Source organism: Aythya marila, assembly GCF_965140915.1.
Source record: "Aythya marila genome assembly, chromosome: 2".
NCBI classification, from domain to species: domain Eukaryota; kingdom Metazoa; phylum Chordata; class Aves; order Anseriformes; family Anatidae; genus Aythya; species Aythya marila.
The window spans coordinates 1,828,273-1,900,361 of NC_139043.1; the positions used below are offsets into that span (position 1 = coordinate 1,828,273).

At 40.9% G+C, this 72,089-nt stretch overlaps 1 long non-coding RNA gene across 1 annotated transcript; it reads left to right on the top strand.

Annotated features, from left to right (window-relative positions):
• The first annotated feature begins 14,776 nt into the window (after window positions 1-14,776).
• LOC309874272 lies at window positions 14,777-47,274 on the top strand. Its single transcript, XR_014316812.1, has 3 exons — window positions 14,777-14,881; window positions 15,638-15,701; window positions 46,617-47,274. It is a non-coding gene; the product is annotated as an uncharacterized lncRNA (long non-coding RNA).
• Window positions 47,275-72,089: the final 24,815 nt, after the last annotated feature.

A 72,089-nucleotide genomic window follows, 5' to 3' on the forward strand; every position in this document is an offset into this window, starting at 1 on the left:
TCCAGACCAAACATGGATCCAATTTGCTAGATTGAAGAAGGGCCTGGTTTTTTATCTAGCTGTTTCTCATACCAGACCAGGCACACATCTGGCCCTCATTATCACCAGTGTGAACGATGCGGTTGGATGAAGTGAGATGTGGGTTTTTTTGGTCAAGCAGAAAGGAGTCCATCTGAAAGTCAGGATGGGTAGGCTGTTGGACCTAAATAGTTCTCTGTCCTGCTCTTTCCTATCACTACTCACAGCCTTCCAGTCACCACTAGACGCCTTCAAAACATGGTTTCCCCGAGATAACTTCCAGAAAGCCAACCTATCTCAACATCGAGGCTTCCAGGAATGGCAATTTACCTCCTCACTGTCCTTTCCTTGGAGCACAGCATCAGTCAAAGGAAATCATGCTCAACATTGAAAAAACAGTTCCCGTTTTTCTAAGCTGAGGTTTGCTTGCTCGTCCTTGCCCTGACATTGTCCATCAGCATCCAACACTCAAGGAACAGGACTGTCCTGCAGATGAGTGACAGGACAGGAAAATACACTTGTTTTACTCATATAGTGAACAACCAATGAATCCTCAAGAACTGGATGTGAGAGTCCAAACATCGTACGATGACATTTTTGGTTTTCAGCAACTTTCTTTTTTGATTTGTTTTGACTCTTTCTGAAGAAAAGAATCCGCTCCCTTTCCTTCAAGTGACAGGAAAATCAACAACAGCAAAAATATTAACACTGGTCAAAAATAGATTTTTCTATATAGGAGAAATCATAAAATAAATAAACATAAACATTTCTCTGCAACAACTTTTTAGAGCCTTTTCTCTGCAAAGGCTCTCTAGGTAGAAACACAGGATTGCTTGTGATAGATGCTCAAAGATGGACTAAACAGACTGTACACCTCCTCTAATACTCTTGTGCTATGCAAGGTGTTGTAGACCCGTATATATGTATAAAGGTTAAAAAGATAAAAATAATTTGGGAGAAGAGGGAGATGAGACATTTGGGGCTGAGGTGTTGGTTTAAGGCAGACAAAAGAGTGTTAGAGGTGACAGTCGAATCCAAAAGCATTTTCCATCTTAAGCAGGCCAGCTAGGCTAGTGAAATCACTGGGTAGCAGACCATGGCCAGGGGCATCAGACCAAGACCTTTAGCTGAAATGAAACTGTACTCTGCTGTTTTTCATTATAAAACACATTAAATTAAGCCCTTTTAAAGCTTTTGTGAGCCCTACTGTTGAAAGAGACTCATGGCATGTAAGTAAAGGACGATCTTCCCAAGCAATGGCCATGTCCCTCATTTGGTTGTGTTTTCATGATGATGAAGGGATATAGAGGCTTGCATTCCAGCCTCTCTTCTTCTCAGCAGCACTGGAAATGCCAGCATTTGGTGAACCCTGATGAGCAGGTGGGGCAGATAGGCTCTGCAAAGCGTCCTGGACTCTTGCCTTACCCTCCTTCTGTTGCTCTTCTTGCTGTAGGCCTGATCGGAGCTGATGCCGTGAAGTGAGATGGATGTGGGTGGGATGGAGGTCAGGGTCTGGGCTCTGGAACATGTCTGACTGATCCACGGGGATCCCAGCCTGGCTGATAAAATCCAAATCACAGCTCCCCTCGGTAGCAGAGCTTAGGAGACACCAACATCAGCTGAAGACATGGTGGTCTGCATCCTCATAGGGCCAGCGTCTGCAGGACATTGGGGGTAGGACTGGGAAATGCAGCTCTAACTGATTCTATGCTCAGTCTATTCCTGACTCCCTCACCTCTCTGCTGTGGTTGCGCACAAAAAGGATCAGGGTGATCCTAGCGAGCTCAGCTCTTTACCAGGTGAGGTTCCTACCATGCTGACCCCTGGTCGGCCTTTCAGGTCATTCACCGTGGCTTTATCTTCCCTGCAGAGTAGCAACAGATGCCACTTCTGGCTTGTTTTTTTTTTTTTTTTTTTTTTTTTTTTTCTTTCCCAGGGAGGGTCTTTTGTTATTTATCAGCTCCACCTTCCAAAACAGCAGCATAATTTGAGGTTTTACACAAGATTTCACATGTGGTTACTCTGCCTGCTGCTCATCAGTCTATTTGTTTCAGTGATTTCTGCACACCACTGAGCAATCACATTCCCACCCTAAGGGATAAGTGAGTCTCTCAAGCCTGCATATTTTACTCCACGTGCATGAGGTCTCTTTTTACTCTTTAAAATAATAATAATAAAAAAAATATTCCTTCCTCTGCCAGGTGCGTGACAGACTGGACGTCTCTGGCAGCATACCTGGGCTTGAATCAAGTTTTCAAATTATTTTTTTTTCTCGTGTTGCCATCCAAGGCACGGTCAGAACTGAGGGCAAACTCCAGTTCGGAGGTGAGCAAGGAAAGCCCTTCTGAAACTGCCAGGAGCTGAAACAATTTGGCAAGCGTTGCAGAAGAAAACTGCCAGCATGGAATGACGAGATGGGAGCATTACTTCAACAGAAGAAGCTCTGATTAGCAGATTATCGCTTAAGTGATGTTGATCCCAGCCACGCTGCCTTCCAAATGAGCCCTTTCACAGCTGCCAGCTGCACCACGGAGTCATGCATGTAAATAAGTGGGCCAGATCCTTTGCTGGCATCGGTTGAGGCAGCTCTGATGGACCATCGTGGAGTTACAGCAGCTGGAGAAGTCTGGCTATGTCAGGGAGTTTGACAGTTTGACGTGCCTCACAAACTTCTTTGGGATCTGGTAGGAAAGAGAGCCTGAAACAGATCTGCCTGCATGTTGCAGGATGGGACAGCTTCTCCTGGTCTAACAGCACCAAAAGCACAGCTGGAGGGACCCTCTAAACCTTAATTTAGTCTATTTGCTACCAGACAAGCTCTTCTTTGTAAGTAATTTTTATTTTTATTGTATTTTTGCTTATTTATATTTTGTTTATTATTTATTTTATTTTATTTTATTATTTTATTTTATTTTACTTTATTTTACTTTAATTTTATATATTTTTATTTTCATTTTATTTCAATTTACTTTTAATTATAGATAGGAAACTCGGCTATCAGATTCCAGCCGAAACCAGTGTGCAAGGCGCCTGTGCCCCAGTGGGCTGATAGAAGCTGCAGAAGCTGGAGCCACCTTACTGCTAGCTGTAATAGAGATCCTTGCTGAGTCAGATAGGGGAATGATGAGGGATTTAAAAAAAATTTTTTTTTTTTACAGTTGCTGAGCTTGTAACCTGTTCCCTGGGACCATAAACCAGTATATAGCGTCTTGCCCTCATAAAGCTCTATTTGTCTCCAGCCAGGCTGTTTGGTTGAGCGTGTGGGGAGCATGTGAGGGACTCTCATGAGCAGCCTCACAGTCTCGGGGCTGTGCTCTTGCCTCGGGGTGAGCTTTCCCTGGAGCTCACAGTCCATCGCAGCTCTGATAAGCGTTCAAAGGTGATGGCCTGAAACCTGTGGAGCTGGTGGAGAGGGGGGAACAAGCTCTCTTTGTGAGGCTGCTCGAGCTTGCTGCTGCGTGCTGGAGACAACGCAAAGCCACAGCTTTCCAGGACGCCTGTGCTGGGTGCGGTGAATGAAATCTTTCATTCGGTTCCCCAAACAGTCTAGGAAGATCCTCAGCTTTTGTCCTGAATGGCGTTGCGGCCCACTCCAGGATACATCATGGAATCATAAAATCACTGAATCATAGAATGTTTTAGGTTGGAAAGGACCGTAAGGATCATCTAATTCCAAACCCCTGCCATGCCCAGGGCCCCCTGCCCCATCCAGCCTGGCCTTGGGCACTGCCAGGGATGGGGCACCCACAGCTCCTGGGGGCAGCCTGCACCAGGCCTCACCACCCTCAGAGGGAAGGATTTCTGCCTCAGATCTAACCCAAACCCACCCTTTGATGGCTTAAAGCCATCACTCCGTGTTCTATCCCTACACCCCATGCCCAAGAGAACCTCCCCAACCCTCCTGCACCCCCTGCAGGCCCTGAAGGCTGCTGTGAGGTCTCCCCACAGCCCTCTCTTCTCCAGGCTGAACAACCCCAACTCCCTCAGCCTGTCTCCACAGCAGAGCTGCTCCAAGCCCTTTGATCACCTTTATGGCCCTTCTCTCACTCCAACAGGTCCCTGTCCTTCTGATGCTGGGGCCCCAGGGCTGGGCACAGGGCTCCAGGTGGGATCTCATGAGAGCAGAGCAGAGGAGGACAATCCCCTCCCTCACCTTGTTGACCATGCTACTTTTGATGCAGCCCAGGACACGGTTGGTTTCTGGGCTACAAGCACACATTGCTGGCTCACGTTGAGCTTGTCATTTACCACCACCCCCAGGGCCTTCTCCTTAGGACTGCTCTCAGTCCATTCCCCACCCAGCCTGTGTTTGGGTTTGGGATTTCCCTAGCCCAGATGCAAGACCACAAATGGCCACGATTGACAATGACTTCAAGTGCTGGTAGCTTTTAGGCTATCGGATTGAATCCTGGTTTGTCACCATGACCATGCTGTGGACCTAGACTTTTCAACCTAGAAAATCAGGCACTGAAGAAGAGGTGTGCAATAAATAGGAGGAGATATATTTGTAAAAATCATGAAGAGGGTAATGGGAAATGGTTATCTGGTGTCTCTCTTAATACTGAGATTGGGAAAACAGGACTGAAAATTTTGGCGTAGGTGCAAAGCAAATGAAAGGTAGTGGCTTTATAAGCAGAAGGTGAAGCTATGAAGCTCTTTGCATACAATTTTGTTTAAATGGATTCAGAAGGTGATTAGATGAGCTAAAGGAAGAAAGAAAAACACCCAAAGTTTTCAACACTAATGTAATAACGTTGCTCTAGAGGGTCTCTGAGTAAGAGGTTACTGAGGGCTGGGAAGGTCAGCGGGAAACCACTGGTGTGTGTTTGCTCTGTTCTTGCAGTTGTTAGTAGTAGTACTGCTAGTAGTTATGAGTACCCTGATAAGTCCTTATCCACCCTCAGTGCTATCCCCTGTCATTGTTATCCACCATCAGTTATCACCATCAGTAATAGGACACTTAGGGGGGTGGACTTTTAACCTGATCTAGATCAGCCTTTCTAGTGTAAAAAAGAAAAAAAAAAAAAGGGGGGGGGGGGGGGGGAGAAAAAAAAAAAAAGAAAAAGGAAAAAAAATAAAAATAAAAAGGGAAAGCGATTTTCCATTTTCACTGATGGCAGATGGGATCTCCAGCCAAGTCCATCCCACTCTGAAAGACTGATCTTTGGAGAACTGTCACCGAGGATGTGCTCCAAGTTCCCCGTGCCTCCTGCCCATCTGTACTGCTGCTTCTCCAACAGCTCATGGACCACGTGCAGCCAGCCTCTGTTGGGCTGCCCAGCATCTGCATGACACCTCTGGCTGCTTAGCTGGCAGCTCAGGGCTTGGATAGCTAGGACAGTCTGGCAACATCACAGACACAGTCTCAGGAGCTTTTCGGCTTTCCTTTCCATGTGTGTCAGAAGGACCAGTCTGATTCTGGCTCCTGCTCTTTGGGACAGGAGATCTCATACCTGTCTCGTGTCCCACAAAGCCTGGAGATGGTCGAGCCAGGTGTCGCTGGGGTCTGTTTATGTTGCTTGCTTCTGCTACCCAAGGCTGAAGCATCACCCTTGATTACCAGAGCAATGAACACCCCTTCTTTGGGTGCAGGAAAGCATCTCCTTCAGAACAAGGCTTTCCCTCTTGATTGTCTGAAAATCTGTTGCTTCTTATGGTTGGCTTGCAACTAAAAAATTCTGTACATCATATCAGCATCCAGCTCACGTGGCTTTTGTTTCCAGCTCTTGAACTTTCTTACCCCTTTCTTTCACGCTCAGAGAAAAGGCTTGGCTGGTATTCCAATCCTTACAAACTCTCCTTTATCAATATGAATGGGTTTTTAAAAGTCATCTCTGATTGAAGCTTCCAGCCTGCATCAAGCAAAATTGGGAAAAAAAAAAAAAAAAAAAGCTCATGTATTTTCAGTGTCAATCACTGCAGACTCAATGAAATATCCAATTATTCCAAGCAACACATGATTATGGGCTATTATCCTGCTGTCCTGCAACATAAACTCTGGAAGAAAGTGTCCTGGGGTACAGCAATAACATAAAAATACCAGCTCTTAGGCACTAGAAGAAACAGTTAAATTCATACCAGTCTTGTGGAAGTGGAGGTAAAATGTTCTCACTGTGATTTGTTAGCACTTCAAATTACTGTTTTATTGTAAATGGAAACTAAATCATAGAAGAAATCCACCAGCTATCCAGAACCAATTTTTAAATATAAATTACACAGTAAAATCAAAGTAAGTTTTAATAAGAAGTATTTTTTATTATTTTATTTTATTTTATTTTATTTTATTTTATTTTATTTTATTTTATTTTATTATTTTATTTTATTTTATTTTATTTTATTTTATTTTATTTTATTTTATTTTATTTTATTTTATTTTATTTTATTTTATTTTATTTTATTTTATTTTATTTTATTTTATTTTAATCCTGGGGACCCAGGCAGAGTGAAATAGATTCCCATTTCCTCTTTGAGCAAAGGACTGATTTCTTGTGTCATTACCTTGCATGTAGGACTTGCCATAGGGCTTGGTGGGGGTTAGAGCTGCTCTTAGTACTGTTGGGACCAGACTGACACATGTCCAAACTCAACCTGAGCGTAGTGCCTGTTTTAGGGAAACAGCCATGCAAACCAGAAAGTGCCTACAGGAGAGCCAGAAGAAAACTTCAGAGATTTCAAAGATGGCATCAGGAGGAGAAGTTAATTTTATTTATTTATATTATTATTTATTTATTTAGCCCATTTTCAAGACTGGGAGACAGGAACGGATTCATCCTCAGTTTTGAGGTTTAGCAGCTGACTTCTCCAGAACCACATGCTGGACTCAGAGAAGGACATTCACAGCAGAAAAGAGACACTACAGATAGACAAGTGAAATTCCTGTGCCTCAGCTCAAAATCTTTAAGCTGTGGAGAATGCCAGCTGATTTTATCTTGTGTGGTAGAAAATACAATATAATGAGTGAACTTCTGTCTGCCTTTTTCTATTATACCTAGTAAATGACTGCCAGGATCATGAAATACCAATGTAATATAAATCTATTATTGCACTCGTCTGTTTCATTAAATCATCTGGATGTGGACTTCGTGAGCAAAAATCCATTTTAAGTACAGTGAAGAATCTGCCATGCTGCTTTTAGATTCTTTTACAGGTCTACAAATCTCTGGCATCAGCTATCATGCGAGGCAGTTTGAAGACAATGGAAGAAGTTCTGTGATGCGTTAAAAAGTTTGTGTCTGTAGCTGAAATATTCTCTTCTCCTTTGAAACTTGTTTGTGTGGGAATTAGATCATCTCCAGACATGCTCCAAGTGAGAACAAAGGTACATGATTGGATATAATTGAGGTATGCAAACATTTTAGGATACAAATGGGAAAGCTGGAAGTGAAAAGTGAATTAGAAATTATATGGTCCCATCCACCCCCCCAAAAAAAAAAAAAAGAAAAAAAAAAATAGGAGTTTTTATATGTTATATATATTGTTTATAATATCTATTATATATAGATAATTATTACACAATAATCTATATATAATATAAATCATAATTATGATATATAAAATTATATAATTATTAATTATTATATATTATTTATATATACATGTTTATATTATATTTATAGTATATTATATGATATATATTTATATATACATTTATATATATTATAATATATTTATATATATTTAAAGTATATTTAAGAAATAAGAAAATAATAAGTTAGGATAAGCTTATTACTCCATCAACATGAGAATCCAGGAGAATAAAATCATTATTAATTGCTTTGATTTGCATAAAAAGCCCATACTTTTCTTTAAAAAAATATTTTTTTTCTAGAGTAGAGGAGAGGGTAAGGTAAGAAGAGAGACAGGAAAGCAATTGCTCAATGGATTAGATATGTACCATGGGCCCAGTGAATGCTGAAAAATTAGCTGGAGCAATCTGCACTGTATGTGAGAGCTTATTAGGGAGGGAAGGGAAACCTGAGGTAGCTTCAGGAAGGCAGAGATACAGCCTGTCTTCATGCAGAGGCAGACAGGATGGTAAAGGAAGGGGCAGATGGAGTTTTTCAACTTTGGAAGATACCAGAATGAATTAATTAGAAATTCATAAGCACTTGGAAGTACTTCTATGGTGATGGAAAACAACCCCTATGAATCTGTCAAGAAGAAATCCTGTCAAACCAATGTACTTTCGGTTTTGACAAGATAATGGGAGCAGGGAGGAATAGGAGACTGTGTTGTGTCTTGGTTCTGACAAAACATTTGGCACTGTCTCATATGATCCCATCATAAGCAAACTAGTAAATAACAGTATTCATCTTCCCTCTACTGGATGGGCATTAGGTGTCTGACTCTGAGCCGGTCACCCTGAGGCAGAGATAAAGAGGAGTGTCCAGAGGTGATTCATCTCATCCATCTTGGCCACTGAACTTTAGGTGGAAAACATTGTGCTCTGCAGGTGCCCATTTCTCTCCCCTGACTTTAAAGATAGCCTTGGGTTACTGGCTCAGCATTTTTCATCTGTCTTTTAGACACCCAACTTAAGGCAGAAGAATCTTACTCGAAGTTTAAATTTATGACCACTTCTTTTTATTTTCTTTCTTTCTTTCTTTCTTTCTTTCTTTCTTTCTTTCTTTCTTTCTTTCTTTCTTTCTTTCTTTCTTTCTTTCTTTCTTTCTTTCTTTCTTTCTTTCTTTCTTTCTTTCTTTCTTTCTTTCTTTCTTTCTTTCTTTCTCTCTCTCTCTCTCTCTCTCTTTCTCTCTTTCTCTCTTTCTCTCTTTCTCTCTTTCTCTCTTTCTTTCTTTCTTTCTTTCTTTCTTTCTTTCTTTCTTTCTTTCTTTCTTTCTTTCTTTCTTTCTTTTTCTTTCTTTCTCTCTCTCTCTCTCTCTCTCTCTCTCTTTCTCTCTTTCTCTCTTTCTCTCTTTCTCTCTTTCTTTCTTTCTTTCTTTCTTTCTTTCTTTCTTTCTTTCTTTCTTTCTTTCTTTCTCTCTCTCTCTCTCTCTCTCTCTCTCTCTTTCTCTCTTTCTTTCTTTCTTTCTTTCTTTCTTTCTTTCTTTCTTACTCGTAAAACTCAAACTTTCTTATTATGATCACTCTTGAAAAGGTTATTTGCTGAATTGTAGTGGTGCTCAGAAAATTAAATAATAGATGCCCAGATCTTCCGTTCCGAAGCTATCTGCTGAATGAGGCACTTCACAACCAGGGAACTGGTCCTTGTGGCATCTTGTTTTGCCATTAGCAGCTAAGGAAGGTGCCAAGAAGCAGGGAGCCAGGTTACCCAGAAACAGGTGAATTCATGGTGTGGACCAGGAACAGGAACCTATTTTTTCAGGTTTCCATCGACTAGAAAAATGTCTGCATAGTCAGTTTTGATGAAGTGATATCTCCAGCCAAAACTGACCCATTCCTCTTGGATTTCTGATTGCCTAGCATTTACTGCAGTGTTTCCTTCATATTTTTTTTTTTTTTTCAATCAGATATCTGCCCAGGCTTCAAAGTTAGAGATACAGGTAGAGAAATCATTCATCTGATATACTCTTATTGTCTGCTAGTTGGAAAGGAGAGTGATCTAATGGATAAAATATGCATTAGGCTCCTTTAGCGAAAATAAATCTAACCATTCCCAAATCATTGCTAGGTCATTAACATTTTAACTGAAGAAAAAAAAAATATATATATTTTTTTAAATTTATTTTCTGGCTTTGTGCAAATGCACACACCTGTCACCTGGGTAGGAATTTCCAAAAGAGAAATTGCACACTCCTTTTTGATCTCTTCAGGACTACAAATGTTTTGGAAAGCATCTGCTGGACAGCTTTCTGGGCTGTTTCCTTCTGCTAATGAGAGAGTGGTTTATTTTATTTGCCTTTTGTGTCTTTCAGTTGTTCCTATTGTTTCAAGCTGGGGTTAGTAAAAGTAAGTTCTAAGTAACAAACAGCCTCCAACACTGCCCTGTCCTCATCCATGCCAAGGTACGATTTTATTGTATTTGTAGCTTTTCCATTTGTGCCCGAGGAGTCCTTCTGACAGCATTCATGACTCTGCTAAACAAGGAAACTGAACTGGGGACTGGTTAGTGTCTCATACACAAAAGCTGGGCAAAATACTTTGCAACAGTAGGCAGAGGATGTATGAGCTTTTCAGCCATCTACATTATTAAGCCAAGTTTCTGAGTCAATGCCCATGAGAGTTAGATGCCCTGTAAAGCTGCAGTGGAAATACTTGTATGTGTGTCTGTGCATGTGCTTTTCTTTCTGTGTGCAGAACCTAAAATGAGTCACATTTCGTGGTAAAAGTCAAGGAAGACCCTGTTCCCCATAATAAAAGACAGCCTAGAGAAGACTATGTGGTCAGAGTGTTTTTAGTTTTTTTTTTTTTTTTTTTCTTCCTTTTTTTTTTTTTTCTTTTAATATAAGGATTTGAGCCTAAACATCTCATGGGTACCTTAATTGGTTATGTCAGGAGTTCAGGTCACTGATTCTAAACAAAATGTCCTCACCATCCAGCAGCACCTTCTCCAAACTGATGCATTTGCACCAATTTCTTCCATTTCAAAAAGACAATGCTATTTTTAATAAAGAAATTCCAAGCATTTTATCAGAAATGTTCTAAACAAACACCAATCATGTGCCCATAGTAAGCTAGGCCTTAAAAGGATCAAATGATACATCACCTTTAGTGAATATAAGAAGTAATTAGTTATCAGTTAGAAAGATAAGATTTTACAATAAATTATTTTGTTGACAAACGTGGTATCATGCAAATCAGAGTCAGAAAGTTACTTGGTATTTTCTATTGTTCCCAGAGTTCTTGGTTTAAAATTTGTTATTTCTTTTAAAAGCTTTTACTAAAAATGACTCAGGTTGCAGAACAATTCCTGAACATTTTGGCATGATGAAAGTAGACTTTGATAAGAAGGCTGTGGAAACTTTCTACTTCCATTTAGTGGAAATAGAAAAGTTACAAAATAATTAATGAGAAACAGAAAAAAAATAAATATATTTTAAATGTGCATGAAATTATTATTTTTTAGTATTTCATTCAAACTTTTACATCTTTGACCTGTGAAGTAGAATATCTCTTAAACATGCTTTCTTCATATTGTATTGGGAGTCAGCCTCATGCCCCTTTAGCTTGGTCTATACTTCCACAGACAGTGTTCCTAAAGACATTCTATAAAATACTCCAAAATACAGTATGGTTACACCCCATAAACCTTTTTTTTTTTTTTTTTTTTTTTTTTTTTTTCTGTTTGAGGAAATTGTGGAAGTTGGCTCTTGCACATTTCAACAATGCTACCCAGCCAAGCATAAGAATAAGGGAGCAGAATGGAAAAAAAGAAAGAAAAGAAAAGAAATACACCAGACTTTGGAACATTTATTTGTTGCCAGGACTTTAGGTATTTTCAATTTAGGAACATTTTCCAGCTTCTCTATTAAAAACCTTTTCTTAGTTATAAATAAAGCTTGTTTAGCAGAAGTGAGTGTCAAATGAAATTTCTTTTGATAGTAAAATTTCCCAGTCAAGGATCCCTGCTCTTTCAACATTGGTGTAGTCAGAAGCAATGAATCTTTTGAGAAGAGATCTTTGAATTGAAGCAGTTCTTGCAGAAATGCCTTTGGCAGTTTGTTTTTCTGGATTATTTCTTAATGTAAAGGACAGCGAAAAGACTGAAGTCTTGTATTGGAAGCATCAGACTCTTGGTGTTATGAGAACATGCTGGTGGCAGAGTATTCATTCTTTTTCTCTCATCGCCAATTTTCTCTTTGTGTTCCTAGATGGGAGACAATATTCCAGATTCTCAGCTGGTGGAAATTTATCCTCTGCTGTCTAGAGTCAAAGTAGTATTCTCAGTTTTGGATGGCATGCAGAAAAAAATAAATAAATGTGTTGGGAATAGCTGAGGTAGGGTTAATCTTAAATTAAGGTAGAAGTGTGATCAGATGACTTCTTTAGGTCCCTTTTTCATCTTTTTCTCTATGATTCAGTGATGCTGGAGTGCAGGTAGGGAATCTTGTTCATGGCCAGTCATACAACCTGTACATTGACTGGTTCCTCTGAGTGTCAAATTAGATTTTACAGTGAAATTTAATTAAGAAGTAACTGTTCAACTAAAGTAAGAGAAGAACATTTCCATTACAGTCTTCCCCTCTCTCTGTAGGGTTTTCACTTGGTTGATTTCTTTCTTGTTTTCTTTCTTTGTCTTTTTAGGGGGGCTTAGATGGGGAAGTCATCCTTTTTCCCATCCCAGAACTTCAGCAAGTCATTAAAGTTCCTCTTGCTTCACTGAAGTGAAGGCTATTTCAAGTGTTTAATCTTCTTCAGCACCTCTGTGGTGGCAGGATGTCCTGTAGGTGATATTCTACCATGTCTGAGAGGGTCTGTGGAAGAGTCTGGATGGCCAGCTCTGGCTGGAGGCTGAACGAGTCCAATAAAAGCTGTTTACAATATCCCAGGTGGTGCCTGGTCTGGATCTACTGATCTAAGCAGTGTAAAATCTTCTCGTTTCACTTTTTCAGGATGTAATTAATTCATGTATCAGAAAGTAGGTGAAAGAATCGAAGTAGAAACTGAAATAAACTGCAGGTGTCACAGGAAACAGGACTTAGTAAGCCAACTAGTTAAAACCTTATCTTCCAATAAATAGAAATGAATAAATGCTCATTAATTCCAGAGCAGCCAAGGAAAGAAGGATTTGTGTGTTTTGCTCTGCCAGAAGGAATGAGACAAACAGAGTCCCTGGCCATCTGAGTCTACAAAGAGACAAATGGCCTGTTCTGTAGAAGCATGGTGAGGAACGGAACTGACCACAACAGAGTCGTGTAATTACAGATTAGACATTGCTTTCTGTCACCTCTAAATCAATTTCTCTCTCTACTTGTCTAGAACAGGTCTGGTTCATTTCTTATCTTAAATAATGGCCATTCACATGAGGAGCAGGATTCACCTTCCGAAATGTACGCATTTATTTTTTTTTCTTTTTTTTTTTTTTTTTTTTTTTGTAGATACTTTGTGCTATCTGATATATCCATGCAGAGCTGGAAGATTGGACACTGGATTTAAGGGAGACCCCTGCCTGTCTGGAGAGGAGGCCTGGCAGGTCCCTTGAGGCATTGCAATTGTAGTAATCTCTGTTCAAAGTGCTGAGTCCCACTGGTACTGGAATATTGGTCCTCCAGTGAGATGGCAGCTGTTTGTAGCAGAGTGGTCTAGATGATCAGAGTTACAGAAGAAGCCAGTACTGTATCCCATTAATATAAACACGGAGTCACAAAAAATTTTGAATTGTATTGGCAGCCCAATCCTATTGTCTGAACTCAGGCCATTTTGGGCAGCAAAGAAAGGAAAACAACAAATGCTATGCATCATTGGAGAAGAAGCCCTGCCAAAGAACTGCGTCCACAGGGATCATGGCAGAAAGAGAGACCCAAAGCAACATCTTCCATGTGGCAGTAGCTCGATTCAATGGGTAATGTTAAATGAAAGGGATGCATTTCATCGGTCTCCTGTTGATGTCAATCTTGTGTATTGAGATCAAAAATTGACCTTTCTAAACTGAAATGTTTCCCTCCAGGAAAGTTTAAATATTTTGACTTTGTTCCAGTTTGAGAGGAAAACAAACATCCAAATATCAGAGTCTTCTTGTGCAAGAGCAATGTCATTGCCCCATGTGCTCTGCCGTTGCATTTATTACTTTGTTCATTGCATCTGATTTTTATTTTTTTTTTCCAGTGGAAAGTTTTAAATGGAAATGATTGAGGTTGGTTTTGAAGACTGGCGCAAGGCTGAACATACTTGTCTGGGATTTCTTCTCTTCCCCTCCTCCTTTTCCAAGTAAAGTGATAAATTGAATCATATATAGATTCCACAAGCACATGTCTAGACTTCATGTGCACATGAGCATGCATTTGAATGCAGTCATGCACATGCAGTGGCAAGAAGATAATGAAGACAAACAAAGCATCCTCTATGCCAAACAGTGGCAGTAGAGAAAAGGGAATAGTGAATAATTTAATAACACCATGCCAGAAATGTGAGGGAAAAATATCTAAAAAAGGAAAAGGGAGAGCTGATTGCTGCATGCCCAACTCTCAGAGAGAAACAGATCATTAGCTGAGAGGTAGGAGACTTCCTGGAGTACAGTAAATAATATAGTAATTGTCCAACATGACAACAATATTCATCTTCTTAATTTCAGCCATTTAAAAATTCATTTCTAGGATATCTCAGATGCTTATCTTTGTGTGGGATTGAAAGCCAATATAGTCTTCTTTCTTGAATGACTCTAGAGGAAACCTAGAGGTTTACTTTAAACTAGACAACTCAATTTTACATGGCTAAAGGTAGGTGAAATTGATCCCTTTTTTTTTTTCCTATCCATCCCCTGCTGCTGCTCAGACTCCAGTTGAAGACACTGTATACTCATTAACTCCAAGAGAGTTTCTAGTGTTCTAGTGAGCTAATAAAGGAAGGAATTTATGATTTCAGAAAAAGGATAAACATCAAGATCCTTGCTCCCAACAAATAGCCTTGGAAAAGAAAAAAAAATAGAAAAAAAAAAAAAAGAAAAAAAAACAGAAGGCAGGCTGGGGGGGGGGGATGCTACTTAGGCAGAAGTCTTGAAATAGAAAGTTGGTCCAACATTGCTGTGAGATGTCAGCAATTTTTAACTGAGCTTTGCCTGGAGATATTCAACTGGTTGGAACTAATCCATTTCCAGAAGAGGTGAATCAGTGTCTAGCAATTCACTAAGACAGTTGCCCAAGTGCTGTTTGCTGAAAATCTGCATTTCATTGCCTTCATGAGGGTAGAGTCCACTGGCACGCACAAGTGCATCCAAGGAGGCAGCCCCAAGGTCTCGTTTGAGCTGGTGAGTACAGGAACTGAGGCTGTCAAGCAGAACATCTCAGCCAGACCATAAACCTTTGTGGGTGTGAGATGAGACACTGGGAGTGGGTGAGGGGTGGGGAAGAAAAAGTGCTGTGCAAACTAGGGAAGTTTTGTCACCGAGTAAGTGTAAATTGGCCCTGGTTATGCTCCAGCTGCAATAAGAAAGATGGTCTCTGCCCATCCCAGGGGAGTGAATCCCAAATGAACTTTTTCAGGAATAATGGGGATGGACACTTGAATACAGAGTAGCATGCATTTCCTTAGGTGTTATGTAACAGATTTTCCTGAAATAAGAGAGACCTGGATTAAAACGTAAATAAATCTCTTTTATATTGGTTTTAGTTATAGTCAGATACTGCAGAGATTTGCCACTAGCCTTCTGAATGAGTCTGGCAGCATTTTACTCAAGTCTTTGCATGCAGAAAGGGATAATGCATTTATCTTCCTAGGACACAAAGGATAGCCAAGATATTAAGCCCCTTGTTTAGGATTTGAATTACATTAAACCCCAAACCTAAGAAAACCCCTTTCTGTGAGACTGTCCTTTAGGACAGCTATTACAGTTGAGAGTCAGCTTGCATATTGAGACAGCTGAAATTAGAGGTGAGATTCAGCCAAAGCTTCAGACATCTGAAGTGAAGGTATAGGCCTTGCATAGGGTAATTTCTTCACATGGAATCAACCACAAGTGGAAACCTTTTGAAAAGACTCTGATCAGATCTTTCTCCTGAGACAGCCACAGCATTCCTGAAGGTGGAAAACAAGACACTACGTTGGTTAACAGCATTAAAGGCAACAAGGTGAGTAGTCTTTTTGGACCTTATTCACTTATGTGGTGCTACTCAAACACGAAGATTAGGCTACGAAATCTATGGTTACATGCCTGTCCAGTCAAAGTGAGTGTTCTAGGCTCCCCCTAGGGTCAGTGGAGAGAGGCAGGCATTTCCTGAAGGTGACTGGATGAGGCACCATTCTTTGGAGAAACCTTTGAGGTAGTCTGCATCATCTGCAGAGAGGAAAAACTTATGTTTTAGACAACCAATGTTCAGTTCAATGAATCCCATGTGTCACTTCCCATGAAGTCTGTTTTGTTTTATAAACCACTTTTGATTTGCTCTAATTTTTAGCCCAGTTTCTTAAAGCTATGACTATGTATTGGAAAACCCTATTAAAAACAAACAAACAAGCAAAGCCCCACTATTCTGTAACATTTGTGTTGAACATCCCAGCAGAATGCCTGTTTTGTCCTTTGTTACCCAGTGAGTTAACCTGTGGACATCATCCATCCTCCCCAAAGCTGAGGCTGTTAGGTGATAGTGGTCAATGAGGCCTACATCTTCTGAAAACTCATCAGAGAGGGTTTCTAGTTCTGGAGACTCTGGGTAGATTATGGTTCCTAAATATCTAGCATGGCATTCTCTATAGCCTACCTGAGAGGAATACCTGTGTTCATGTCATAAATGTGACTCGTTATTTAAAGAGGAATCTCACTGGCTCGACTGACTAAGGCATGCATGCTATCCTGATGCCACTCTTAACCTACTCTTTATATAAATAAGTTTATCTCTTGTTGCTGTATTATTTTAGAGGAATCTCCATGACTTCTAATTTTCTAGGGATGGGCCGCTTTGTGACAAGGGCACTGGTCTGCATTCAGAAAATGTTCTAGTTTCATTGCTGAATGTCATATTTGGATTGACTACTTGGGTACCCAAAATAGTTGCGCCCACCATTTCTTTCCCTTTGCCTGAATAAAGTACGGGTCCAACAGGCTGGGCAATATAGACTGGCCAGATCATTGATTCCTTGACCTTAGATTTCACAATATTTGTAACATATCTGTTTTATAGGGCTTTACTGACTTCTCTTGTAGTAAGCAGGATTTAAATCACTTAAATTTAATAATTTCTGACTGTCATCTAGTCTTAAGCAGTTTTGTAGGTATTGTACCTAGGATTTGTTCACCACAGAGACCTACCCTACTCTGTGCTGAACTGCTCTCTAGAGAAGCTGATCTCTCATCGTGGACTCTAGAGGGAGCCTGGATGACTGCTTTAGAGTAGATACGCAATTTCTAGATAGCTAAAATGAAGTGATACAAATCCTGGCATGTCTGTTTTCTATCTAGCAGTTGGTATTGCATTTCCCTATCTCAGCAAAATGCAGCATTCAGTCTTGGAAGCTGTGTACTTCTAATTGTATTTTATTTACTCTTGTGAGATGCTATTATAAAACAGTAGGTACCATAAGTGACATCCAATGATAATGGGGACCTTTATACGCTGATGAAAGACTTCTATGGCCATTACTTTGCTGATGAATACAAGAAATTACAGAAGCCATGGTAAATATTGCTGTTTTGCAGTGGTAAGGGAAAATTCCTTAGATCATTAATGAATGCAAGAAAAAATATGTATTAATCATATTTAGTTCTATCTTTCCACATCAGAATAATCAAGGTGATTATAGTTATTTTATAACATTATACTTAATTTTTACCGCAGATCTGTTTTGCCCCTGTCCTTGTCTGTCTGTCAGGCCTCTCAGTCGCTGTGTCAGTAACTTTTGAACCTGTTGCTCAATTTTAAATAAATTTAACAGCAGGATGAAAGTTCTGTAAATACCACGTTACTGCAAACTTTGCTGAAATATTTTGCTCTGAGGAGAGGAAAAATTCCAGAAAAGAACCACCCCCAGGGAGAGGTTGCAGAGTGAAATCCTCACCAAAGAAACAGTGAGGATGGAACTACGGGAAAAAAAAGATTGTAGGTTTTGATGTCCACAGAACAGCTTTTCCTTTCATTCTCTTTTGTTTAAAGAATAAACTGTTTCTCTACATCTGTCCCAAAGTTGAATAAGATTGATTTATTATGTAGGATGAGTAAACTGTAATTATGTCATTGCATTATGGTCTGCTGAGTGTGAGCGGACAAATCCTAGTTTAGAAACATGTTATTAAAAAAACAAGCAAACAAACAAAGAAACAGAAAATAGAGAACCCCAAATCCCAGTCCTGTAGTAAAATTCGCTTATACACATTTTTTGTATTTTTTGTTAGTGGTCACTTTTGCAATGTTGATTTCAGCAACACAAGGTCACCCAGAGGGAAGTTATGAATAAATGTTATTGGAAGACTCTTGAGAAAACTTAGATGTAGAAGGATTCCCTGACAAGGATATTGTTATAAGAGGGAAGAGAAGGAATGGGAAGGGAAGGAAAAGGAAAATGAATGAGGTAAATGGGGAAGAAACAGTTTTCTGAACTATATCTGAATTTCTTGACACTGATCTCCGTTTACTTATTTATTTATTATTTTGCTTTCTTGAAGCTTACAAAGGAAATAACAACAGTAGGGGCTGGGAAGAAAGTGTATGATACGACCAGGTTTGCTGTTGACACCCTGCTAGTAAATTCATTCAGGCTAAAGAAAGCTCTAACAAAGCTGAGGACTATGTTACAACAGCACCTCACCGAGAACAATGTGTTTTTTCTCAACACTGCAGTTATAGTAAGATTTATGGCTTCTACTCCAAGAGTTTAGCTTCTTAGCAAATGAGTCAGGCAAAAAAATGTCTTGCTCACAGATGGTGAGCAGAGTCATGGAGAAATTAAGTGACTTGATGGGGGTCATAAAAACAGACTGTTATAGAGTTGGGAAGTGATCCCAAACCCTTTAAATCCTTGCTTGATGACTTACAATAAGGTTGTCAATGAATATTAGCTCTATGCAAGTAGGGTGCCGAGTTTAAGTCAGTTATCTGGATTCCTTTTTTTTTTTTTTTTTTTAAATTTTTTTTGCCTACATCAAAGAGCGAACAGCTCCAGATGTTTTGTTTCACCCAGCACTGTTGTCTGCCTTCAGGTGGGACTATCAAGCTTGGACTGATGCTCCTTTGGCTCCTATTTGCAGATTCATTCTAAAAAGATTTGAGCAGTATGCCACACACAAAAAGGAAGCCATGTTTGCCTTAGAATGACTTCTTGCCACAGTACAATCTCTTTTTACATGTCAGTCACTATATAAGCACTGTTGGACAACCAAATTACTCATCCAAGCACTGTGGACAGCCTATTGCAACTGAATTATTGAGGCCTCGATAGACATAATCTCAATTTATTTAAAGTCCCTATATGCTAAGCAGTCATAGAATCATTTCAGTTGGAAAAGACCCAAAAGGTCATCAAGTTGAACCATCACATAACAAGACAAATTCCACCACTAAACCACATCCACACATCTCTTGGATACCTTCAGGAATGGCAGCTCTACAACATTGCTGGGCAACCTGTTCCAATGTCAAACCACTCTTGCCATGAAGAAATGTTTTCTGAAATAATTTTTGAAGTCAGTATTGGTTGCCTATGTTGCCAGCAGAGATGAACTCACAATCACACTTCCCTCTAAGCCCTTCTGTTCCAACTTTTTGGCCAAGCCATCGCACTTGTGCAGATTGTGTTGAACCAGGATGGAAAGCTGATACAGAATAAAAATAAATACATTTTCTTGGGCTTATTTTAACCCAAGAGGTTTCTTGAAGGCATATGTTGATCTCAGAAATGTGGGTGGCATTACTTGCCACATACAAGTGGCATGGTGTGGAGGGTCAGGAATGAGCAGGCAGGTGAGCAGAAGGAGGGTGAGACCACCTCTTTGGCAGCGCCACCTCTTTGGGTGGTTTAATTTATGCTTCAACAGAATGGGAAGCCCAAGAAATACATCTTTGCTGGTAGAATCTAAGTGTTTTTCAGCCTACAGAGAAAGTTAGTGCTTGTGTTGCACACACAAGTACAAGTATTTGTGTAACGTTCAGTGGAAAATTTAAACCAAAGAGCAAACAAAGAGTCTGCGTTACACTGAAGAACAGATTTTTGTGTATGTACATGGACATCTCATCCTCCTCACCATGAACATCAAGTCACCAGGCAAAGAAAACCTTCCATTCCATGCCCTTTGAAAGGCCAAAGCAGTGAGAACTGCAGGACTTGGTAGTACTTGTATAAAGTCAGAATTATTTTCTAATTTGATTATTTATGTGCCAATTGTCTAAGGGCAGAGAGAATGCAAAGGAGTCACTACTGCATGATTGGAAGGTAAATACAAGGTAATCAAGGTTGCGGGAGAGGTTAACTTGGGGATTATTTTTTCTCTGCTAAATGACTTTCTTTAGAATTTTTATAGGCTTTAGGCAACTGATTTATCTAACTTCATCTGCAGACAAGGTGAGCATCTAGTCGTGCAAGTTTCTTCAACAGCTACTGGATATATTAGACTGCATTTCATCCCCAGCATCTTATGCACTTACTTTAATATGGGGAAATTTGCCCTCTGAAAGTGCTGACATCCTTCTTCATTGCTGGAGGTTGTAATTCTATTGGAACATATTTAACTTTTTGATGACTGCTGGTAAGGAAATGCACCGAGTCTAACAGGAATTGAGTTATTTTTCATCATACCAGCCTGTATGGTGCTGTGTGTTAGATTTGTGACCAAAATAATGCTGATAACACACTAAAATAGCTAAAATATTGCTAGTGTTTGTACATTATCAAAGTCTTGTCTGTTCTGAACTCTGACCCCTGCCAGTAAATAGGTTGGGAGTGTGCAAGAAGTTGGGAGGGGACACAACTAGGCAGATGACCCAAACTAACCAAAAAGTTATTCCATGGAATCTTGCTCAGCAACAAAACAGAGAGGAGAGTTAGGGAGGTTAGCTATCATTTTGCTTGGGAACTGGCTGGCCATCAGTCTACCTATGGGAGGTAATGAGTTACAACCTTTGCATCACTTGTTTTATTTTTATTTCTTTCTCTCTTTTTCCACTTGTTCATTTATTTAAAAAAATATTTAACTCAATCCCTAAGTTATCTTGCTTTTACTCTTTTCCACCATCCCATTAAGGTGGAGGGATAGGGCAAAGTGAGTGAGTAGCTGTTGTGCTTAACGGGCTTCTGGGGTTAACCCACAACAGGGAGATAAACTGGTTGTTAACATCCAAGTTACTTCATAGGTAAAACAGGCATTTCAGAGGATGAAACAAAGCTGCTTTCTTAAGGACTAGCGTTTGAACATTTCTCCAAATCTTCCATGACACTTCAATTAGGAAAGAGTTAGTCACTGGTGGGTTAGTCCAAGTTATTTCCACGCTGAATGGCTTGCCTGTACGAGCTGGTGAGGCAGTACCTACGTACTGATCATCTAGACGTTTTACTACTAAACATATGCATAATGAATGAATTCAACCCATCCATCTTGCTGTGGGCACTGATTCATACATTTTCCTCTGCTGAGCTACTGATTGTCATGAACTGTGAAGAAACTCAGTATTCTGAGACTCCCAGCCCCTTTTCAGTTGAAATTGGCAGGAAGTTTCCAACATTATTAAGGAAAGAACCTGCCAACAAATGAGAAACAAACTAAAAGACATAAACTTTATTTTTTTTCCCAGGAAATTAGTTTAATAATGAAGTCCATTCTTTAAAAGAAAAAAGAAGGGAAGGGAAGGGAGCCTGGAGTATATTTCTAAACCAGTTTTATCTTATCTGGAGACTTACTTTAAACATAAATGAATGCTTACTGCCTATATAAGGCAGATATAAAATTGTTTAGGTGATATAATCTAACATGCTATATATTAACAGATTATACTTAGAACTCCTAAGGTCACTAAGCTGATATTTTTTTTTAATTTATTTTATTATTTTTTCCCTGTAGTATAGTATTGATGTGGTTGCTTTCATATCAAACTATGAACATGTGAGCATTTTTGGCCTAAGCAAGCTTTCTGTGAGTCTCTTTTTTTTTTTTTTTTTGCAGATAGAAGGCGATACAAATATTTAAATGATGTGTTTGAAATTATCCCAGCACCAGATTTCTCAACATGAACAAAGGACCAAAGACTTTAGTGGAAATAAAAGTGATTTGGATTCAAGACCAGGAAAGGTTTCTAACAAAAAGATAATGAAATGACAAAACTGATCATCTGGAGAGGAGTACCTAGCTTCTGTCCCTGGAGGCTTTTAGTAATAAAGAGATAGAAACAATGGGGATGGTTTAACAGACTTGGCCTTCATTTGGTGATGATCATGAGATCTCTGAGGGTCCCTTCTAAACTAATTTTCTAAGAAACAGGTTTTGATAACTTACGAGGAAAAAAAATAGTCCTGGCTAACATGAGCCGATAATCTGAGTAAACAAAGTGTGTTGTAGAATACATAGCTCCAGAGTCTCTTGACAGGCTTCTTGCATAAGGATGCTAAAAAGAATAAAATAATAGTGATTTTCAGTCTTTTAGAAATCATGCAGAAGATCTTCCATGGATGCTTTAGAAGGAATTTTCTGTCCTTTAGATGGATCCTGCTTTGTTATTGTCAGAGATATTTTCTCAAGCTGGTACTTAAGGGGACTTCAAATAGCAGCAGACACCAAATTTCAGTCACCAGAACTGTGCTTCAGGAGTGAGAGGGTTGAGTCAGCTAGTTCAATCTGCCTCCTCTTGTGGACAAGAAAGAAACCTCAGAAAATGACGTGTTTAAAAACTCAGCAGAGACTGTTAAAAGAGATGAAAGCAGAGAGCATTTTTAGCCACTAGAAAGGGCACTGCATACCAAACAGCAGGCCTTGTTTAGGCCTTCAAACATGATTCTCCTTTGAAGTTCAACTTTATGAAAAAGTCATTAGCAGAGATGTAGAGATGAGGAGGTAGCATGTGACTTTATTGCAGCAACCCTTGTCCCTTTTCACCCCACTCCCATATCACCGTAGGGTAACCCTGTGGAAGCCAAACACTGAAAGCTGATTAAAAAAAAACAAAACTGTTTTTCCATCCACCTTAGTTCATTGAGTTCGGAGGAAGGAGAGCACACAGACGTGTGTCTTGGTTTGGATTACAATGAACCTTCACCTCTGAGGCCATTTCAAAATGTATGGGCTTGCACTACAGGTAAAATGCAATTTGTAGTGAAATCACCACTGTTTTAGGGAAAGACACCAACTCTACTGTTTCTGTGCATAAGCAACCCTTCTAGGCAGCCAAAAGGTTATGTTTTATGGGAGACATGATAGAGCTCCTCAAATCCAAGGAGTGTTGCCCTTTGTCTGAAGTAAATGTTGTGGGAGGTTACCCGAACCATTAGATACATGGTCACTTGAACTTCAAATGGTTCTTTACCATAGATCAACTGAATTGAGTTTGGTTGTGTCTATGCTCTCTCCATGTGCCAAATTCATAGCATCACAGAATCATAGAATCATAGAATGGCATGGGTTGGAAGGGATCTTAAAGATCATCTTGTTCCAACCCTTCTACCACAGGCAGGGATGCCACCCACCAGATCAGGTTGTCCAATACCTCATCCAGCCTCCAGGGATGGGGCATCCACAGCTTCTCTGGTCAACCTCTTCCAGTGCCTCACTACCCTTACAGTGAAGAATTTCCTCCTAATGCCTAATCTAAATCTATCTTTTTTATTTTAAGACCATTCCACCTTGTCCTAGTATTACCTACCTGAGTAAAGAGCCCTTCTCCATCTTTTTTATAAGCCCTCTTCAAGTATTGAAAAGCTACAATGAGGTCACCCCGGAGCCTTCTCTTTTCCAGGCTGAACAACCGCAGCTCTCTCAGCCTCTCTTTACAGGAGAGCTGCTCCAGCCCTCTGAGCATCTTTGTGGCCCTCTTCTGGACCTGCTCTAACAGGTCCACATCTTTCTTGTGCTGGGTGCCCCAGACCTGGACACAGCACTCCAGGAGGGGCCTCATGAAAGTAGAGCAGAGGCGGACAATCACCTTCCTCCACCTGCTGGTTGCTCCTATGTTGATGCAGCCTAGGACGCAGTTGGCCTGGGCTGCAAACGCACACTACCAGCTCATGGCGAGCCTTTCATCCACCAGAACCCCCAAGTTCTTCTCTGCAGGGCTGCTCTCAATGAGTTCTTCTCCCAGTCTGTACTCATCTGGTACTGCAATTCAATACAAGGAGAAGAGAAGAGAAGAGAAGAGAAGAGAAGAGAAGAGAAGAGAAGAGAAGAGAAGAGAAGAGAAGAGAAGAGAAGAGAAGAGAAGAGAAGAGAAGAGAAGAGAAGAGAAGAGAAGAGAAGAGAAGAGAAGAGAAGAGAAGAGAAGAGAAGAGAAGAGAAGAGAAGAGAAGAGAAGAGAAGAGAAGAGAAGAGAAGAGAAGAGAAGAGAAGAAGACTTCAGTCTGAAGTGACCTACAAAGATTTTCATGTCCAACTGCCAAGTTATAATTGCATGTACTAAAATTATTTTCAGGTAGCATCAGCATGAAACTCACCTCAACTTGTCAGTCTGTGATAGTTTGTGGGTCTGTGAGACAGGTTTTGTGTCTGACATTAAATGGCAAATTCTATTGAGATGAGTTGAAGGACAGGGTTGTACAAGATGTTTAGGAGTATGATTTCTGATTGCATTCACTGAGAATCGCTCCCACTGCTGTCCTGGGAATTGCATAGCAAGCTTGTAGAATAATCAGTGCACTGCCATAATGACCTGCAAGCTTTTCTTAAACTTGTTCTTTCCACCAGCACTGGCATTTATTTGTTTATTTATTTGTTTTTAATTTTATTATTACTATTTGTTCGTTTGCTTTCCAGCTCCTTGTTGTCGTATTGTAACTTGTCTTAGCCCTAAGGCAAAGAACCATATATGCAGGTTGCTGTGCCAGGCGATATAACAAGTAGTTGTTTGACCAATATGATCATCAGCATGTGTTTCTGTCTGGCCAGTATCTGCAGTGTTGTGACTACTGCCCGGGCTGTCTTAGCTGCAAAGCTGTTACAATATTATGACAAGCAGTTTCCAAATCCTGGGGTACTTGTGAAATGCTAGGAAGTTTATGGCCCACAGCGTCCTCTTCCCTGCTGAGCAGGATGGAAAAGAAAGAGCTAGTTGCCTTATCAGAAATGAATGAATGGATGGTCTGTTATTAGCTACAGGTCCCAAAGGCAAGAAGCAGTTAACAGTCAGCAAACTCCTACCATGAATATGGTAATGGCTAATGCCCCAGGGATTTTTTTTCATCTCTTTAAATGGAGGTTAATCGTGCAGAACTGAAATACTTTCCTCCGTGCTCCTACTCTGATTGTACAGACAAGGGTGAAGAAAACAAAGGTTCAGTGGAACTCCATTTAAGGGGAGTAGGGGCAACTTTTAAAAATACAGCTCATTTCTATTTTCTTTTCATTTGGAAAGAACTCTGTCTTGACCACCTGAGCCTTGGGGTAGGAGCCTTTGCAATATCTGTGGGGCCCCACAGGAGGGATGAGCATATTGCAGAGGGCTTAGCTCCAGGCCCCCTTTGGAGGAGGACAGCAACTATTGCAAGAGTCCTTTTCATCTCAAATTGGGTAGATTTACTGAGGAACCTGGGAAAAACAACCACATCCTCCTTCCTTTACCTTTGGTATGAGGATGAACAGTTTTGGGTGTGAGCTAAAGAGTGGGTGAGTGCAATACCTGCCAGTCAGGGGGCAGAGGAGAGCTTGGAGGGTAGGATGGAGGTGATGAGGACTGAGGATACAAGGTCGTCTTATCCCTGCTCTCCACTCCTTGCTCCATGATGGCTGTTAGCCCTGCTTTCTGCTTGATTTAAGAGCATTATCCTCCCTGCTTAAAGTCCCTATTGGATCAACACTTGCTTCAAACTTCTTTCTCAAAGATGCATCAGAGTGCCAAGCACTTTGCCATTCACAAACACCAAGGAAAACTTCCCCAGCATTATTATATTTTAATGGAAAATTCAAGCCTGTTAGAGTAGCTGCTTTCAGTCCTTTTGGCCCGAAATGTAGAGGTCAACTGCTGGAGCTGAACTGTGATCTGTTAGTTGTAATAAGCAGTTTCTCTGCTGGCAGATATGCCTTGCACAATGTCAAGCACATTGTGGGCTCATAAGGCATGTACTCTGACCAACTGTGATCATAAAGTGTCTTGGCACATTTGGGAAGGCTATGTATCATGTTTTATCTTTTTAATTAGCACCCCCCCCCCCCCATCCCCTCATCCTTAGCGCCTCCCAGCCCCACCAAAGCCCAAAATATTGGGATTGCAGCAACATAATCCTTCTATTGGAAACCTACTCTAAAATGTATGCCAACACCCTTGAGGCAAAAAATCCAGAAAGTCAAAGAAGAAAATGTTTATCTCATCATTTTGGCATCACAGAAAGGGAAACTTCCACTGTCATGTTCACTAGTGAGTAAAGACCATCTGGAGGGCTTGTGTTATTTCAAATCTAAACAACTCCTCCTCTGTTACACTAATTGCATTAATTGAAGGATAATTGTAAAAATAAACTGTAGAAAGAAAGCATGGAGTGAAATTCACCTCAGAAGTGTTTTCCAGTCTTTCTAGTAGTAGTGAGGGCAGGCTGTGCAAGAACAAGAACTCTGGCTCAGCTGGAGTTTGCTGGATGTCTTCAATGTTTTGCTCTCTTTTCATGCACCCAATCACTCTGCGAAGCCTGAGCTTAGCAAGCTCCATCCAGACTTCATTAAATGCTCCCCTACTAATCCTGCTGTCCTATTGCCCTTTTGTTAGGGGACCACTTCTGTCATGGACTACCAAGAAGACATGGATAATAAAGAAAATTTATTCCGATTGTCATTCCATTCAGTGTTTTAACCTTCTTTTTAAAGGAAAAAAACAGTTATTTTTAGTTCAGTAGCAATGATTCTAACACAGTCAAAATTACCCATTTTCTCCTAATTCTTGTTAATAATACAACTTTGGTTATATTATTATACACCAAATTTCTACTATTTATCCCTTTCTTGTGTTTCTCTTTTCCTTGTACCATAACAGCAAATGATCGTCTTGACAAGGCATTCACCTGAAGAGTGCAACATTGTCTGTGTGTGCTTATTCCCCCTACGCATAGTTCACTAAGGACTGCTTTTCATATATTTCAAGAAGTTTACTGATAATACATTTTTCTGATTGTCCTAAAAATATTCATAGAATGATTCATTCGTTTGTTTTTCCATGTATATGGAATGGTTTCTTTTAGGCTGAAAACACACAGATCTGCAAATGTAAGCAAACTTTGAGTTAAAAAACACCTTAAAATAGATGATTTACTAATACAAAGCCTAAACCACAGGGTAGTCAATGAACACCTGGCCAGTAGTTAATTTTCCGATTGTGGCTAGGACAAATTAGACAAGGGTCATCAGAACTTAAACCAAGTTGCAAGCACAACAAAGGCTTCTTAAATAATTTTTCAAATACAGGTGAAACAAAGAAAAAAACATTAAAATCCAGAGAAATCCATACCAAACCTGTGAAGTCCAAAGTAACATACTCTCTTGTCTTTGACTGCAGCTAAGTATTGCACATTCTGGAGTTTTCCTTCATGAAAATCTTTTTTTTTTTTTTCCCAAGAACAAAATGATCTTTGAAAGGAGATCCAGTAGCAGAACCATCTGCTTAACTGGAGTCATTTGGAAATGCTCCACTGACTTCAATGAAGCTCTTTCTGCCAGTGCAACCTGGCAGCCTGTGGAGGTTTTATCAACAGCTACCATATTATAAAGACCTTTTTATTCTGGTTCAGTTCTAGTTTTCATAAACATAAAATTGGAGTCAGTAGACTGATCACAGTGCATGCATGCTCCAGAATAATGTCTCAAAAGAGACACCAGCAGGAAATTGCATGTAGCTACTGAATCAAGATGACAGGGATTTGCTGAGTTTTTGTCAGCAGAGAATTGTAGCAGGCTCATTCATATGAGATGTCAAGCTACAGCTACTTTCCTGTTGCTTTCAGTGAGATCTAAACATGTTCAGTACCCTGCAAAATTAGGGTACCCTGCCAATCTTGCATGTATTCTCTCCTGGCAGGATTGCTCAGCACATCCTGTTTCAGTCCCAGCACCATGCCTTGGTTTTTCCAGGATAATTTAGGATTTGCTTCATCAACCATTTTCATTCCTGCTCTGGTGACCAGACTGTGTGTGCTGTTCTTTCTATACTGGCAAGGTTGGAGTTGAAATATGGGAGAATTGCAGACAGCTTGTTGCTGGATAAGCTTAAATGAATTACTTTGTCTGTAAAAAGAAAGAATGACAATGAATTCAATCTAATGGGAATTTATTTTTTTGGGACCAGATTACTCAGAGGAGAAGATGGAGAAAGAAATGAAGGAGAGATGGAGAAGGTAGTGAAGGGGATCCTGTGCAGATCCTGAGCTCATCTGAAAACATAGCATAGACCTAAGTACATCAATGAAATCTAAGCTTCCTGTGAAAGGCAGTTGGATCTCCTGGGCAGCTAGAAGAGAAAAGTAAACAGTCTGTGGAAAACTGGGACTCCAAATACTCCAGTGTATGAGCAACCTCACTGGTTTTAGTATTTCATTGAGTATTTGGCTCACTGGAGGATCACAGCTGATGCCAACTCCACTGAGCAGATTTTTTTTTTCTGGGGAAGGCAGCAAGAGGTTTGGACAGGTAACTCAGGACAGATAATCTCAAAGAGGCACATTTGTCAATGCACTTTGAGGATATTAAGCTGCAAGGAGAGAAAAATTTGATATAAATTGCTCAGCAAAAGGAAAAAAAGAGTCAAAGTCTCCATAAGATTGGGCTTTGAAAACTGATATTTAAAGACAGGTGCAAAGAAACTTTCAGTTTTCTCTTCTGAATGTTGAGCAAACTCAGATCATTCAGTGACTGACTCTCTGATCATGTAATATTCTTTCTCCTTTGTACACAAGTCCCTTGAACTGCATAACCTGAAACTAAACATGACAATTCAGCTGAGGTGTGAGGTGGTTCTCACCAGCCCAAGGCAGTATTATCCTGTGTACCAGAAGACAAATACCATGAACTCCCTAACTCTCTGCAGGCTGAAGCTAGAACTGAATCCATTCAGTGATGTGCAAGTTTTCTTTCTGAAATTGTCAAACTGGCACTGAACTCATGATTCTGCACAATTGCTGTCATCTTCCAGAGGAAACACAAGGAACTTCTGCTCTAGCCAAAGCCATTGAATGTGTAAAAATATTTTGAATATCCATCTGCTGCAATAATAAGGCTCATATACATCACGCAACATTGATTTTGCCTTATATAGCTTGCTGCCAATGTGAATAAAGAAATATTCTCAACACTTGGTAGCAGCCAAGCTATTACAGGAACAAGGAACATGAATGGAACTGAAATGAGGTAATGTCACTTCTCATGATCCTGTGGTAGAAAGATTGCAACACAAGACGTTTCAAAAAGAGAAAACAGGAAAGATTAGATCCTGAGCTGAATATTTCTGCAGTAGGGAACCTTACTTTTTTTAAGTAGTGCCTTACAAAGTAGGGTAGCTGGTCGCATTTGAAAATGACTAGTAAACAAAGGCTGAATACAGTATTAAGAGATACTGTAGTTAGAGTGGTTCAAAACTTAATGCTTTGATTTCCAGGCAAAATAAGAAAGTAACAACAAAACAAATATGGTTCAGATGAAACAAAGATTACATTTTTTAATTTTTGTCATAAATTAAGACTGTGAAAATGCTGTTTCACATTAATTGGAAATGTTTAGTTGGACTGAAATGAATGCAAAGTTCACTTCAGAACTTGCCATGGTTAGATTGGATGTTTAACTTCCAGCTTGCTCAAAGGAAGGTATAATGAATCCCATGTTTACTGGCATGGGCCAAAGAAGTAAGGTGTGTTTTTCAAGTTCAGTGCAATCAAATTTTACTGCTGTAGATACTCATAACAATAGGTGTGGTTGCAACCTGATTTAAAGAAGAGGGTGAATATATAACCATACCATCCTGTTCTCATCACATAATGCTGGAAAGGGCACCTAGGATTTCTGTAGTTCCATCTCTGAAAATCTTTGCAGAAATATGGGTATATGCACCATCCAGCATGCATGCAGAGAGGCTGCTGCATTTAAGGTGTGTTGGACCTGGTCTACACATGGATCTTCATGCAACCAGTAGCAAAGGTCCTGCAGAACATAGGATGAACATCCAGAAACTGTTGCTGAATATTCAGAAGACATAAGCAAATGTACTTGCCTGAAATAAGCAAAGTGTGGCACAGGGAAGCAGAATGGAAGTGGATCAAACCCCTCTAAAAAGACCCTCTCTTGGCAAAATCTGACCTGGAGAAGCACTGCCAATTCCAGCCACCTTAATAAGGAATGTGACATATTCATTGCTACAGTATTTTATTTTACATTTGGCTTTTCCCAGATGAACTGCAGTTCAGTTCTTTTTCACAGCTAAAGTTTAACTATTCTTGCAGTAAAGCAGCTTTTTCAAAAATCTTGTTGGAAGGGGTAGGGGGTGGTGGAAAGTAGTTTAAAAATTAATAGAGGTACTTTTTTTTCTTAATTGAACTATAAATGCTATTTTAATGGGCATCCTGTACTGTGAAAACCCAGACAGGAATTCATCTAGCATACTGAGAACCAGCCACAGTATCACAAAATAGTCCATTCTCAGAACAAATATAAAATGCAACTCATATTTCCTGTGGGTGGTGGTTTCATAATTCACCGAACTACCAACAGTTTTGCCTTCCTCCAATTTCTCAATACTCTGGACAACTTTTCAAATGTATTAGTGAGAAGAGAATCTTTCAAGCAAAACATTCCCAGTAGTAAGTTTGCCACTTGGCTCAGTTATCTCAGCATGACTTTATCCCTTCACATGATCTGGTGCTATAGTTTCTTTTGTTGTTGTTTCTGTTTATTTTGTTTCTTTCATTCTTTATTTCCTTCCCCATCACGTATTCATAAAGCATAACATAGATCAGGTAAATCACACCTAGAAGAGCTGTTTTCCCACCACTGAAAATAAAAACAGTAGCAATGAGCCATGATCATGATGCATGAATCTGGAGCTGAATCCCAGCGTTGCTTTCTGAAGTGAGCTGTGGTGAATCTTAGCTATGGATTTGGACAAAACAAATTCTGACACTTATTTAGTTTTTGCCTCACTTCTTCTCTAATCTTACATGAACCATATAAGCTGTCTGTAGTATACAGCCACATCAGAGGTTCTTATCCCTCAAGACCGCCTTTTTGATGCATTCCAGGTTCTTTTGCAGAGATATGCAACAAAGTCCTTTACTGCATCAGGTTTTTCTCCCCTTTTTTGGGCATATTTATAGTCCTGGACAATAGAGACAGGGTAAAGCAGATAAGGATGGGAATAATCAATAGAGAACTGGAAGCATGCTGTTCTCAAGTTTTTTGTATGTCTGGAAAAAAATTAAATTCATAATAAAAGCTATAGAAATTAGTGCTGAGACTGCACTAATATTACAAATTGGTGTTCTCAAGAGTCCTCTGTTACTGGCTGATGGGCAGGTAGCATAGATGGGTAGACACATGGATTTATGTGCTGTCTTTTTCAATTCTATCAGTAAAAATGTGGTCAAAATGGGAACAGAGAAGACATTCTCAAAGCCAGTTACATGTCCAGCTCCACTAGAACAGAGGAGATAGTCTTGTTATTTCAATGACGTCTTGAAAGCTTCAAATATCTCAGAAAATTCTGAGCTGTGTCTTTCTTTTGACTGCGCCTTCATAGGTAGATAAGACTGATCAAATGCAGGGGCACAAAGAGATACAGAGACATGACAAGGATTTACATCTGGGTCTGTTGAGCTGGAGGTTGGACTCTTCTGCACCCTCCTCTGCAGGGATCAAGAATGTACTTAAAGTCAGATAAATAACTCTCCATTATGTTAGTAAAATGAGATGTGAAGCAGCTGGCAGAAATTGACCAAAATTTATTTTGCCTGATGATTAAATACAAGAATTACTTAACCAAATTCATATAATGTGGCTGTTATTTCTGATGTATAGATCTCCATAAGTATTATCCAAACAAAGAGCTAGGGGCTATATCTCTCCCAGATGTCAGCTGAATGCTCTCAAACCCCTGCTTTAGATGTAGGAAGTTATTCATTGGTTACTTTGTGACTCAATATTACCTAGACTGGAACAAAACTGCACCAGTCACTCAAAATTGCCTTCTGACTTCCAACCTGAGTTTATGCTGGGTCAATCTTTAACCTCTCTTCCTGTGCCAATAATGACTTTCAGCATAAATGAATAACTTCTTTCCTGGTGGGAGTTCTCTCCTGTATTTGTATTCCCACTCAATGTTCACTTTGCTGGGCTAAGCACGATGTGTTAGCACACATTTTTATTTTTTTTTTGTTGTTGTTGTTCTTGTGTCCTTGTCTCGTGGTTGTGCACTCAGTTTGCATACTATTTTGCTCTGGGGTGACTAATCAGTTATTTGGCTGGGTCACTGCACCCTGAGATTCAAACCATGCCCCTTGGTATGGAAACAATAGAGCATTCATTCATGTGCACTCAAAGATAATATATTCATAGCTTTAATCACCCCTGACAAAACAAACCATCCCTGCCCACGGTCATCCCAGGAGCTTTCCATGTTGCTATTTTTATATCCGTTCATCTTTCCTGATTGTGGGTTGGTAGGGCTGGGAAAGTAGGTAGGGCACGAGGTTCATAGCTAGAACTGTCCAAGTAGCTGTGCACCCTGATCTGGCTGCAGAAACTTCCCTAAAAGTCAGTGCAGGATGATTCATCCTATCCTAATATAGGTATTTAAGACAGATCAGGTGAATTGCTTCATAAAGAGACCTTTCTTTTGGCACTGATGCTAAGGGATGGCTACAAAATTCATTTGAAAGGCAGGTCTGTTGGGGCTTTGAGCAACTCAATCTGGGGAGGTGTCCATGCCCATAGCAGGTGGGGTAGGACTAGATGATCTTTAAAGTAGGTCCCTTCCAACCCAAACCATTCTATGATTCTGTGATTCTATGATTCCAAGAAAGGTATATGAACAGTGCTTATCTCAAGTGTAGTCACCATGATAAAATATATATATATATTTACTCAGAAAAATAATTTCTGAAATCTCATGAACAACAAGGAAAACAGCTGAAGATGAAGGACAGATCACATTTCACTACTCCATTAAATCCACTGCATCTACAGTGTAATTCCTTTCACTTATGTTCCTGGAGCAACCCTGCAGAACATCTTCTACTCTGGTTTCCCTGGGCTCTACTCTACCAACAAATCCTGACCAACCCATGGCTTTGCAGAATAAGAGCAAGGCTATTCCAAGTCAAAGAAAGAAAGGAAACGAGAGTCTCCTTTAGTAAGACTGCATGCTGAAAGTGATCCCATGAAAAGATAACCCTTAATCCCTACAGCTGCCCAGAGCTAAAAGTCATTTCTTACTGTTCTAGTTCTATTCTCAGGGGATAAAAGCTGTTCTCTTCAATTGAAAAGACATCTTAGACTAAGCAGATTTAGTCTGAAATGACTTCTCACACACAGGAAGGAAGGTTTTTTCCTTCACAAGTCCAAGTATGCCAGGAAAGCTGGGAAAGAAATTGCATCACTACTGATTGTGCTGTGCTTGTACAGAGACAGCAGCAGAGACCTGGATTTTCCTAGGCTGTCCATGCAGTGGTTATCTACAAGACAGGGATCTGTTACAGCCCAGGAGGCCTTGCTAGGTACTGTATCACATATAGACTCACACAACTAGAAATTCTCTAGGTTACATGTATTTCATGGGGAAGACTGGGGGGAAAATAGGAAATTCCTTAAAGGATATAATGGTTTTATAGCATCAGTAAAAGAAGAAGAGAACAAAGGTGGAACAGTTTGGAGGGACAAGGGATATATTTCCAGGAGAAGTCGGCCAAAAAGAGGTGTTTGAGAAAGATAGGTAGACACTGCTCAGGTGTGGGCTTACTTAGCTGCTTTTTCTACCTTGCTGTATCAGTATTTTTCACTTTGAATCCTTGATCTACTTGTGGTCAGAATTATACTTTTGTCTGGCTTTTCACTTCTTTTATGTGGCTGTATATCAAGTAGTGTCTCACACCTTGACATCAATTGTCTATTGGCACTTGTGCTGAGGTTGCGCAGTCCTGCTGCACCAAACTTGTAGAAATATGGCTCAAAGCCAACCAAATACCCAACACCAAATGCTACAATGTTCACAGTTCCTGGTATTTGTATTTATTTCAGTGGTTTGAGGGCATCCCATGGAACAATTAGGGCACTACTGTGAATAATCATGCCGACTACAGTGCGTGCATGCAAAGATCTGTTTACCTAAGTTGGATATCCAAGCATTACATATTTAATTTAAAGTTCATCACCTTGGTTTCCTTCATAATGAAAGAAGGGAAATAGGTATCTTCAGAAGCAGATTAACTTGATTTGTCTTAGATAACTCTCTTAAGACTGGACAAAATTTCTTTTAGATTTTTGAGCTTAAGAGAGTCTAATCCTTCTTTAATCATTTAATCTAAATGAAACATATAGGTTCCCCTGGTAGAAAAGAGGAAAAGATCAGGAAGGAGATTCATGTTATTTTAAGAGTGAAGGTTAAGGCAGGTGGGATAAAACTACTGAAGCAAATGTTTTCTTTTCCCACTGTTTTAGAAAGAGACCAGCTAACAAGTCAGGGTAAATGTTTATATGGCTAAGATTGGATGGAAGGATTGTTTCCCAGCTTATCTGTACTCTCTGGCTAGGATGCCATACTATCTCTCTCAAAATGGTGCATGAAGGTGCCTGTTATTGAACTATTCCTGGGGCACATGTGACAGCCCCTTAAAGCAATGTGAGATAAAGACACAGCACACACATAGAGAAGACTGTTGTCCTTAGGTAAATCAATTCCATTTCATTTACTCCTGGAGTACAAGATAGTTCTTCTGTACTTTGCCTGAAGAAAATGGGCTGAAATGCTCTAAATAGTTCCAGTAAGTCAGTGTCTTCTCCTTTAAGGTTTATGAATAAGTGTCTAACAGGTACATGTATCCAGGCTGATGATGTGCATAATTAAATGAAGGAATGAGCTATGAGTATAAATATATTTTTTTCCAGAAGCACCTGAGAAAAATGAGGGGTTAGTCAGATCCCCAATATCCCACTTATACCCTTGTAAATATTTCCTGTGATATAGTTTTGCATACTGAAGCAAACAGTGCTCAAAAGCTTTATTCAGTCTGCCCTAACAGCCATTCTCCTGGGTCCTTAACCATGACTCAATATAACCTGTAGAGGGACTTTGTCCAGTACTGTAGTCTTCTACATTTGGACCCTAATTTGCCCCACCAGTGACATAGCAAACCCCTATCTATTACTGGTGATCAGGAAGGGCTCTGAATTACTTTCCACTCTCTCAGTATTTTGCTCCTTGTGATTACAACCAGATTGACAAACAGAAAAACAGAGATACTTTCTAACTCTTAGCCACTTTCAACTAAAATGTCCCAGGACCCTGAAAGCAACTGCAACACAGTGACAGCAGTCTTGCAAGTAGGCAGTCTCTCTTCCAGTTGGGATAAGTTGCCTGTACACATACATGCCAAGGTATGTTGGGAACAGTTCTTAGCCCATAGCATCCTCCCAGCAGTGCATAGGCTAGGCACTTTTTCCCAAAGGCAGTTTGGAAGCAGAAATTCCTTTTTGGGGAGAGTAACAGAACTTAAGAATACTCACACTAAGCACTTTCTGCCAGTTGGCCTCTGTGCATGGTCGATGCACATTTAACTCGCTGCCATAGACACAGCCAGTGCGTGCATAACTCTGCAGGGAGCTGAGCTGCTTCTCCACCCAGAGGCTGTTTACTGGTGGTTCCTGGAAAAACGGATTGGGCATATTCTTTGTTTGTGTGAGGCAGCATCTTCTGATGATTCCCACCGAGGTGCTCAGAGAGAAGCCATTGTCTAAATAAAAATAAAGATGGTGGCAATGTGCCCTTCCATACAAAGGAAGGAAAACACAATTTTGGCTTAACAGTGAATCACACCCTGATTTCATCCATGACTGACAGCTGAGGCAGGCATGGTTTGCAACTTGAAATGGCTATCTGAGTGTAAAGGCACGAGCCAGCTCTTAGAGCTGGAAGAAAAATAAGAGATGGGATGTTGGTGGGGGATGGAGCAGCAAGCCAGAGTGCTCGGGCTGCACATGCAGCAGCAGCAGCTTCCCACAGTAAGTTTTGGTACAAGGCTGTTTTCCATTTGCTAACTGAAACTATCTTGTTTAGACAACACTGACCTTCAGGCTGCAAACAGCTGGTGGCTTCATGGCTTCCAGGAGGGAAAAGCTTGGGAGTCCATGTCCTTTTGGATTTACTAAAAAAGTCGTGATGGAAAAAAGGTATCGGAGGCAGGGAGACAGTTTCAGGATGCGGTCTTCTGATGCAAGGGTGTGTTTCTTACTAAAGAAAAAATGATCCCAGATTCTCTTTGTTTCTTAACCAGTTGCTCTCATTTCTCTTGTACCTCTAGCACTCTGTGCAATGCTGTGCTGTGAGATGAACCAAAGTGGTCGGCTAGTTTTCATCCAGAGTAATTTCCCTGTCTGGCTCACAGTATTGTCCTACAGATGGCACAAGAACTGGAGAGAAGGCCACTCCTTTTGGCAGCTGTGTGCACTTCAAATTTTTGTGAGACTGCAACCTTAGAATAATGGAATAAATGGCTTTCTGTTTACAAAAATAGATGGATTCCAAGAGCCAGGGCCAAAGGGTAAGATCTCAGCAAGAGTGCTTTGAAGAGTGAAGGCAAAAAGCAGCCAATGGGCTCTGAGCGGAGAGACCTCCCCAGAAAAGACAGGAAGAAAGTTTGCAGTATTTCAGATATGTAACTGAATACTATGGAAAGCAAATTCAGAAACGGGATTAAAAGGGATTAGAGAAACTCCTGGAACATAAATCCAGTGGTTTAGAAAGTCCTAAGCTACTGACCTCCCCAAACTGATAGGATACAGCCATGGGAAATACAGCTCTAGCCTTGTTTCCTCTACACTTTCTTCACTGTTTGCTGTTGAAGGATACTGAACACAATCATTTGTCTGGACTGAATTTTCTTCATCACAGTTTGCAGATCTGTAACAAACATTTGGATAGAGAAACAACCATGTATTGTGCCCAGTCCATTCTGACTGATGTAAACTTTGCACTTCTAAACACAGGATTTGGGTCAATGGGATCGTTCTGCAAATATATTGAAGCTGTTTGAAATCACAGCCTGCTTGCATGACCCGTCTCTGTAATGAGCAAATGCTAACCAACCTATTCTCCTGTCAAAACCAAAATGAGTCCAGGTTTATCAGGTCATGTTTTCTGCACCTGAAGAGAAGATCAGGCAATGTGCATTGTATGTGCAAGGTATTTAGGTTATACAGAACTCAGCACTGAGTCCCTGCTCGAATATGAATATTTCTGGATTTTCTCCATCCAACAAACATCACTACAAAAGGAATGGAGAAGAAAGCAGTACTGTGGGAGAGCTGTGGCTCTTTTGCAACCCTCAGTATTCTCCGCTTGTATTTTCTGTCTGCAGGTCATATAATAGGCACAGATGATAAGTATTGCATTGATTTGTCTTTGCAGTGAGTATCATCAGAAAAAGACAAAGTATTAGAAGTTCAGAGTTTGCTTCCTTTCTGGGCACTGAAGGAATAACAAAAAAAGATGCTACTGTGGTGGGAGACTCCATTTAAAGCTAACCTGAGGTCAAGCTGTGTCTTGCTGGATCTGAAATTGTAAACATGTGTAGCTTAAAACAAGAGACTTTAAGTTTGTACTTGCTTCCTGTGGATACTAGGAACAGAGGTTATGAGAGTGACGGAAGCAGCATAAAAAATCAATGTAAGTTAGTTCTTTTTGTTCTCAAACTGGGGTCAAAACCAGGAGATATGCTGGCCCTGTGGGTATATCAGCTCAATCATGCTTATTCATCCTCAACAAGTTTTGCAGAGAAAGTTCCTGCATCTCTGCACCACTAGCTGTGGTCAAAAGAGATCTCCTCACCTATCTTGGGATTTGTGTGCCGATCTCGTTCAGCAGAAAAATTCTATTTCAGCAAAGCATTTGCCTGATTTCACATTGGTGCTTAAATGTCACCAACTTTCATTGGACTTCTGCATGAATGTCTTAACTGAACTGGTTCTTCTTAGGTTGTTATCCCAAAGAGTGAACACATGATCCATGTACTCCAAACTGGCATTATTTCAGCCTTTTCTGAATTGCAGCCAGCGTGGGTGAAACAACACACTCATGAATTTACATATTCTGGAACAGAGGACATTTACAGCCTAAGTGTTTAAGTCTAACTTCTCTACATATATTTGCCCTCAGTTGCTCCATAGCTTAAGCAGTAGGAGGGCCTGTTCACAGTTTCAAAGACCATAAATTCAGTCCAAATGGTAGTTGTGGTTGTATGGATGTGGTCATGGTTCACTACACAGCTATGTCTTAGCCATGATGAAGGATAAAACTTGGCAGAGGGTCAGATAAATATGCCCAAACAGCTCAGCAATACCATTGATCAAAGCGTTCACTTCGTACCAGTCATTTAAGGCCTCCAAAGAATTGTTCCAGGAGCTCAGGAAGGAAAACACTCCGCTGTCTCCACTACTTGCCTTGAATGTGGCTCTTACACACACCATGGACTCCTGTACTGGCAGAACAAACAAAGTTGTGTTTACTTAGCTCCAGCCTTCTCACTGCCTGGGATGATTCATGTGATTTCAAGTTCACTTGCAACAACTTTCATTTTTCATGTTCTGAAAGCCGTGTCGAATAATTTCATTCATTCATTCATTTATTTATTTATATTTTTGGTGTATGCGTGTTTATCTTTTATCTATGAAGGATATTTGTAGAGTACTGGAGCTCTGGAAATCCCTGACCTCATCTCTGTCGTCCTGAGCTCTCTTGGATGTTCTTCATTATATGATATCAAGAGAAGAAAGAAAACAGACTAAATTTTATCTTTGCGAGGTCATGACTAAGGAGTGTTTGATAAGGTGAGGCAGTTTCAGTGAGAAAGCAGTAAACAAAAACATGAAATGGCAGAGAAATGAGGGGTATGTTCATAGCATCACAAGAAGAAGACTGAGAACATCATGAGAGATTACCAGCATCCTCTGAAGTCTTGTAACAGGTTGTGTATTTATGTGTGGTCCTAGCCCAATGGGTAGCCATGAAAAGTGGGAACTTATGAAAGCATCATATTGCTGATAATATTCAGAGTTCATATAAATGCTCAACCTAGACAAGTCCCAAGCATTTTCCATTGCAGCTATTAGAAGGAGAACATTACTTAACTATTCAGATTTTTAAGCACCAGACTTAAATCCATGGCAGTCATAAAAAAAAATCACAATTCAGCATGAAGCTACGTTGTGTGGCTGAAGGAAATGCATGAAAGAAAGCCTCCCTTCACTAAAAATGCTGCAGGGACAACTATTTCTTTTCAAAGGTTAAGAACTAATAATTCTTTAGTGCTCTGACATAGAATCAGACATAAGTCTGCATAAGTTCTTCTGCCTAGCATTTCCCTGTCTGGCTCTAGGTCTTCAGAGGTGTGTCGTCAATGGGACAGACTGAGTCACAGACTTAGGAGGAATTTAGGTCACTGGCTTTCTTAGCCTTGTACTTCAGTCTGTGATATTAAAACATCTAGTACAGAAGTCCAAATATGAAATCACTCAGAGTGAGTGAACTCTTAAAAACATTGGCTGCAGCAGTGCCTTTCTTTAGATTATTTTTACACTCACTGTGTGCTGCCTGAACTCTCATGGCTCAGAGGCTAATGCAGGCAGCAGAGAAACACACTTCAGTTCTCACCTGGAGAGGCACTTGCAGAGTACCTGATTGCATTCCCTTGACATACAGCACAAATGGCACAAACTGCCATCTGTGATGAGTTAGAGCATCATCAAATGGCCTTTTCCCAGTATATTGCAAAATTATCTTACAGGGAATCATTCCTCAACACCAGCCCATCTCCTCTAGTGACTCCTACTATACAACCTTCCAGTCCTTCCAGGTTCTGCCTGAAGGGATGGCCGAAGAAAGAGATATATTCACTTAACCATTGTATTACTGGTATATTACATCATATATTTAATTAGACTACCTTTAAAGTCCTTTCCAACCCAAACCATTACAGCAATTTGACTTGCTCTGATTAATCCTGCCTTTTAGTATTAGTGGTAATTGCAGCAGAAATGGTGCATTGACACCACCTGGGAGTGGTTCAATTGACTACAAACTACCAGCCCCAAGGAATTTTTGCCTGTTTGGTGTGCAATGCCAATGCAGGTATGCTTTCTTGAGTTTACTAATGCAAAATTATATCTGGGCCACTGTATTGGCAATGGTGTTATCTGCATAAGTTAATGTAAATCTAGGATGGATATAGCCCCTTTAGGTATAAGTATGCTTTTTCTGTTAAGCCTTGCCTTTTCAGACGCATATTGCTGCAGCCCTTCTCTAGTTATATTATCTTGTAAGGACACTTTGTAAAGTTTTTGTCTTAGAAAGTAACCTCTATACTTATTTCTACCCCTGTCTGTTCCTCATCCAATGTGAAAATACATTGTTATTGAAAACCATTATTTCTGCTATGATTTTTGTTCTCAGATAACACATCTGCATAAGTGAAATACGATTTGTACTCCATTCCTGCTACTTGTTGTGCAGAAGGAGAAGGAAATATTGGCTACAAAATCCAAGTGCTTTCTTAAAGAGAAAAGAATGCTTGTGATGGAACTGAAAACACTATGTCAAAAAAAACTGGTTTGGAGAAAAAAAAAAGGGAAACATACAAACTAATCAATGTTAATGGATAAAGAGGGGAAGAATGTTTCACTCAGAGAGGTATTATTCTGTGACCCTGGAAACTGCAGGACTGCTGCAAATTAAGGAGTTCATGTCTTATGAGATATTACTGTTCAGCTGAGTCAGCACAACTGACTGCATCCACTCCCTTAATCTAGTCACTGTCAGTATAACTCCTTACTTCAAATCCCTCATATGTTGGCATTTTACTCTTCCTACAAGACTTTCACAGTTAACTTGCATGATCACATTTTATTCTCTAGGCAGAACTGATGAGGAAGATGCAAACAAGCACTCTCTGCTCTCAGATGAGGGAAAGCACCATTGGGTTGTGGGATACAAATACCTGCAGGAAGCATGAGAGCATGTGCTGGAATTGCTTGACCATCCACTCAGGCAATCCAGTTCCACCTCATTGATATGAACATCACTCCCTGTGCACACAGACTGGCAGCTCTCAGTAGTCATTCATCTTCCTTTGAGTCCCTTATCCAGAGTTCATGGACCATAATCAAGGTGTGACTATCTCCCTGTTCTGTTTGTAAAGCACTTTTGAAAAGTCTAGGCTGAAAACTGCACAGAAGGTTTAAATCCATGGAACCACAGGAACAACTCATCCTAACCTTGCTCCAGCTAGGGTCAGAGTTTCTTCAAATTAGTCCTGCCCTGATTTCAGTAACAGCCTTGTGAATACCTTGCAGAAAAACATCTGACTTTGGGTTGAAAGAGCAACAGAACAAGTATTTTTGATAAAAGGAAAAGATTAAGCTCTTTCACTTCCTCAAACTGCAAAATATTTTCTAAGGGTTTCCACAGTCATATTGAAGAACTTTGTCTTTTCTGTATCACTAAGCATAGTTTTACTGCTTCTGGCAATAACCATTTTTGTTTGTTTGTTTGTATTTGTTTCAGATTTACTTCAAAAGGTCTTTCAAATAAACCTCAAACAGCAATCCTCTAGGTTCTTAAACTCTATTATTTACCTCTGCAACTTAAAATCTCCCACTTCTATTCTTTGTTTTTTCTATTTTTTCATTTATTTCATATTGATTTTCCAGTTCTATTTTTTTTCTGCTTTTACTTTGCCGTCTGTCCTTGTGAAATCACACTTTTTTAGATATCTAATAAAATCTCCCAGATTTGATTTACATTTTCCACTTGCTTTTCTTCCTCTGAATCAATTTTGCTCATTATTCTTCTGGAGGCTGGAGACAAGAAGCCTTTCAGAAGTAACAGGGGCATAAATAATGGATTAAAACACTTCTATTTTCCTGTAGGGACTGTTATCAGGCTATGGTCACTGACCCTTCAGAAACTACCAAATTCCAGTTATGTGAACAAAACACCTTTATTAGGTAATTAACCAGCCTGTATTTCATCTGTGACCTTTTCATGCTACAAGGTGACCAGAAGAAACTTTAATTCCCATCTTTCATTAAGGACTATATAGAGTAGCTGATACATTCAATATGTTTAGGTTCTTTTGGGTTATAAAGAAACGACATCAATTCTTTGTGTGTGCATCTGGCTACTTGTCATGGGATGCGGTTGACCACACAAAGGCAACCTGTGTCCCACACTCATATGACCAAGATATGTCCATATACTGAAGGTATATGAGAAACGTATAGAAGGCTGGAAGATGTGACCAAGTACTGCAGAAAACATGTAGGAAAGTCACCAGACAACAAGAGATGTTGAGAGCTAGGATCAATTCAATTGATCCTGGTAACTGCTTGTAAGCACATACTTTTATTTGGGGAAAACTATCCCCATGCTTCCCAAAGGAAGAATTGCACAGAGTCCTTCTGGCTTACAAGTCTATGGACTGAAGGCTCTAGTCTGCCTTTCAAAATTTGTTCATATCTCCAAACAGTTTTTCTTGACATCCTATGGGATAAAGTTGCTCCCATGAATAGGAGATGCTCGATGACTAGCTTTGGTCTCAGTGTGTCTCCTCTCTCTTCAGATTTCTTTCATCATGTTGGTTTTGTTTGCTTTGGGAAAATTACAGAACTGCTTATCCAAAACCCACAAAAGTCAGCAGGAGTCTTTGAACGGGCTTTGATGAGGTTTGGATTAATCAAGTGAGACATAATAATAGACTGACAGATTCAGCTTTGGCATTAATCATTTTGGTTGAAATGACCAGCTGACTTTTGTTGTAATATATGTCTGCAGTTTCTTTTAAATATTTCTACTTAACTATTCAGAATTGAATAAACAGCTCTTGGAAGGGAACAAAGGACAACAAACTGTTTATCACTTTTTACTGCAAGCAGCTCTTTACATTGTATTGGCACTCAGTGGCTTTGTTGAGTCAGGTGCTGAATGAGCTCAGAAACGCAACCTCTGATGAATTCCCAAACAGAGTGTGTAGCATCACCCTCAGTCCCCAGCTGGGGACTTGAAACACAAAGGGATTAAGTCACTATTCTCCAAGTAGATGCTGGTTTAAGTCTTTGAAACAAGGTTTGATAAAAAATCTGGTAATTGAAACAGTCAGTGAAAGAGTCTGAGATTCTGTTTCTCCAAAACAGTATTTCTGGGACATTGGTGACTCACCTATGGTGTGAAAGCCGGACCTTTCTGGACACTTCTGGTCATGAAAAGACTGTGTACTCATTGAGTAGTATCTCCTAGATCAACAAACAACATGGGGTCAGCAGTGAACAATCAGTCATGTAAAAATGCTTAGACATACAGTCCATGACGTTGAGGTGCCACATTATCATGTTTGCAAGCTCTCTGGCACTTTCATTAAGGGTGTCATAGTAGCAGCTGATGATAAGTTTGAAGGCAGAGTCAGGTGATATCCCCTAGGTTGGCTTGGTGTCCAGAACACAGCCTTTGTTCTTGTCTTTCCCCTGAAGCTGTCATTCTAGCTCTGACCAGCTGGAAGGTCTGGGGATTCACATCTGGGAGGAATTGCCTAGGCTGAAACAAGACAAAGCAGGTGCTGTAGTGGACCCGGAGCAGATTCACAAAGATACTTCAATACTTATTCCAAGGGGAAGATGAGTGTCTGAATGTTTCTGTTTAGCTTTTATATCTAGCTTGACTGTTGTGGCTTTCAAATGATAAACCGATAGAAAATTTGAGATGATGCTCCTAGTTCCAAAGGCTTTGTCAGTACTTTGGGCAGTAAAGAAGAACAACATTGGCATCAAGAGCTGACAGACTGCATCCTAGCTTCTATACTTGTGTGAAATCCATGTAACAATACTTGTTTCTTGACATAGATGAATGTGCAAAATAATTTAAAAAAACTACTGACAACAGGAAATATTGCTTTCATGTCTTCATTCCCAATGCAAGGTTGTTGCACACAGCATATTCTTTACTGATAGTCTTGAGTTTATCTGATATATTTGGCAATGGCTAGAATAAGAATATACAGTATTTCTATTTCTAGTATGTAGAATTAGAGACTCTCACTGTGCACTTCCTTAATGACAATCACTGAACCACTGGTGGATGGTCTCAATGCAATTCCCTAAACACAAATATTTTTTGGAGTGTGACACTTCTAAGACCTGTACATGGGACTGGCAGATATGACACAGTATGTGTGAGAGAGCCTCATGTCCTCATGTCAGAGCACCAGCTGGAAGTTGGGTGGAATATCCTGGGGCACTTCCAGTATCAGTGGGTACCCCGGATTAAGTAACTGCATCAGTCAATAGAGCTGGTATGATCTTGTCTTAAGCTCCTAAAGCAGATATCTAAATCAAGAACTCGTCTGACTTTTCTGTGGCGATCGCAAAGTAAAGAAAGGAGATGCAATCAGTTCTGATTGTATGCCCACAGCAGGGTGGGGAATCTTCTCTTTGCTCCTGGAGGGCCCTGTGCACTACAAAACGCGTGACTTCCCCAGTGTCATTGCTGTAATATTCACAATAATCAAATGGGACCTTTCATGGTGATTGCAACCGAACTGTGGTGGTAACTGACTTTATCAGTCCTTGGGGGTGTCATGAGGCCAAAATACAAAGAAGCACTGTCATTATCAGAAGGTATTTGCCTTTCTTGCTCTGTCTCTTTACAAGGAATAACAATGCCACAGTTCATTTGTAGCAAGATGAATGGCTTCAAAGGGTTCCCAATAAAAAACCACAGCCTTGTGTGGGGTTGCTGCATATTTTAGTGGGAGGCCTGGAAGAAATATTATCCCCTCAGTTTAGACTGCCAACTGTGGGTAATTGTCATACCCTGAAGATTTTAGATAGAGCTATCTTTGGCATTTCTCTTCTGGTCAGTAGACCTACAACTATTATGCAATTTCCCTCTGTTGTAGGTTTTCTTTGCTTCTTATAGAAACAGATTTTCTAGAGCATATGTAAGGGAGCAGCTAGCTTCTCATACACAGTGTTCTCTTAAGAGAGGAAGACTGTTCCTAATGAGAGTAGAAAGTGCAATGAATTTTCTAACTTGGCAACGTTACTCTGGGACATACCCATTCAATGAGTCCAGCATGGTTTGTTCCAAACATCTCAAGGCTGATAAACTTCTGATGTAACCTTAGAACCCAGAAGGCAGCAAAACAAGGGATATTGTTCCAGAACTCTTAATATCCTAGCTAGCGTGAAGTCTACATATGGCATTTAGAAAGTACTAAAGGAATGGCGGCTTCTGTGTCAGGACATGGATTTGAAGCCAAAGTTCTTCCTCCCACATTGGTCCTACAAGAAACGGCTTCCATGAGTTCCAACAATGGATTTGCCTTCCAAGCATTGAAAAAGGTGTTAAAAAGAGGTGAGCCTTTTACCATGAACTTTTTTGTGTGATGGTGTTTTACTGGCTTAGGCTATTACTATCATAGAAGGAAAAGTGACTAAGGTTATGGAATGAAAGATTTAGCATGTGTTCTTATTTTAATCTAAACACGTGCTTTGTCTGAGCTATCTACACATTTCAACCTTTTGCATCAAAATCTTGAAGGGTAGTTTAAAACAAGCACAAAAACCTCAACAACCACAAAACAAAACAACAACACAGAGTCCTGTTTTCTTCTTTCATCCAGTTTCCTCCCCTCCAGCCATAGCAAGAGTCCAAATTGATTTATCACGTCATTGACTTCATAGCATAAGATGAGAAGTTTTCATGTGTCTGAAATCTGCAAAATAACCTCCACCCACTGGAGTGGGACCCAACAGTCCAGCCACTGATGTGGTGAGGATAACAGGGAAAAGGGAGTTGAGGACTTCAGATATTGTGATATTTTTTAATGAGGATGGGATTCCTGCTCTAAATCAAATCCATACACACTTTTGAATCTCAGACTACTTTTGTCCTGCACTCAGGTCAGTCGGTGTTCTGTGGTGAGCTCAGAGGGATGAGGATCTATGCGTAATGTGCACTTGCAGCCCAGAAAACCAACAATATCCTGGGCTGCATCAAAAGAAGTGAAAAGAAGTGTAGCTAGCAGGTTAATAGAGTTGATCCCCGCTCTATTCCATCCTTGTGAGACTCAACATGGGGTGCTGCATCCAGCTGTGGGGCCCCCAGCGCAAGAAGGACAGAGACCTGTTGGAGTGGGTCCAGAGGAGGTCCCGAGGATGCTCAGAGAGCTGGAGCAGGTCTTCTGGAGAGAAAGGCTAAGGAAGTTGGTGTTCAGCCTGGAGGACTGTGGGGAGACTTTATAGAGGCCTTCCAATACCTGATGGAGCCTACAGAAAAGCTGGAGAGGACTCTTTACAAGGACATGTAGTGATAAGAGAAGAGATAACACGTTTAAGCTAAAAGAGGGTAGATTTACATTAGATGTAAGGTAGAAATATTTTACAATTAGAGTGGCATGGCCCTGGCGCAAGCTGCCCCCAGGAGCTGTGGGTGCCCCATTCCTGGCAGTGCCCAAGGCCAGGCTGGATGGGGCTGGGGACAGCCTGGGCTGGTGGGAGGTGTCCCTGTGCATGGCAGGGGGGGTGGAATTAGGTGATCTTTAAGGTTCTTTCCCATCCAAACCACTCTATGATTCAATTATTCTATGATTCTATAAATCATTTTTCCTGTCTTTTCTAACTGTGGCTATTTCTGTTTCCACAGTCCAGACCCAAAACTGCTCTGAAGCGCTGGTCTCCTGACTTTCCATATTGAATTTCTGCAAACAGAGTCTCAGTCCTAGCTAGAAAGTGCCCTTCAGAGAACTACGGATTTCCTTGCACCTGAGTATGACCAGTTTATTAGGATGTCATTAAATATAAGCACAAAAGCTGCCTGTGAGCCTGTTGGGTGATGGAAAACTGGGCAAGGTGTTGAATGCACTATGTTTGAACCTGCTCCAGCAGTCTAATAAAATTCTAAATGGCCTGAGGAAGGTGACTAGAGAACTATTACTCATTGTCTTTTGCGCCACCAGCACTTCAGAAATCAAATAAAATTTCTGGGTAATGGATTTAGGAGAAGCCAAAGAACATCATTTTTCACATGAAGCATAGCGAAGTTATGAAACTTCTTGTGGAAGACAGTATGGATGCTATAAGTTTAAAAGGTTCAAGAGGTAGGAAAATCCAGGAAAGGTACTACTTGCAGCCCAGAAGGCCAACTGCATCCTGGGCTGCATCAACAGAGGATTAGGCAGCAGTGGAGGAAGGTGATTATCTGCCCTCGTGAGGCCCCACCTGGAGTGCTGCATTCTGCTCTGGGACCCTTTCACAAGAAGGACATGGAAGTATTAGAGTGAGCCCAGAGGAAGGCCATGAGGATGATCAGAGACATGATTTGAGGAGATTGATATCCTTCGGGAGAAGACAGATGAGGCCAGACAAGCTCTCCCTCAATGCCAGAAACATCACTGGACACCTCCTGATCGGATGAATAATTCCTCATGGGGACTATTTTTGCCCCGGAATATCTGTAGGTATCTACATGGAGTTAGGCAGGAAGAAACTTGCCTGGTCTGTATTAGACTTCAGATTTTACACTTCTGCCATGTGCCATGACCCATGTAATTGACTTTGGCCTCACATGGCAGCAGCACAGCCCCTCTGCTGCCTCATGATCCCTCGCTTGACTGTACGTGTCAGCACAGTGTGATGCATGGTCAGCTCTGAGAGGAGGCTCAGGTGCAGGTTTAGCTGGGGCAAAGTCTTAGCAGGAAACCTCATAAGCAAAAGAAAGTTGCCCCTCAAGATTACCCTGATGAAAGTTACCCTGATGCTTTTCCCACACATCATTTGTAGATAGGGATGAAAGCTGCATGGTGCAGAGGAAATGCCACTTCTTAACTTAGGACCTGAACGCATAAACTGTGGAAGCTGAAAGATTTGTCCTGGGACTGACTCTCATTAACTTTCAGACCTAGGCTATACATTTGGCCTACAGTCCAGATGTAGGCCATACAGTCTTAAACCTTGCTCTTGTGAGTTCTTGTCTCAAGTCTAGGATATGAGGATATGGCCCTGCAGAGACATGAGGAGGATGCTTTTACTTTGTCATCCCTGCCATTCTGCTTCAATAAGAGCAATTCAGATGCAGAGGAAAACTTTAATCCTCATATATATGAGTGCCGCCACAGAGCTTGGATGGTGTAAGACCAGGAGTTGTGTTCCTGTCAGGGAAATAAAATTGACTTCCACCAAGACCTATGGAGATTTTCACCTGCATCAAACTTACAATTAGAAGGAGCCTCCTGACCTCAGAGTTCAAAGTATATAGTATAGCCTGTAATTTAATCTTCCCCAGGAATATTATCAACCTTTATCTCACATCAAGATGGATTATTTTTTTTCCTCTTTTATGTGACATGAACAAAACTTGTGTAAAATATAGCTTCATATTTATTTATTTTATGTATTTATTTATTTCTTGATGTTCTTATTTTTAGCTGAACTGGATATTTGTTATGAAGTGGACTACATGACAAAGGCTGATAGCAGATACTGGATAACTGGCCCGAGTAGCTGATCACAGTGACTGGTGTATTCTTTCTCCTGTTTACCAAACTGTCATTAGCACACAGGAGAAAGAGGATGGCATTCGTACGGGAGACTCTTGTGAAGTTGGAGGGGAAAAGAAGAATAACCCCAAATGAGGAAGAGATGTCACAGAAGCAGATGCTATCTATCCTCTTCAGAAATATTTTTACACTATACTACTTTTTTGAAAAGTAAATGCTATATTTGAAAATATAGCAGCAGTAAACACAAAGTCTAATGGGATGCAAAACTGCTGATGTTTTGTCTTTCTTCCCCACCTCCACCTCTGCTTTCACCACTTCCTCCTTTGCTGCAGATCTGTTATGTAAGGGAGCAATGGATGGGATTAATCAAAAGCCTGATCTTGTGAGGATTTCTTCTAAAAAATTATCCTGGTAAGGTCAACAGACATTGTACCTGCATTCCAAATAAGAAAGGGAGTGTGAAGGGATAGCTGAGTTAGTTGACTGTATATATATATATATATATATATATTTTTTTTTTTTTCCCTCTGACAGTATCTACAGGGGAAAAAAAAAAGACATTTAAAACATTTTTGAGAAAGAGAAGCAGATTTGGACTCCTGTACAGAAAGTGCTCCCTAATGAATCCCATGGAAGGTACTTGCTTTCAAGATTAGTCTTGATTTTCTTTCTGTCCCAGTGCTGCTGGCCAGGTTTACCAGGAGATGCTCCCAGACAAAGCTGAATTTCAATGGAAGCCCAAGATCTACCTCAAAAGCAAAGAAGGGATTTGAGACCTATTGATTCAGACACTTCTTTGTGTAAATCAGCAGAATCTTTTGGAAGAGACAGGTGTTTAGGTGGTATCTATCAGAGCAATCTTTCTAAGGTCAGTGGAGGTAAATTGATTTAGTTCAGCTGAGAATCTGGCCCAAGACACAGTTTAAGAGTTATAGGAAACAGAGTCAGCTTCAAAACTGCGTTGCAAGGTTGGTGAAACCCAAAAGCTTAAAGAAAAAGGGGGAAAAGAGAAAAAAAAAAAAGGCATCAGCCACTCTAAGAGGTGGTTGTTAATAGCTGCCTGGAGAGGGTTTACTCCTCTTAAAATTAAATAGCTCATTTTTTTTTGGCAAATTTTCTGTGTAAAAGATATGCCCCTCCTCTCTTTCTGATGGAAGAGAGGAGCAATATAAGAACTGCTGTGTGAAATGGTTAGAGACTGAATCTATCCCCAGTTTTTGGCAAACAGTGAAGCCAGTTCATGGAGCTTGGATGCAATGCAGCGGGGCTCAGAACTGCTAGGTCCTGGGCCAGTGATGAAGTCTGTAGGACTTCTTTGAGAGTACCCCTCTGAAAATTGTTAAAAGTCTGCTGTCTACTTTTGTGCATCAGGTCTTGGCTATTTTTCAATGTGACAATAAAAGCCTGTATTTTGGCTAGTAGTTTGGAAGAATTCGAGGAGCTTCAAAACAGAACATAATGTAAGCAAAAAAATGTCTATCCCTTGCTTTTTAACTACTTTAAAGTTGGGTATAACCCATCTTTTCTTAAGATATTTCCTCACAGAACTATTTCCATTTTCATTCTCAGCTGAAAATTGGCCGAATCTTTAGGTGTCTGAAAAATCTTTCAAGATCCATCTGGAGGGTTTAAATAACCTAGAATACCTTCCAACCAATCTCTTGTGACCAGAAAGATCTTAACATTTGACGCAGGTATTCCCAAAGCTGAAGCAGAATGTTAAAATAACCTCTCTTGTTTACACGTTGGGGTCATTTTCCATTTCATGTGTGATCTTGCAAGACTTAACGGTGTGTTCATTGCTACTAAGCCTAATGCATCATCTTTTGTTCTATGCAGCACGCTACTTTTGCAGGTAGAAGTTCTGTTTTCAGACATGCATTTATCTGAGTTATTACAAAACAAAGCCAAAATGTCTGGCAGAGGTCACCTTGACTGGTCTAAGCTTTACCTCTTCCGCACTGCACAGCATGAGCTCTGCCTAATGGAAGCAGCCCTTCCAGCTGGATTGTGCCAGACTCTGTTAAAGGAACAATTCCCTGCATCTGCCTTTTCCAGTCTGACGTAACAGTAACTGACGATTCAAATTAATATAATTAGAAATTGCAGCTTCTCATGACAATACCATTAACCAAGGAAACTAGCAACAGTCAGCACTCAAGTTAATTCCTGGGGTGCAATGAGCTGCCACATAAACCTGTGTCTCTTGTGACACCTCCTGTGGCACTCTGGCCTTGTGAGAGTGAGCACTTTATGTACCAGCTTCTAGGACTCGAAAACATTAGTTTTCATTTGAATTATTATTATTAAAGATTATAGACCTGGACTTAGTTAAGCAGAAATATAGAGTAGGAGTATTCATTGTTAGCAAAAGCAAAGAAACAGACAAAAAGAAGAAAAGCCTTGCTAGCAATTTCAGTACATTTTTTTTTCCCCCTTAATGCAATCTCCTTTTCCAAACAAGAGAATGAAATCCAAGAGTTAAAGGAATTGTGTCCAGGAGAATGAGAAAGTACTATTACTGCAACTTTTTTCTTTTTGTTAATGCTACAAAGCTTTTCCATATTCATTTGCACTTAACAGGATAGTAAAATATCTTTCTGTATTGGATAACAATCAATTTATTGACATTTGTGCAACTCTTGTATACATAAGATCATTAAGTCCACACCTTTTGTAATTGTCATGTTTAACCTGAAATCTTATCAGTCTTTTGTGTCAAGTTAATCTAAGCCCATTTCCATCTCATCACAAATTAAACACCACCCATTCCTAGAACATCCAGAGCTGCCTGTGAACCCACTGCCCTTCAATATGTTAATACAACAAAAAGGGTTCATTGGTGCTTACTTTTATCCTGAGTCAAAAATGAATCATTCCTATTCTATTGTATAAGCTAAAAGACTTTCCATCAAGTTTATATTCTGAGGACCATGATCCTTTCTTACTTTTACCATTGCAAAAGTCTTCACATGGCCAACAAAGGTTGTCCCATGGGACATTAGAGATGTTGTTTCTCATCATAGCCTCTGAGAAGCAGTGACAGATCCTAGGACTTCAAATACATGGAAATATTTCTGTCTTTGTGCATCTCCATAAAACTTAAGAGTCTGACATCACTTTCTAAGACCACAATTTTTTTAATTTTCCATTGAACAAATATCTAGGGATGTCATGCTTCGGTAGAGACATTCCGTAGTTTAGCAGTGATAAATGCAGATCAGGGTTTTGTTTTGCATTAGGCATAAAAACAGAAGCATTTTGTCATAGAGATTCCTTTCCTCTAAAAAAATAGATTTTTTTTTTCCTTTATCCATATTTATTTAGATTTTTGGGGGAATTATTAATAAGCACAAGGTTTTAGCTTCCCCTTTTTTCTCTCTCCTTATTTTCCTTTCCTTCCTCCCTTCCTCCCTCCCTCCCTTCCTTCCTTCCTTCCTTCCTTCCTTCCTTCCTTCCTTCCTTCCTTCCTTCCTTCCTTCCTTCCTTCCTTCCTTCCTTCCTTCCTTCCTTTCCTTCCTTCCTCCCCTTTCCTTCCCTTCCTTCTTTTCCTTCTTTATCTTTCCAAAACAAGAAACAGTTATTGTATCTACATTGTTTGTTCTGTTTTTTGCTTTGTGGTCTACCTTGACTTCAGCAAGGCTTTTGACACCGTCTTCCACAGCATTCTCCTCAAGAAACTGGCTGCTCTTGGCTTGGACTGGTGTACGCTTCGTTGGGTTAGAAACTGGCTGGATAGCTGGGCCCAAAGAGTCGTGGTAAAAGGAGTCAAGTCCAGTTGGAGGCCAGTCACTAGTGGCGTCCTCCAGGGCTCGGTGCTGGGGCCGGTCCTCTTTAATATCTTCATCGATGATCTGGACGAGGGCATCGGGTGCACCCTCAGTAAGTTCGCAGATGACACCAAGTTAGGTGCGTGTGTCGATCTGCTTGAGGGTAGGAAAGCTCTGCAGGAGGATCTGGATAGGCTGCACCAATGGGTTGAGGTCAACTGCATGAAGTTCAACAAGGCCAAGTGCCAGGTACTGCACCTGGGGTGCAATAACCCCAAGCAGAGCTACAGGCTGGGAGAGAAATGGTTGGAGAGCTGCCAGGCAGAGAAGGACCTGGGAGTGATGGTGGATAGTCAGCTGAATATGAGCCAGCAGTGTGCTCAGGTGGCCAAGAAGGCCAACGGCATCCTGGCTTGTATCAGAAACAGTGTGACCAGCAGGGCTAGGGAGGTGATCGTCCCCCTGTACTCAGCTCTGGTGAGGCCGCACCTTGAGTACTGTGTTCAGTTTTGGGCCCCTCGCTACAAGAAGGACATCAAGGTGCTTGAGCGGGTGCAGAGAAGGGCAACGAAGCTGGTGAGGGGCCTGGAGAACAAGTCCTACGAGGAGCGGCTGAGGGAGCTGGGCTTGTTCAGCCTGGAGAAGAGGAGGCTCAGGGGCGACCTTATCGCTCTTTATAAGTACATTATAGGAGGCTGTAGTGAGGTGGGGGTTGGTCTGTTCTCCCATGTGCCTGGTGACAGGACGAGGGGGGAATGGGCTTAAGTTGTGCCAGGGGAGTTTTAGGCTGGATGTTAGGAAGAACTTCTTTACTGAAAGGGTTGTTAGACATTGGAACAGGCTGCCCAGGGAAGTGGTGGAGTCACCATCCCTGGAAGTCTTTAAAAGACGTTTAGATGTAGAGCTTAGGGATATGGTTTAGTGGGGACTGCTAGCGTTAGGTCAGAGGTTGGACTAGATGATCTTGAGGTCTCTTCCAACCTAGAAATTCTGTGAATCTGTGATACCCCAAAGCCATCAAACTCCTTTTCTAGACTCTGCCCTTAGGTAATGGGAACCCTTCAGAAAGCATCAATCAACCAGTAACATTATATAGTGTGCTGGGAAATTCTTTATTCTCAGAAAAAAAAAAAATCCTTAAATTCTTCCTCAACTGATTCAATCCTTTTGAACTTCTGATAATCACCATTTACCATGTGATTGAGAGCTTAACGGTTTATTAGTAAGTGCTATTCCCCAAGTATTGTTCTCCAATTTATAATTTTCTCCAAATTATAATGTTTTCTAATTTATAATTTTAATGATTAAGCATTTACCTTATGCACTCCTCTTATAGATTTTAACTCAACATTGAAAAACACCAAATTTTATCCATTGAGCTTCAATTGCAGCACCCTTTGCTTTCTTTTAACAGTAGCACCACTATTTCTGGCACTTTTGTAGCTCCTGTCAGTCTGTTAATCTAAAAAGCCCCATCTATTTCCACTCTGCCACAGTGCTGTGTGTTGTACCTACAAAGTTTTTTATAGCTCGGTTCTTCCCTTACTTTTAGCACTTTGTAGTTCAGTTATCACTTAGAGCCAAGGAGGCTGACAGTGCTCTGGTACTTTCTTTGCCAGAGTTTTGAGAGAAAATAAGAGCTTTTCTACAACATAATGGAGTAGTTGATTCCAACTGACTCATACTAAACTGAGGTAAGTACTGCACCACACACAGATGATCTAAAAATAATGAGCATGAGAATCTCCAGCAAATCAGTCATGCAATTTCCACTGTCAGTTCCTGGGGCTTCAAAACATTGGCCTGGAGGTTGTAATAATGGTCCAGGCTCATTACAAATCATTTATAAGGTCAGACTTCAAATGGAGAAGCTCTTCCATACCAGTGTCACCTCTCAGAGTGGTTGCTGATTACGCAGGCACAGGTGCAAGCAATATTGAGTTCTGGACCAAAGATTTCAATCACAGTGCTGCCATAGAGAGCTGTTGGTCCACTTTTTCCTGTCTCACCCCAGCTGCAGTAAAGAGGCTTGGCCTGGCTGTGCATTTTGGCACATATTAGAGTTTCCCAACACATCTGGTAGGAGTCTGGGCTTCCCTTTCCCCCATTTCAAGTCTACCTCACTCTAGACTTTCAGACAGATCTCCCTCCTGTGGTCATGGCACACCTGGTACATGCTGCTATTAATGCAGATGATGGGTGAAAACTCCCTCATATGTTCCTTGAAACCTTCTGGCCAGGTGAAGACCTCAGTTCAGACCAAATCTATCCTACATGATCTGAAATTTGGTATCATGTTCCCTGACCTTCCCTAGATCCTCCTGTAATGGACAGAATATAGACGGGGGTGAAGGAGACCCTTTGTCACTTGGGGGGTTTCATCCCCGTTGCTTCTCAGAGCAGAAATTCATCAGGCAACTGTACAGCATCTGCATCCGCCCACTGTGAGATAAGATCCATTTTCTCCATTCAAAGAAGTCTTTGAAATAACACCATCAGTCTTTCAAGTTCCCTGCCCTTCTGTTGCTCAATTTCTCTCTAACAGAAGTAAGATCAGGGTGCTGTAATTTGTCCAGAAATCTGCCTTCAGGTTCCTATCTACGTTGTTTTAATGGATTGCTGAGTTTTTGATTTATTATCCCAAATGTCTAGCCAATATAAATGTTTCCTTTCCTCAAAGCCAGCAAAGATTTGTAATATGCCTACAAATAATACTCCAATCTGACCACATCAATAAGATGGCAGTAAATTACACAGAGCACACACAACCCCCTCATTGGTATATGTTGTTGCATATAATTCTATGTTACTTGTGTAACTCATAATCTGGTTTTTATGTCAGCCTGAAAATGGCCGTATCATCGAAACAATTCTTCCCCTTTTGATGATGAATGCCAAACCTTTTTAATCCTTTTATAATTTCTCTAACTGATGCACCATAAGTGTTATATCGTTTGATAGCTAAGGGATGTTATCATCAGGAACATGAAATCTCCGTCTGGGGATGGCATATTCAACATCTCCAAAAGGTTATCTCTGCAGTGCTCAGTTCTGCATCTGGCTCACATCCTGAGTACTATTTTTATGGAAAAGTTTACAGGAATCTCTTGCTCCTTAATGGCTCTTTAATGTTTTCTGCAGGAGCTGAACTTCTCACAGAGTGTGAGGCAACAGAGAAATCCAGATAAACTTATTTTGGGAAGATACTTGTCAGTGTTTTTAATGACCTTTATTTCAAGGCTGAATTAACAGATAGTGAATGGGATTAACCAAATTGTTTAATCCTAGTTACCTTCAAATCCTGGATCCTGGAGTTGGGTGATTATTATAACTACTTTATCTCTCCACTTTGCCTTCCATTTGCTTCCATCTTCTTTTACACTTTTATTAAAAATAAACTTTGTCTTAGCTAAAGGAGATTTTTTAAACTCTCAAGGATATAAAGAAAAGGCCTGAAAATGTGCCATGAGAAGTCTTACAGCTCAAAAAAACCTTGATACCCACCCCCTAAAAACAAACAAACAAACAAACATTTTTTTGCACACAGGGATCCAGAATGTCTGGTCTTCAGCATGTTTCAAGGCTGGTTTATTCTTTTCACTGGATCTGACAAGAAGCTACATGTGAGCTTCTACCTTACAAAGCACCAGAGGCTCCTCCAGGGCTGGGACTGGATTCCCCCAACCAAGAAGACCAATTTGTCTTACCTGGAACCTTCATAAATCTTCTTGCAGGTGACCCCACTGGTCATTAATAAAGTTGGAGCTCTTGTCATGGCCTTTCTTTAGGTGAAAGAAGGTGCCAAGTTTCTTGTCTCTGTGTGAATGCTGATTTTCATTAAGCCCTATATATACCTGTGGGAGTTTATCTCAGCTTTAGCTGCCACTAGCACAGGGGTTGAGAGAACAGAGACATGTTTCTATATACACTCACCTTCATGAAGCCACAGTCAAAGCACATATCCTAATGTCCTTAGGAGGCTGAAAACAAACCTAGCAAGACTGTGGGTTCACATCACTTGAAATCGGCCCCTGAAAGGCCAGGGACCCAGTCTGATGTCCTCTGGCTGGGCACAACTGGCTGTAACCATTGCAAGGCTCTTTATGCCAGCAGGCACCCATTTCATTCAGCAGGGGTCTCAATGCTCCTACAGGAGGGAGCAGATGAGCAGTTCTAAGGACATGAGTATCGATTCCAGTTTTGCATCTTGGACTCTTCCCCATTTATTATCTTTTCTCAGACAGGGTTTTTCTCCATCCATGAAGGGAATCCCACCCACAGACAGGCTGCGGATGCAGGCATTTCAATGAGCAGGCCACCAGGCAGCTTTTCTACCAGAACTCAGTGCAGGGCTCACAGATCAGGAAGGTGTTGCAGCAGGAATGGATTTAGATCCTTTTTTCTTTTTTTTTTTTGACAGAAAAGGGCTAGCCTTTGTCCTGGATGGCATGCCTGTGATTTGGAGGAAGAAGGAAGGATAATGGTGAAACAACCCAGAAGCACCTGTGCAAGCTCTGGAACTTTTCAATTCCCACCAGACAGGGGAGGATTAAACAATGAAGAGTGGAAAACAGGCAACCATTGCTTTCCACTTCTTCAGACCTTGGCTAAAGCAGATGGATCAATACATGAACAAAGGTGCTATCAGTTATTACTGGTGTGGCACAAGCTTCTTTTCAATGAGTTGATCTCCTAAGGTGAGGTTCTCTGTAGGACAAAACATGGAGTGAACATGTCTGGGGAGCTGGGTGTATGTTCAGAATGTAAGGCCATGCCACTGGGGCATTTAGGGTCTTTGCAAAGTCAGATTGAAGATGTGTGGAAGGCCAGATGACAAGCCGTGGGTAAAGCCAACTGTGCAATGCCACAGTCTTTGTCCACTCCACTACTTCAGGCACTGGCTTCTGCAGATCAAAGTGGAATTGGAAACATATGGTCATAGAGTGGAAAAGAAATTGTGGTGATGCCCTGCAAATGTGTGATGTTCCAGACTGCAGAAGCAGTAAAAGAGGAGCTCAGAGTTTCATGTTGGACACATGATGTGATTTATAACATTTAAGAAGTTTGTTCATGTGAATATGATCTCCATGGAGTAATTTAAGGTTGGAAGTATAAGTTAACTCCTATGGGGAACGGGGTCCCACCCATGACCCGGTGAATGCCTCAGGGTTGTCTCTGAGGCATGTTTTCCCCTAGAAACCCATTATAGCTCTCAGTCCTATTTCTGGGCCAGGAGAAACTCCACATCTGGTCCATTAGCTTCAGATCTGTGTGTGTCCTTTCTGGAGCTTCTCTTGCTTTCAACTATGCTGAAGATGAACATGAGTATCTCCCAGAGGAAGTTTTTGCTTTCAGTGCCCAGGCCTCCATCATTCCTTTGGTTCCAACTGGTGACAAACGTAAATGACTCATGGGGTTGACAGTTCTTAATAGAAAACAGATTTTCTAGAAGAAGTGACTCAGACTACCCGCCTCAGTAGTGAACAATGGGGCCAGTTACCCAGCAGAGCCTCACAAAGCAAACAGTGCTGAAACCAGAACCTAGTGTCCTGTACCGTGTTGGCAGAAATATTAATCCAGAGGTAGCTCCACTGGAATTAAAGGAAAAATTGTCAAGGGTCTGATTTTAAGGGAAGTAGTTAAACTCATTTATGGTGTATAGATATGTTCTGGAGTAAGGTGTAAAGTGATAAAACTTCCCGTAAGGTGGTGAGATTGGTAGTAGTGATTTTCTGTCTATATTATCAGAATTCTGTTATTTGTTGCAAAACCAAATGAAATACTGACTGCTTTAGTGACCTCCAAGTATTATAATAGCCTCATTTTGTGGACTCAGACATCTAATCTGGTTTCTCAGTGAAGGGTTCAGTTCTGCTCTTCTTGCTCGAAGAACCTCTCTGCTCTTCATGTAGATCCCCTTTTATTGAGACTGCTTGTACCCTGTATGGGTAGAAAACATTGAGATCCTGCAGTCTCTTCTTTTATGTTCTGATATCAGTCTTCTGTGGAAAGTGCTGTGTGTTACCCATCTAGAAGTGGTTAAATAGAGGACAGCTTGGCTACTGGTAGTTTCCTGAGATCTAGCCAATCTTTGGGGTGGGCAATGGCTCTCTTATTTCTATTTCCCTTTATTCTGCATTTGCAAAGTCCAAAGTAGACCCTAGTTTTAATAATTATAAGAACTTGAAATCTATGTGGGGCACTGTGATGCTTGTTTTAGAAGCTGAGAATTTGAAGGTTGAATTTTCAGAAATCTTCCCACACAAATGTCTGCTTTTACTGCACTTAATTAGAAGGGGCAGCAGAACAGGGGCAGCAAAACAAACAAACAAATAAAAAACACCCAACCAAGCAAACAAACAAACAAAAAAAATCACACCTACACTTTTGTTCCCTCCTCTGTGCTTACAATTGCTGTAATGACATAGACACAACCCTAGCCTTTGGGGAGTGTGGTATTATGTGCGTGCTAGAAAATGCAAGTCTTGTGTTAGGGTTGTTGCACAGGAATCCATGTCTCCCTAAACAGCCATTCAAGAGGCTGGAAGCTGACATTCAGGTATTCTTCTCTGCTTTTCTGCTGTGTTGGTTAAACCTCAACCATGTCTATAGAGAAGGCTGTGCCTCGGGGGGATAGCTACTTCTGTTTGCCAGGCAATCCATGAAGTGCTGTGCTGAGTCTGAAAGCAGTTTTCTCACATATTCCAGTTACCTCCCGGCCTTGGGGGAGCCAGGATTGAAATCATAGCATAGTCTCCCATAATTCAGGTTTTTAAATTCTGCACCATCATTAGTCTAGTTCATACCAGGTTTTGAAGAGATGTTAGCCATCTCCTGCAAATTCTGGTGCTGCTGTTGTTACTGGTATCTCTTGAAGAGCAGAATACTGATCTGTATTAGGTGGAGTATGAACACCTCTGGTACTGTATGATACAGTTGGTTATTTACTAAATGCTTCAGAAGATGTTTTCAATCCCATCTCACGAGACCTCAGCTCAGTTTTAGTCAGCCAAACAGCTCTATTTGTGATTCAACACTCAGATTTCTCTCTTGGTGAAAAAACAGCACATAGTAAGAAAATCCCCTACATAATCAATCAGTGAGCTTGATATGATCTACTTCTTCCTATGCATAGATTTTTGTTTTCCTTAAAAATTAGTTCTTTTGCATGAATCATATCTTATGACAGACCATTAGAAAGCACACTTCTATCCTCTGTCTAGCCCGCATCCCCTCTTAACCACTCATCAGTTCTTCCATTTCCAACCCAAATGTCAGTTTGTCACACTTTGAGGTTTTCAGGTACACACAGTTAATTACATCAGATACCTTCAGATCTTCTGTCTCATCAACACATGCTTATTGTGTGTTAGACAGGTCATGGCATTTTGATGTTGACTACGGTTGAACTCACAATTATCTGCTCTTTTAAGCTTATGTAGACTTCTATGAAGAGTTTTACCTTGGCTCTGGGAGACTGTGGACAGCAACGAACATTGCTCATCTTTTTGTTGCTCCAGACATTCTGGTTGAACAAGAGATACCAGCCTGATGAAAAAGGTATCTTCAAGGTCTTGAGACATGAAGTACTTTCCTTCAGGTATACAACAAGCTATTGAGGAGACAGCAGGGATTGGTTATGGGACTATTAAGATTTGCTGATGCAGATAACTCACAATTATATGAGTTGATCCAGCGAAGGGACTTTGTCTAGCCCAATCTCATCATTCAAGTTCTTCTAGAGTAAATGAAGGGTAATAGATGTGTTATGGAGGTCATTTGTCTCACTGACCTTAAACAACAGTCTTGGGATGAATTGTTTCTTGGACTACAATGGACACTGAGATGTCTAGTCTATACCAGGTGACAAGATGCACATGCCTAAAATCAGGAAAGAGTCCCTTTGGAGTGTGGAGTGTGTATCACTTTATCAATAGTGAGAATACAAACATTAATGTGCTTATTGTCACCGTTTCTTGAAGTCAGCAAACTCAGATGTCTGGAAACAGCTGTGGGAGTAGACTGGGGCCCTGCATGGGCTGTTTATTACTTTAATGTCCACGATTGGAAGCAATGAGCCTTATGGAAAGGAAAAAAATGGCGTGGGTCATTTCCTCCCTCCCTCCCTCTTCTTACCCATTTCTCCATCTTACCCTATTGCTGCAGTATTTAAACAAGTGCAAGCCCATGGATAAGAATGAGAAAGGGTGAGCTTGGGAAAAGACAGTTCCTGTAACTACCTTTGGGTTCTTCCATTCCAAAGACCAGCTGTTGGGGCTTTGTTATGCTCTGTCGCTAGCACAATTGATGGCTGCATGAAATAAACTGCCAGCTAAGGCCTTCAGGAGGTTGTAACTGCAGTAGAGGGGGTGGCTTTTGGCTTGCAGGGAACTCTGTGGTCTGGCGGAGGCAATCAAAGAGGGTGGTAATAGCCAGGTCTAGCTATCTGGGGTTGCTGGGTAATGCAAAATGCCATTATTCATTTTGTGAGCTGAAAATGGCCTTTATTTACATTTCCACTTAGCTAGGTAGTTTCCTCATGACTCCAAGAATTCGAGATGCAGATGTGTTATTAAGACATTTAAAACATCCCCATGCTTAACAAAAACATCTGATGGGTTTGAAAGCCTCAGGATTTTTTTAATTTATCTTCCCCCTTTTTTAATAAAGAGCAAAACCAAATAAAAGTCTAAAGCTGTTGCATAACTGCAAAGTATCTAAGAAAGGATTTTATTCCAAGGGTCTTTTCAGCAGCCTGTACACATATTTTTATTGTTATTTTTTTAAGGCAAAATATTAAGCTTTGGATTTCAGGGCCTGCCAGGAGGAAGCCGCAACTACAACGCTTGGTGATATACACATCTGCAGGGCAAACAGAAGGGATCTAGGGTGGCTTTTGTTGGTGGGGTTGGTTGACCTCCAGGAACTGGATCTCTGTGTTTTTTTTTTTGTTGTCAAAGGCTGTTTTGGAGCTGGGATAACAGAGAAGAAGAAAAGAGCAATAGATTTGGAGAAAATGGGGTTTAGAATGCAGCTCCTTCCAACCAGGCCAATGAGTATCTCCTCGGGTGATTCCACGCAGTTCCAGGAACGACATGTGGGTCCACACCACCACCACTGGTTTCCACACCAGCAATCAATTTCAACCACTCCAGGCTGCCCCTCAGGTTCCCAGAACTTCATTGTCCAGAACCTACAAGTTACTTCTGTTCGGTTCTTTCCCAAACTGCAGGTTTTTATAGATCCTGCCCAAAAGGGAGACCAAAGGTTGCTAACATCTCGCTAGCCTCCCTGCACCCATGGCAAGCAGATGCTGCACTTTCTTTTCTGGCATTTGCTTTCTTGGCACCTTGGTCAAGTCCTTCCATATATGCTTAGAGAACTAGATAGAGAAGTGTAGCAGCTCCTCAGAGGCTGCAAAATCATCCATTTTTCTGCTGATGTTCCTCCCCATGTAGGTGTTTAACTTCCATCTGTGATACCTGTGCACACAACAACTGCTGCCTGATCTGTGTTGCTCAAGTCTCTACAGCATTCAGGCAACAAGGTCTCCACAAAACTTGAATGAAAGCCCCAACAGTTCCCAAAACCAAAGGATTGAGTTGCTGCAAAACGGGTCCAAAATAGAAGGCAAACCAGAAAAACAAAACAAAATCCGAGCCTGAAACATTAAAAGGAAACAACAGCTACCAAAAAATGCAGCCAGCAGCACAAAAAGGAAGCCATGCTGTGCCCTCACCAACTCCTACTCTGTAATTAAGTGAAAATGCTGAAGGTTTGGTATTTTTAAAACTGTTCTCTGGTTTCCTTAGGGGTTGGGGGGCAGGAAAAAAAAAATCTTTGTGTTCTTTTCCCAAGTAAACAGCAGAAGTTCAGGGTATTAATTCTCCCAGCTCAGCCAGAGATGAAGGATGCTTTTCCTCTTTTTTTTTTTTTTTTTTTTCTGTTATATTTTTCCCCTCCATGACTTGTATTTTTGCCACCGGGTTACACAGCTTCTTGCAGGCCAGAAACTCCATGTGGCACACCAAAAGGATACCTCAGCTTTAGTTGATCTGGAGATAAAAGGTTGGTGTGTTGCATGAGAAGCCTCTCAAATTTAAGTGGCGAGGAGGAAAGGGTTGTTCTTTAATCATTTCAGGGCTTCGGGTCCTGAGGCACTGCCTGTGCTGAGGAATTTTCCTACTCAACTGGATAAGGGTAAAGGAAAAAAAAAGTGTTTTTTTTTTTTTTTTTATTATTATTATTTTATTATTATTATTATTTATTATTATTATTTTTTCTCATTTGTTTATTTATTTATTTCTGTAGAGAGTTAAGAACAACCATTTAACTCTTCCTTGGGAAAATGGGAGAGGAGTGGCAATTTGTTTTGTTTGTCAAAAACTCAAACACCAAAAATACTTTCACCAAGAACCAAATGTTTGTGGAGCCTGAGGGACGCTGGGGCTCATATGTTCCTATTCTCCATGGGCTGGGCCCACAGGACAGGCAGCACTTCGCGTGATGCCAGACAGTTGAACATGTGAACCAAGGCAGCTGTATCCTGGGAAATGTAGTTTAGCTTTGGGACTGCTCATCGAGGCGGCCAAGACATATTTTCCACTGCCAGGAGTGCAGGAGTGACTGTGTAAGCCTTCCTCTACAAAGATGTGTTGATACTTGGCCTCAGTAGTACATTTTATTTATTTTTTTCATAAATTAAATGTAGTCATTACTATGATAATGAGTTGCTGCAGTTATTCTTTATATATATATATATATATATATATATATATATACAGACTACTCTTAATAACTCAAAATGTAAGCATGAGCAGAAACTTGATTCTCTAATTCTCTATAGAAGATGAGAGAAATGTTTTGGGGCAATGGAACAGACTATCCCTGAATATACATCCAAAGTCTTTTGTGAGCCACTGTTGTGCATCTATGATTTCACTGAAAAGCCCTAAGAAAGACTTAGCTGAGCAGAGGGATGGAAGACGGCCAGGAATGGAGAAAACACAGAGAAGCCACAGGCTGGCTCAACTCCTTTTTCCGTGACTGGAGATTTGATGCTCAGCAGTTGCATGAAAACTAATAGCTTGTCTGCACTCCCATCCTCGACTCCTTTTTGGATTACTTTGCATGGGCTTCAGCCATTTCAGTTTCAGGATGAGCAACCTGTAATACCAAGAGATGCTCTGAGGTCCTACACAGTTACTCTGATGGTTGGGCTGGAAGATCTTGAAGGTCTTTTCCAACGTACATGTTTCTATGATTGTGTAAATGAGAATATCAGCTGGAGTCCCAAAGAGCTGTGAGAGAGCAGGGACAGATCCTTGGCTCCTCCTGCCCTAAGGAGGAAGGAAGTATGTCTCTGAAGGCCATGGGGCTTCCTGGTCTTTGCATGGCCTTGCTGTATCAGACACTGTGAAGGAGAGCAGCAGGAGAAATTGCACATATGGGTATCTGCTTCCTTTGCACAAACTTTCAGGTTGTTCACACAGATATCTTTGATGATTTCCCTGACCAACAAGGATGTCTTCACAGAGCTGCCAGGTATTATATAGCATCTTCTGGAACTGCAGCATGAAGAATGGGATAACACCCTCAAAACGGACAGAGACTGGGAAGGGAATCAGAAACATTAGGTTGCTTGCATAGGGGGTCACCCAGAAAGACACTAGCAGAGAGGAGAAGTCCTGGGGATTTTCCTTTTGACCTGCTATATCTCTAAAGAAACATTCTGGATTTATACAGATGTCAGCAAGATAAGAATCCAGCTTCAAAGGGTCAGCATCTTGCTCCTCTGAGTCATATTTTCCTTTAAAAAATATATTTTTTTCTTTATATTTTTCTTTTATTTATTTATTTATTTTTCTTTTATTTTCTTTCAACAGCTGTGTCAATAGATCAAAATGTCTGTTTCTGATGAACCCAATACCTGCTAGAAGATATTGAGAAATGAAAAGTGGAACCAGGGACACATTACCTACATTTTGCAAGGTGTAACAATATCACCTCAGTATACTGCAAAAGAACAAAAGCAGAACTTCAATGTACAAATACCCGAGCTTTCTCTAAGCAAACATCAGAGACAACAGATAAAAAAGAAAGCAGGATGCAGTACAACATTTGGCTTTGGTGTGACTGAAATGTTATATATCCAAGTAACTTAAACCAGATTAGTTTACGTGGGCCAAAGACTCATTAAGGTCATAAGCAATGATCTTTGTTTGTTTGTTTTTCTTTAAAACTAGCAGAAACAGCATGTTTATTTCAAAGCAGCTTATGTTCTTTGTGATACTAGTAACTTAAATATCTATTGAAATCCACTGTTTCAGAGCATGAGAGATATAAAGTGGAGTTGACTAGAAGGAAGAGATATTTAAATTGTCAGCTTTGGGAAAGCATCAGAAATGTCAGGAAAAAATGATGATTTTTTCAAATAGCTGTATAATTGAATGAAAAGTGGAAATTTCCTTCTATAAAATATATATAAAAGGTATAATTTTATCACTTAAAATTGCAATTGTGTTTTACCAACCCCTTTTTCAAAAATTGGCTCTGCTTTTATTCCCATAAGAAGGAAATCATCATAAACCTACGTCTGTATCTGTAGACAAATAAGGATGCATATGTATATAGACAGATAAATAGAGATGAGGAGTGTGTGAGAGGACAAGCATATGTACTTAGATACACATAAGTATATATATACGTGTGTGTATATATGTTTATCAATGTATGTGACTGTGTATGAAAAGTTTTAGTCTGAATTTTAGCCACATTCACATCCTGATGAGGAGTGATATAAACTATATATTGTAAGATCACGCATACTATAAGGACCAAGGTAAATCAGTACAGAACCAACTGAGCAAATATGGTGTAGGTAATTTAGCTACGATTTTACACACAGAAGTAAACATGTATAGGCATCAATCTGCTTCTTTAAATACAGAGACATTATTGTGCTTGTAAATACACAGCACATTATTATGCATGTTGAGATATTCCCCTATGGCTACAGGCCTCTGTGGACCCGCAGGATGGGACCAAATCCCCGGCCTGCTGTCCAAGCTCAGACACAGGCCAGCATCACATTTCACATGCAGCTGGATGAAGTTCTGCAGCAGTGGGAGTGAGACAGCCTGAGCACTGAAAGAAACATCTTCCAGGCCTTTTAACAAGTACCAAAATAAGGTATTGAAAAGGCCTTCTGCCATCTGCCATCATCACCATCCTATGGAGAGGTGCCATTCTCCTTTCAGACAACTGTGGCTCCAAAAGTATCATTCTGGAAGGGCTGAGAAAAACATTTAAGCAATGGGATGAACCAGATCAGGCCTTTTTAAGAAGAGGACTTTGCTTTATTTACTGGGCCTTGGAAATGTAAGAGAGGTCAGGCTTCTTGTTGAAATCCAGTGGGAAATAATTCATGTTCCAAAGTGCAACTTGCACTTGCAGAAGCCACTGCTTTCCCATATCTCTGTATCTCCTTTAGCAGGACTGAGCACACACACACACAGTCCATCTGCTTCAGCTCTGCAGAGTTGGCACAGCTGCACCCTTATCTTCTACATCAGCATCCCAGACCTTTTATTGCTGACAAAAGAGAAATATTTACGCAAGGAGGCTGTGGGAACACAGCATTCTTGCTGGCACGTTCTCCCATGCCTTGTTTTTGGTCACAAATAAATAACAGCATGGACAGCTTATCTGTATCGTGTCGGCAATGGCTAAAAACACATAACTATCTGGATCAAGCAGGTCAGCCCCTGGGCTGCTAGTCATCGCTGACACAGCAAAGTGGAGAATCTATTCCAATAAACTTGTTATGGACCCAAACCCCAGTCCCCAGCCGTGGGTCCTGATACCAGGCAAATGATGGGAATGATGCACTGCTTAGCAGCTGACATTAATTGGTGTAGCAGCGTTAAGTGGCATTATGTTATTTTAGATTGACTGTGACTGCAGGCTGGTTAATACGGATTTTATTTTTCTTTTCAACCTGACCCAGTATCCCTAAGGCTTATATTTCAATCACCACTTTATGCCGTTTTATAAGAACTGATTTCTAGAAAGTTCTGAAAAATCTTTTCTTAAAAATTGAAAGCCTTTCAAGCGTTGCCAGTCTGAATATGAAAAAAGAAAAAATAACCAATCATTTTGGAAAATGTGTCTGAAGTCTTTTTTCCTATCCTATCGATGGGTGGGTTGTGGTTTCTGAAAATCTATTTCTTATGCAGAGTTCATTCTACAGAGCCACTGCAGCCTCTTGAAATTTGACTCCTGCTGCATCTGTGGTTGTTAAATAAACCCGGAAGCATTATTCTTGCTTTCCCTATTTCATGAGCTTATGGATTTGTCCTCAGTGAACACTTGGGGATGAAGATTTAATTCTGGAGGTATGGAATAACCATAGACTCTGGTGTCTGTGGAGGGCATCACTTGAGCACACACTCCAGTGTCCTTTCTAAATATCTAAAAACAGTAGGTGAGTTTCATAGTGTTAACTTGATAATTTCTAATATTATATATATATATTTAGTCTTTTTTTTTTTTTTTTTTTTTTTTTAACTGGTCTTTGTAACAGAGGCATTTGTACTAAGGAAACCCTTACTATCTGAATATTAAAGGGAGCTTAGATCTGTAAAGAATTTGACATTGGGATCATCACAGCTTGCTTTTCTTATGGCACATTTGAACATGATATGTCTATACCATGAATGCATATTTACATGAACCATCTGGAAGTGTCTGAGCTCTGGAACTGGTTCAGAGATGCCTTTTGCTGACTTCACATTCAGTTGCACAGCTCCAGGGGCAATATATCCGACTGGTACAACATGGCATCAATATGACCTCCAGTCTTCCAGGCCCAGGCTTGACAGTTCACCTGGTCCAAGGTTGTTGTCGTGGTTCCGCTCGAGTGGGCAGCCCCATCCACCCTTTTCCACCTCCTCCCCCCGAGCGGCGCAGGGGAACGGGGAATGGGGGTTTTGGTCAGTCTACGGCACTTCTTCTCTGCCGCTCCTTCTCGGTCACTCTCGTCCCCTGTGCTGTGGGGTCCCACCCACGGGATGCAGTCCTTGATGAACTGATCCGGCGTGGGCTTCCCACAGGCAGCAGCTCTTCCAGAACTGCTCCAGATATGGGTCCGTACCACGGGGTCCATCCCTCAGGAGAAAACTGCTCCAACCTGGCTCCCCTACGGGCAGCAGCTCCTGCCAGATCACCTGCTCCTGCGTGGGCTCCTCTCCACGGGCTACAGGTCCGGCCTGGAATCTGCTCCGGCAGGGGTCTTCCACAGGCGGCAGCCTCCGTCGGTGCAGGGCCACCTGCTCCACCGTGGTCTCCTCCACGGGCTGCAGCGTGGAACCCTGCTCCACCGTGGTACTCCATGGGCTGCAGGGGGACATCCTGCTTCACCATGGTCCTCACCACAGGCCGCAGGGGACTTCTGCTCCGGCGCCTGGAGCACCTCTCCCCCTCCTTCTACACTGACCTTGGTGCAAGGCTGTTCTCCCACTCCCTTGACTCTCCCGGCTGCTGTGTGGCGCAGCGTTTTTTCCCTGTCTTAAATATGCTCTCACAGAGGCGCAAAACAACATCGCTTATTGGCTCGGATCTGGAAAACAATGGGGCCCTTCCCAAACATGGGGCAGCTTCTAGATCTTTCTCACAGAAACCACCCCTATGGCTCCCTGCTACCAAAACCTTGCCACGTAAACCCACTACAGTTGTGAGGAGTGGGTCTCTGTCAGCCTGGTGACCTCTGCATCATACTTTCTGCACATAGTATAGGTACAGAAAAGTCCTAATGACATAATACAAGAATTGATGATTCCAGTGGGAAGCTTTCCATTAATTTTAGTAGGTCAAGTGTGGGGCCATAGAGTGGAGCATCACTAAATGACCCTAGAAGTGTTGGCATTTCACCTTATTCTGTGCTGTTTGTAAAAAGAATTCAGAAGCTGGGGATTGTTCATACATACGTTCATATATATATATATATATATTTTCCTGATTGATACTTATTTATGTAAATCAAATGCTTTTGTGATCCTGTAATACTTGCTCCTGACTTTCCATGGGTAGGGAGCACATCAGAATTTTTCTGTTTAGGAGGGAATTTCAGATAAAAGCATAGACGTATTAGATTAACATTGTTGGTCACTAGCTGGTTATCAAGAAACCCCTGTACAGTTTGGAGGCATAAGGTGAACTCGCTATTCACCTTTTGTAGCCTTTGTGAGTGTTTCAACAAGACTGCATTCATTATCTGGGTTTAAATCTCCTCTGCTGCAAAGTTTCATTCAGTGGAGATGATTCATTAGAAGAGAAGTTGAACATGGCTGCAGAGTATTTTCTGTATCTCCCTTTGTCAGTTAATGTAGGAAAGAAGTGATTTCTTGAGCTCTGCCTTCATTTTTATTTCTGTCCCAACAGAGTGATTTTGATTACTCATGGAAAAACTTGAAGCCCTGTGTGCTTCATATCGGTGTGATGAGGTCTTTTCCTTGCACCCAGTGGATAGCAATGGCAATAATCCCAGAGCAAAGCAGCTGTATTATCCCTTTTGTACTGTATTATAAACTTTAACATTTAGTGAAGGACTACAAAACTTTTCCTTTGGAACACCTCTCCTGATCCTGAAAACACCTTTGTCTTTACCTTCAGACTCATTAGGTAATCTGTGTTTACTTGTTTCAGGCCAACTATTAACACAAACCCTTAATAGGTGTAGAATTGGATGGCTAGGCAAGAATACAGTAAGCATATTTTCTTTAGACTTCATCCTCAGCCTCATTAATGATTGAGAAATCTCCATGAATTCATTCTTGTCCAAAGTCTAGGAAGAGTGGAGCAGAACGAGGAAGGAAAAGGTCTGGCAACAGTCTGGTCACTGAGACATCAACAGCTGCTGACATGCTGAGCTGTGTTATCTTGTTGGTTTACTGCTTTCTCTTAGATGTCAGCCATGTGCTCATCAGGATAAGGACTGCCATCCTGTGCTGTGTCCTGCATGGGATTCAGGTCTTGCCGTCTGCAAAACTTCATTAGGGATTTCATTGGGGATGTGGAAGTGGTTTTAAAGACGACAATATACACATATGAACCTCTAGTCCTGTCCCTTTAGCTTTTACAAGAGGCAGAAGTACCTTGATCCTGGAGGATCACACCTTAAAATGTATAGAAAGCCAGAATGAGGAGGTTAATTCTATCCTGAATAAGTTATGAAGCTCCTCTGTATTCCTTTCATGTATGAAAATCACCTTTCTGATGATTAAAAACAATCACCTTGTCCTGTAGTTATTTTGCTTGAAGCAGGAATATGTAATCAAACATAAGTGGCTCAGTATTAAAGTGTAAGACAGGAAACATTAGCCTCCAGTGGCAGTCAGATAGCAAAAGTAAAAAATGCAACTCAATTTCCAGACTGGATTACCAGATAGCAATCAGTGTTAAAGCTTTAATAAAACACAAGCAAATACTAATATAGTGAAATAGGGGATAAGCTTTGCACAAAACAAGCCTTCATTATTCTACAGTAAAAACACTAACTCAGAGATTACAGATGAAATTGTTTCCATCTGGAGAAACAGTATAGTGACTCTGCATCTCTCTGTTTTCTCTGCTTGATACAGGCATAAAATCTCTGTAAAGACTCTAGGAACTCTTTCATAGAACCATAGAATCATTAAGGTTGGAAAAGCCCTTCAAGCTCATAAGGTCTAACCATCCCCTACCACCAATGTCACCACTAAACCATGTCCCCAAGCACCATGTCCAACCTTTCCTTGAACACCCCCAGGGACAGTGACTCCACCACCTCCCTTGGCAACCTGTCCCAATGCCTGACTGCTCTTTCTGAGCAGAAATGTTTCCTTGTTTCCCACCTGAACATCTCCTGGCACAACTTGAGGCTGTTACCTCTAGTCCTGTCACTAGTTGCTTGTGAGAAGAGGCTGACCCCCAGCTCCCCACACCTTCCTTTCAGGTAGTTGCAGAGAGCAATGAGGTCTCCCCTGAGCCTCCTCTTCTCCAGACTAAACAACCCCAGTTCCCTCAGCCGCTCCTCACAGGACTTGTGCTCTAGGCCCTTCACTGGCTTCGTAGCCCTGCCATGGCTAGCCCTGCCCCTCCAGGGCCTCGATGTCCTTCTTGTACTGAGGGGCCCAAAACTGAGCACAGCACTCAAGGTGTGGCCTCACCAGAGCAGAGTACAGGGGGATGATCACCTCCCTGGCCCTGCTGACTGCACTACTCATGACACAAGCCAGGATGCCATTGGCCTTCTTGGCCTCCTGGGCACAGTGCCGGCTCATGTTCAGGCAAACATCGACCAACACCCCCAGATCCTTTTCCTCTGCACAGCTTTCCAGCCACTCTCCCCCAAGCCTGTTGCACTGCATGGGGTTGTTTTGACCAAAGCACAGGACCCTGCACTTAGCCGTGTTGAACCTCATCCCTTGGCCTCTGCCCATTGACCCAACCTGACCAGGTCCCTCTGCAGGGCCTTCCTACCCTCTGGCAGATCAACGCTTCCTCCCAACTTGGTGTCATCTGCAAACTTACTGAGGGTGCACTCAATTCCCTCATCCAAGTCATCAGTAAAGATTTTAAAGAGGATGGGCCCCAACACCGACCCCTGGGGAACACCTCTGGTGACCGGTCACCAGCTGGATTTCACTCCATTCACCACCACTCTGGGCCCAGCCATCCAGCCAGTTTTTAACCCAGAAGAGGTTGTAGATTTGATGCGCAGACAAAAACCAGGATGCCAAAATAGTAGTAATTGAATCCTAATGGACCCTGTCTTAGGTTGAATGTCAGGAACACCCAATGGGTTTACATCTTGACTCTGTGATCAGCACCTAGTGAGAATTTGGACATGATTATTCCCTAAATAATATTTCTTTTGACAACATCGTGGGTGGCACTAGTCTGGGATCTTTGATAATTCAGGTCTGAGCCAAGGGAAATCACTATGCTAGACATAGGACCAACTGCTGTGCAAAAGAAAGCTTGCCTAAATCCAGTTTTAATGGGTTATTGAACTTCTCGTGTTGTTCAAAGTCTGGTTATGCTGACTTCTAAGCTGGTATTTTGTGACTGGTCATGTAAAACAATTAACTTCTTCCTCTTGTGCAAGAAATTCTTGTGGAGTTTAATTAGCAAGCTGCCTGGAATGAGTTTCAAGTGTGCTGGTATGTGCTGCTAAAGTTACTGAAACTTCAAGGATTTGTAACATATCTTCTTGTTACACCACAGCTAGTCAAAGAGTCATAGGCGGGGCTGCTCTATATTTACAAATATGTGCTGTAGAATGGATTTCTAAAGGACAGATTTGAGCTTTCTGGGAAAATATCTTCAAATCCCATCAGAGTAGCACAACTGGGAAGAAAAGAAGGATGGAATGGCCAGGGAAAATGAGACTTACAGTAGGTCTGCCTGACTGGCTGTAAATAATCATAACAAAAATTGTGAGTAAACAAGGTATTCCATTCTAATATTTCAACCGAGATGCAAATATATTTTTGGGGGTAAGGGGAGTGTGTGTGTGTGGGGGGGTGTCTTGTTATCACTGCATGGTTTTGCACTGGATTGATGCTGTCATTTTTACATGACTAAAATACAGAGGGCAGGAGCAAGAACTATCTCTGGGAGCTAGGGTTGTTCCTTCCAGTCACTGAAACCAGTGACCTCAGTCTGTACCTTTGCTGGCTTCTGCTCAGCTTTATGGAAAAAGTAAAAATACCTATACCACTCCAGAGAAGTTGCTTTTGTTGACCACGCTAAAATGCCATCTTCTATTTCTTTGCAGCCTGTTTAAATGTGATTGACATCCATGAT